Raw genomic sequence first — 66426 nt, 5'->3', positions numbered from 1 at the left:
TTCGTAATTTACGCTATAGTTCCGGAACTAGCCTTAGATACCCTTAGTAGGCGCACAAGTGTGCAACTTTAGATACCTATTAAGGGCGCGTAATTATTGAACTTTAGATGCCGACCACTGGCAAAGTGTGGTATAAAGAATAAGAATAAGAATTAGATGCCGGCTACTGGCAAAGTGTGGCCGTAGATCAAGACTGTGGTATTTATAAGAATTATCGTTTCGTTCTGTTTTATTCTGCTCAGATCTGTTATAAAATCTGTACTGTTATAAATTCTGCTCTGTTCTGTTTTAAATTCTGAATTTTAAAATATAAAACTTTGGGTTGGATTTATTTTAGAAAATGTTTTACAAAATTATTATTGTTTTAAGAAAAATCGTTTTATCAAAACACCCATTGTTTTTCTGTTTAAAAGTTAGTCAATTTGTACTTGCTGAGCTGTGTAGCTCACCCCTTTTAACATTTCAGGTTCGGAATTTGGAGCATATTAAGATTAAGGAATGAGAACTATGTGGAGATCTGTGCTGCTTCGTTTTGTGCTATTTGAATTAGAATAAAGATTTTGTTTTTAGAGAATAAATTTAATTATCTGTTAGACAATTATTATCGGATTTGTGGAGCTGCGTCTCTATTTTTATGATTTTGATTATTGAGTTTGACCGCTGCTTTGAATTTCGTGATCTATTAGAATTATCGAGTAATAATATATTTTATTTTTAGTTTTCGATTTAGAATTTAATAGTCCGGAAGTGCGGGCTGTTACAATGCATTTAAGATATTTGACAATCACCAAAAAAAACTATTTAAACTATTTATTTAAGTTCGGGTTATGCACTTCTGCAACAATGTACGATTATCATTCATAACTAAGACAAGTAATAAATTTGAGTTGATTAACTACTTAATAGATTATACTACCATGCATTAACTAAGAGATTAAAAGTGAATTACTCATATGAGAATAAAACATGGAATTCTAACTTCATTAAATACTTCATTCAAAGTTTATGTCTTTATCAATAGTGTGCGATGGTGATGATAACTAATTAGATTACACAAAATTAGTATACGCTATCTTTCGATATACGTACACCCTACTACTAATTATCCACAATCAAGATAGAAGTTGAGTAGACACCAATTATATTTAGACCCTATATGTCTATAAGATTTGAAAACATAGTGGTTTAAGAACAAGTTATCTATTATGATTACGTAGGATGTGTAAGATGGTTAAAATTACTCCACGAATTATGCAAGTCAATTCATACATAAACCTATGCTAGCATGACAAATTCTAAACCTCTATATTCATTGTTGCTTTTAATAAAGATTAAACAAACAATCTTAGATGTTAGCTACGCATCAAAGACGAATAAGCACAACCAAACTAACAAATCATAAATCACCACATACTAAAGATTTAAAACAATCAACTATTGAAATCCATAAATAACTCTGCTAGAACCCCATGACAACGATTAGTTCATGATTGAACACATCGTCACCATGGGTTCCAATTAAAAGATGATACTAAATAAGTTCAGAATACTACGAGATAATATAAAAGTACTAGGGTTTAGAAAAAATAAAAAACAAGCATCCAAAAGTATCCCCTAAATCGAAGAATACAAAAGTGAAAATTAAATCTTCTTCTCCTTAGCCGACTTTTGTGCTTTTGGTCTTCTCTATGTTCTCCATGGCTTCCTTGTTTTTAAAAACGTCTTCTTATCTTTATATATAAGCCCCTGGATCACATGGACTCTCCAAATCTTCAAATTATAATAGAATCAAGATTCTGCAGCTTTGCACTGGCGCGACCGCGCAACACTAGGGCGCGGGCGCACTCCTTCTCTGGAAAACATGGCGCGGGCGCGCCTGACCAAGCGCGGGCACGCTGACCTTCTGTTGAAATTCTGATTTTTTCTTGTTTTGTGCTCCTTTCTTCGTGCGATCTTTCTCGACTCCATTCCTGACCTCGTATCAACATATTATCATATAAAAAGCTCATTTCCTCCTCCCACTAATGCCCTGTAATAACTAAACCAAAACACATCAAAAATACCAAATACTTGAGTCCAAAACACCAACTTAAGCCGATAAAAAGCGTTCCAAGTGGATATAAATTCCACTTATCACACCCCCAAACTTAATCGATGCTTGTACTCAAGCATAAACAGACTCAACACTAAAAACAGAACGAATGCATGAATGCAACTAATATGATAATGCAACGATCCAATCAATAAGAAATATCTCTAAGAATGTAATTACTCGAAACAGAGTTCAACTAAATCCCATAAACCAACTTACAAACCAGAAATGTGCGTGTGTGCGATACTTAACAGATATACTCTCCATACTAGATCAATAATCATATCTTATTCTTCACCAAAACAATCACAAGTTTATAAATAGAATAGACGTTAAACACATAATGACTAACAACACCTCATTTTTACTAGAGTTAGATAAGGATTCATGCTATAATACTGAAACATAAACACAAAAATGCTTATTTGACCGTACAATGAATGAGGTCCCAAAAGACTTATACAATAATACCCATGTAGCGAATTTTAGATTAGCGGATCCCAGACTATACAAGCATTAGGTCACTAGGCACAAAGTCCCCTAGAACTTACTTGCTCAAGCACAAATTTCTCCTTATAAAACATACAATAGTACTTCCCAAATTAAGCAATAAGTATCAAGCCTGATTATACGGTAAAATAAAGATTTCACTACAACAAAATAGAAGGACACAGTACCGTGCTCTGTCCCACTACAACATTTAAATACTAACAATTGTGAGCCTCATCTCCTTCGTTCCCACCATGGAAACCAGATCCTCAATCGAGTCAAACAAATATCCAACTAAAAGTAAGAAAAACACATTAAAGAAATTAGGGTTTTAAGTTTAAAAAATCTCCAATTTAAAACTTAATTGAACTAATAATCCAAGTTTACACATAAAGTTTTTATCTTACCCACATACCGATTCGAACAAATTGAATTGAGTATCTACTCGAACGAATCGAGTGAGTGAGAGTCGAGTTTTGACAAATCGAATAGAGTTGAACATGGCGGAGGGGAGTGGAACATAAGTGAGTGCATGTTGTGGTAAGTAGAGCAGAGGTAAGTAGTGAAAGATGAGAGGGAAAGATGAAGAGTTTCAGATGGGATGGAAGTGAGAGACGAAAGAGAGAGATTTATTAGAGACGAGAGAGAGATGAGAGTTAATTTAGTTTCTATGAAGAAGAGGGGGAAAATAATTGGTATCAAAGAGGGAAAATTTCAACAATTTTGATTAAGGGGGAAATAAACTGAAGTGGGCACGAGTTGAATTTTTTTAGTCAATTTTAAAAATCGGTTATTAAATAATCGGTGTCTTCAAACAACAAAGACATCGGATTAACGCGGGGTGATGTTATTATATCTTTTAACATCAGCGGCATTAGTAACTGATGTCTAATGTGTGATATCTATTTAACTTTTTCTTGTAGTGGTATCTAGGTAAACAAAAAGTAACCTCTCTTCAGATTCCTATTCCCAATGTAAGTACTCAAGTGTTGATAACAGCAATATCAGCATTTGTTATCTTCATTGAATTCTTGAAGTCTTCCTCCATTTACCTTAGTTGTTCTAGATCAACTCCATGATTTTCTCTTTTAAAGAATCTTTTACTCACCTCAGAGTCAAATGCTTGAATCTTTGGATCCTTGTAAAAATAGAGTTGTCTTTCTTCCTTTTGCTTTTAGAGTTTGAAGATATTGACTTGCTTCAGCACCGACTTCTATTTCCAAAATACCTTGGTCTTCATCAGCAGTTGTGACTTGTAAAGATTGTTGCATTGTTGTTGTCATAGTCAATTCTCTAACTCTTCTTTCATTTCTCTTACTCTCTCTACCTTGTTTAGATTGAGATCTAATGATTGCTTTTGATGAACCACTAAGTCCAACTAGCTCTTCACCTCTTCTCCTTTCACTATCTTTTTGTTCCCCCTTATTACTTCCATCAGGATTTTTATCATCAGTTATTGTCAATGTCAGCTGTCTGCATTTAGATTTAACAATTTTCTCCCCCTTTTCAGCATCATCACCAAGAAGTAGAGAAAGAATCAGCTCCATTGAATTCTGTACCTCGGTAAGTTGATCAGACATTTGAACTTGTTTAGCTTCCAATCTAGCTTGATTGGCTTCAATTGCAGTTTGTCTGACAACTATTGGTGCAATTTGTTTTTGAATTTCCTGATGAGTAGTCAACTTTGAATCAATCAATGATTCTTTGATCTGATTAATTTGAGAAGTAGTTGCTTCGTGAGCTGTATGTAAGGATCTGACAATCAGAGTAGATGCTTTCAGATAAGTCTGCATATCAGGAATTTGAATTTTCCATTCAACTATTTCCAGATGCTCAATAGTATTTTCCTGGAAATAGAATATGTATTATCTTTCCATTTATCATTCCAGATAGCATCAAAATAATCATGCCTTTTCTTGACATCTAACTCTTTCAGTTTCTGTTGCCTTACATGTGTAGACATATCTTCAGGGAAGAAAATATCATCTTCAGGATCTATAAGAACATTAGAAATATTAGCGTCTTCACCATCATTAGATTCTTCATTTGCAACTGGATTTTGCACTATCTGCTGAACTTCATCACCAGTTTCAGCATGTAAGATAAAATCTGAAATTGGTGCAGTATGTGATCCAGCAGCTTCAGAAGCTTCCATACCATCAGCAGTTAACTCCACATCTTCAAGAATTATAGATAAATGAACTCAAGCTTCTAAATTTACTTCAAGAACCTCAGTTCCTGTAGAGTGCTGTGGTGACCCTAAAATGAATGAAACTTTATGAATGGACTGTTGTGATACTTCATCTTCGGCAAAAATAGGGATTACTTCAGGTGGTGGAATATTAGAGTGAATGGACTATTTTCAGCAAAAATAGGGATTGTTTCATGTGGTGAAATAGTAGATTGTATGGACTACAAGAAAGTATCAGTACCTAGACTTGCAGGGAGATTAACAGCACTTGGTAAATGTAATGCCCCCAAATCCGGGGTCAGGAATCTGGGTCATCACGCAATCCTTCAATCATGTGTAACCTGCATTAACTCAATAATCCAATAATTCCATATCACAGACCCCCAATCTCACACACTCACAAGTTATAGCCTTAGAAACGACGTACAACAAGTATCATATGTTACTAAAATTCAAATGTACCTTAAAGGCTCTCAAACAATTATTCATAACCTCTACATGAAGTTACAATAATTACGACCGATATCTTATACCTATCTGATACTCTGGCCCACATGAGATAAAGCTGTCAGGGATTCTCCCCATGACTGCAAACGACTAAGTCGCACACCGGCATATTGGTTATCTGTTGTGTTGTGACATTTAAAAGAAAGCAAGAGTGAGCAATAATGATCAGCCATAATAATGTACAAGTATGAAAAGACTGTATGAGGAATTCAAGTATAAGTCTATATACGATAAATATGTTTATTTAAAATAGTTTTCCTCGGTGATTCACACCTTCTTTCGAAAACAATTCTTTTATTATCCTGCAAATACCTTAATGGTAAACCCAACACCTAGGCTTGGGTTACGGTATTGCATCTTAATTCCAATTGGAAAAATTTGACTTTCATCGGAGCCCCCGAGATATGATGATCAGTCGTATAACGGTATACTTTTCTACATATAGATAGACGACATCCTAACATCCTGGTTGTCACCCAAGCCGCATCTGGGCTTTATATGCTTCCCCATTCATCCCGGGGTTTATATTGCATACTTCGTATGTCCCTCAGTACACATGGTACCTTCTCATATGGAAAATTTATATAGTAGTCTCCCCAGTCTACGAAGTACTGGATCTCTACCCCTATTATGTCCATTTTAAGAATCCTATCATATACCTGAAATCATCGAACTATATCGAAGTTCCCCAAACTCTTTGCTTGTTGATAGGCACAGCTCGTCTCATATGTATATATATATATATATGTACTTCCGAGAATTTTCGGAGGAAGTACCAAGGATGTGAGTTGACCGTTGTCAACAGATAAATAAATAACGGGGAGTTTCTTTTGAAACTATATTCAAAATATTTAAAATAAGTCGAAATAATATTATTCGACGGTCTGAAATTATTCGTACGATTTTCTAAAATCCAGGAAGAATTTTAAATCAAGTTTTATGATTTTTAAATCATATTAAATCATTTAATAAATAATTAATAATTAAATAATAATTATTAAATAATTAAACCTCGAATAATTATATTTTAAAAGAATATTTGAAATAATATTTCTCAACTAATTTATGTTTAAGTAATTAAAGTAATCTTCAATAATATGATTAATCGAGTCCGAAAAAATAATCGTTGGAGAATAATTCTCCTATATTAATGAATAATTGAAATAATATCTATTATTCGAGTAATTAAAAATAGTTGAGGGAATACGATCTTTGGAAATCGTTTTAATAAAGTTCGAGGTATTAATGTTTTGCAAGTGGACATCGAGTTCCTTAGAATAAAATAAGTATGGACTTTAATCGTCCAAAACATCTCCGGAATGATTCCCGGGTTTTCGTTTTAAATTCTGACCGACTCTCTGTCTTATAACTTATACATCACGCTCTACTATAGCGTTATTATTTGTAAATAAAACCCCTCCGGAATACTTTCGGGTTTTCATCAAATTATACTGACCGACCCTCGGTCTAAAATATACTCCTCATATATACAACACTACTTTCTAGCGTTATCGATTGAAATTCGGTAATATTCAGATACCAAAATCATTAATATATCGTATGATATTATATATCACAATTCGTAAAATATCATAATACAACATCATGTATATAAAATTTATTTGAAAACAAACACAACACAACAATTTTAAAAGGTAGGGTTTGAAAACTTGTCTGGAGTCCAAGATACGTTTCCCGACTTCCTCTCGTTCCAGGGTTTTCTAATCAACAAATATTATAATCTTAATCAGTATTCCTAATCCCATCACCAACTTAAATTTCTAATAAGTACAATAATTCATAATTTTCAATATCCGGCCGACTCAAAATAAGTATCAGTTCTTGGTCAAAACGGATGGTCAAAGTAGTCTTCTAGAGTTGACTTTACCGAATGTTACTATTACGCGACTCGCACTCTATCATTTTTAATAGATCGTAAAATTAACATTTTAATACGAAACCACCTCGAGGAGTTTCTTGATGGCTTTTAATATTTATCATAAAAGTTTCATTTTTATGAAATGAATTTAATTAGGTGAAAAGCATTTCGAAAGTTCGGTCAACTACGAAGTTTACTATTCAAACCGCATTTCACTAAAACATTGATATCTCTCAAACCGTTAACTCAATTGACGCACCGTTTTCGCATGCGTGATCTAGAAAAAATTTAGAACACATTATTTGAAAATGATCTTCTGGTAGAAGGGGTGAAAATTTCAAGGTGACAGTTTTCTAATAGTGGGTTGCGTTGGATGTTTTTACTCCGCACTACCTCGACTCCGACATTTTTATAAAATTAAAATATTAATATTTTTAATTGAAATTTTTATGGAAGTTAATAAACTCTATTTGTTACTCTATGTTAAAATTTCATAATTTTTAAATATTTGTAAGTTGATCATTTCTATTTATAAAGTTCGTAATTTATAACAGTTTTTGTCGCGTAAATGACTTTTACTTAAAACAGTCATAACTTTTGATCTGTAAATTGAAATCAAGAGATTCAAGCGCCTAAACGATCCTCATAATATTTTCTATCATAATAAGTCTCACTTTTAAATAAAATATAGTTTATACATTCGAGAACTTTTGCAAAAACTTAAGTTGAGTTTTGTTCGTTTTAACGAGATTACGATTATGATCCGAGTTTCGTTTATATCTTAAATTATTATACCACCATCAACAACCATCAAATCATCATCTCAACACTAACTCCTCTCAAGAACATTATGTTCTTGAGGCAACAATCATCAATCTTAAAACTAATTAACTAAACATCAATATAATATCAAATCAATCATCAAAACCATACTTATATCCAAGATCCTTACTTTTCTTGAAACTTAAAACTTAAACAAAGTTTGGATGAAGGTTTATACCTTTCTTGATATCTTGGGAGGTCCTATTCTTTATGTTTGAACCTTGGGAGGGATTGGTTATGCTTAAGGATCCTTAATCATGCCATAAAAATTAAGAAAACAAAAAGAGATTTTCGGAGTTACTATTCATCACCAATTTTGAGCAAGGATTTGACTATACTATACTAATACAATGGGTATGAAATTTTGAACTTACCTTGTACATGATATGAGGCAGCTTTGATAAAAATTTGGTGATTTTTGAATGGGTAGAACATGAGATATGAATTTTTCTTCCCATGGTGTTCTTCGAAATCAGCATTGGGTTTTTGGAGAGAGAGAGAGAGAGAGAGTTTGTTGCTTTCTTGAAATGCTTCTTGTGTAAGATTTTGAAGATATGATTTAGTATATAACCTAGTACTAGTAAATCTTTGCATATCTTGGCTAGCTTCCTAGGCTTTCAAGCTAATCTATCTAGTTTAGGTTCTAGTTTTACTATTCCTAGCTTGTAGGTCATCATGCTTATCTAGTTTAGGTTACTATTTGGTAACTTAACCATGGTTAGTTTCTTACCATAGTTAGCTAGTTTAGTTAGCTTGGTTTGATACGTTTATTTATTTGTTTACGTGTTCGCTCAGTCGCTTATTCGTTTTCGTAATAAATTCTTGTAAACGATTCGCGGTGCAAATCCTTTCTTATACGTTCTTTATATTTTGAAGTATCGCTCTTGGATTTGAATTTGTAATTATATTGTGATTCCCGTAATCCTTGATGGTTCGTAGATACGGTCATTTTTCAAAGTTCGTTTTCTTCGAAAACTAATAGCGTTTACATACACCCATTTGGTACGTAGAATCACAATATCAACTCGGAATCTTAAATTTAAAACTCGTATATGGTGTGGTCGCAAAAGTTTTTATTAAACCGCAAGGTTACTATTCATAAAGGTCTTTTACTGATGACAAAAATTTGGGTTCTTACAGTACATCAGAGTTTATTCGAAGTTCAACAGGCTGTTGTTCAGCATCTGTTTCTTTAGTAATCTGTGCACCTGCAAACATATAACAAGTAAAACTTAATCTATCTATTCTTTTAAAGTAGTCTCACTACTCCTCACACCATACATCTCATGACTTTTAATAGTCAGAGCTTCCTTACAAGGATTACTAAATCATATCTCTCATCTACCTCTTCTTTTGCCAGGAAGGATCTCGCCTCTCTTTAATTCTGTTTTTCTCTAAATCTTTTCACACAACTCACTGAAAAACTCAGAAAGATTGTCCTACAGAAATAAGAGGTGACTAAAGAAGGGTGATATGTAGACATACAACTAGAGGTAGTCCTTAAATAAGGTCTCGAAATAATCATACCAACAGGATTTCTAAAACATAAATAATAAATGCTGAAAATAGCAAATCAGTATTTAGAATAAATGTTGATAAAGTAAAAACAATATTTATACCTTGTGAATCCGAAGTCACAATTAAACTCACAACTAAGACTGTGGTAATGACAGTTGTTTTTCATAAATTATGGGAACCTCCATTTGAATTGGAGAGAATTTGATCAGGTTACTGTTATAACGACTCGTATATTTATATTATTTTGAAAGTGTAATTATTGAATAATTAATTAAATTAAATAAAATATATGTATTGCTTTTGACAGCTATGTGTTGGTTCTTATTATATATGTGTGAATTATTGGTATATAGGATGGAATTGAGTAATTAATTATTGAGTTGTATTGTTTTGTTTCGCGATTAAAAGTGATTTTATTGCATTTTTAATTTCATAAATATTTGGATGGTCTCTAAAATTGGTTTTATAATTTTATAATTTCAATAATTATTTTTAGGATTTTATAAAATTGAGAAATCAATATTTCATTAATTATTTATCTTTAAATTATTTTTTGATTGCATTTATTTGTAAAATCCGTATATAATTCCAAGATTCTTCGAAAATTACAAAACTCATAATTTATTCAGTTCATAATATTATGATAATTTTAAAATTATTTTGGAAAATCTTGGGATTAATTTCACCCGTCCGTTGATTCTTTTAATTGTTAAAAGCGGTATAAATTGCGTTTCAGAAATTATTTTAAAATCACGAAATTTATGTTTTTATTAACTTCGGGGTATTTATAACATTTTAAGACTATTTTCGTGATATTCTGAAATTGTTTTATGTGCACTTCGGTTCGTTAATTTCGAATTTTGGGGCAAAACAGGCTTTTAAATCTTCGTAATTATCCCAAATACAACGTGTTAGTTTCACAGAATATACATTGCCACGTGTTGTAGTTTGAAGAGGAGAGAAAAAAAACAACTGGGGGCTTCCCCTTTTTCTTTGTTCACTCGTCTCTCTCTCTCTCTCTCTCTCTCGATCGCCTCCGTCTCTCTCTCTCTCTTCTTCCCGTTGCTCTCGATTGCCTCCGTTTGCTTGGTTTCTGGCCAATTCTCGAGTGAGTCGCCGCCCTTGTGCTTGGCTTGGCTGCTTCTGTGATTCTGTTTATATGCATATATGTGTATATACCCTTGTGTATATATGTGTGTGATATGTGTAGTGATTGTGTGTGAGTTTTGTGCGCGTGCGCGTGCGTTTGTGTTCGTGTATGGGTGTGGCTGTGTTTTTCCGGCCATCCCTGGCTTTTCCGGTTGCTTTGCTACGGTCTTGTTGTGGCGCGTTGCGCGCGTGTTGCCCTGTTTTGTTGGTTGCGTTTGGTTCAATTGATCTGAATTAGTTCATATTATTTTATTAATTGCAGGGAATTATGACTACTGATTTGTGATATAAATAATTCCGTGCGATTAATTTTAATCGAATAAATTGGTGAAATTTTTGTGTTGGAATCCGAATTATCGGGTGCCCCGAAAATTTTGCCTGTCGTCCGCGATGAATTTTTACGAGCGGACGGTGGACCGTGATGATCTTTATCTGATTCTTAATTTTATAAAATAAATAATATGAATCGTATAATTGGTTTTGTACGTAACTAACTGTGTCATTGTAGAATTTGTATTGTGACGAGACTTGTGATTTGTTGCTTGTTGACGTCTATTGTGATCGACGGGTAGGCTTATAAACTGAAAAGATGCTGTCGAAATTTTTTCTAAAAATTTATTTTAAATACGAAAAACGTACTTTATAATATGAAACATTTTATCCCTATGTGAATACAAATTACGTGATTATGTGTATAATTATTATACGAGTCGGGTTATCGAATTGGGTTATTAGAATTCGAGGATATCAGCCATGTCGGTATAACTAATTAGGGTATTCTGTTACTGTAGATCCCAGTCGAGTTTCGCAAGGACCGAGGTCAGCATAAAAGCTACTTAGGGTTTCCGAAAGTGTTGCAAGGCAAGTACCCCTGACCATTCTTTTATGGTTCGGTACGTATGAATAGACTGTTGTTTTATTCTCGTAAAGGAGCATAAATATTTTAAGTTATGTATCCCCTGTAGTTATAAATAACTGTTTTAAAACCTGTTTTGGGGGAAAAGTAACTTTGAAAGGTACCTATCCCGAAGGAAACGATTTATGAACCAGATTTTTCGTGTGTTGTTAAAATGAATGATTTTTAAAGGGGATAGGTACAAGTGTTTTGAAAACTGGATAAACAATCAGATATGGGATACATAGGGGCCAGAGTAGGCTTATTGAGTTGGCGTAAGAGGCTAATTCAGTTGCGCGCAATTCATAACCGATTAGTCCAACAGGTCAAAAACCTAGCAAGTCTTCCGAGTTCCGAAACATGTATATGGGATGGCAGTTGGAGCCGTCTGGTGTTGATAGCCTGATCAACTGTCTTCACATATACAGTTACGTATATGATTTGGCTTTGTGACTCCCGTAAGGGAATAAGTGATTAATACAGTTGAATAATAAATGTGAATACCATGCTAAAATTGAACTCTGGTACTTACACATCACACAACTACGTATGTTTTATTAAAAGTATGCTAGTCGGTGATATCCAGTTTCCTAATTTACTATTGTTCAAAACGAGTTCCAGATTACGGTTGTAACAATGTTAGATTGTGGTTCTTGTTTTCATACTTCAACCTAAAAAGATCCTGGTTAATATTAAAAGGGTTATATAAATATATCTTGCTTAAATATTATACAGGTTGTACATGTTTGGTGATTAGCTAGTTACCCCAGACTTATACCCCAAGTCTGGAGGGCATTACAAATCGGATGAATCTTTATGTGAACCTTGGGAGCGCTATAAGGAGATTCTTAGGAAGCGTTCTCGTCATGGAATGCCTGACTAGATGGTGATCAATTGCTTTTATAATGGTTTGGGAGCACAGTCAAGACCTATGCTCGATGTAACATCAGATGGAGCCTTATGGGCTAAGAGCTATGAGGAAGCTTATGAGCTAATTGAGACGATGAATGCAAATGAGTATCAGAATCCAACTCAGAGACGACGACAAGGCAAAGTAGCAGGAATTCTGGAGGTGGATACAGCTACGGCTATAGCTTCTCAACTAAAGGCATTAACTATGAAAGTGGATTCTCTGGATAACTATGGTGTTCATTAGATAACTAGTGTTTGTAAGCTTTATACAGGTTCGCATACGACCGAGCAATGTAATATATCTAGTGAATTAGCCCAGTTTGTGAGCAACTTTCAGAGGTCGCAACTAACATGTTCTAGCTACTTATCATCCTAACAACTGCAACCATCATAACTTCAGCAGGAGCAATAATCAAGGTGGTATGCAACAGCCACAACAGCCATACCAGCAGTTTGGAAACAAGCAATCCAATCCTCCTGGTTTTCAACAACAGTTTGCACCAAGGCAGCAATTTCAGCCACAGGGGATGTAACAGCAACCTCACGGAGGTGCCGGTCCATTCTCGAATGAAAAATCTGAACTAGAGGAGTTGAGGCTTATGTGCAAAAGCCAAGCGATTTCGATCAAAACTCTGGAGAATCAAATAGGGAAAATTGCTAACGCCTTATTGAACCGACCACAAGGAACTCTTCTGAGTGATACTGAAGCTAATCTAGGAAAGAGGGAAGTCAAACAACAGCTTAAGGCAATCATCTTGAGGTCTGGAAAGGTCGCTAACCCTTAAAATCATCAAAACAAAGAAGCTGAAAATTTTCTCCATAAGGGCAGCGCGCCCGCGCCCATAAGGAGCGCGCCCTCTGAAATTCCAGAAATTGATAATTTTGTTGATTCATTGATCAAATGCTTGACAGGTTGGATGGCCATGAGTATTATTGTCTTATGGATGGGTATTCGGGCTATAATCAGATTTGCATTGCCCTAGAAGATCAAGAGAATACCACTTCTACTTGTCCTTTTGGCACTTTCGCTTTCCGTCGAGTTTCTTTCGGACTTTGTGGTGCACCTGCTACTTTTTAGAGATGCATGATGGCCATATTCTCAGACATGATTGATACCAATGTGGAGGTGTTCATGAATGACTTTTCCATGTTCGGGACTTCTTATGATGAGCGTTTGCATAATATTGGCTTGGTGCTGAAAAGATGCGTTGAGACCAATTTGATGCTCAACTGGGAAAAATGTTACTTCATGGTACAATGGGGTATCATTCTTTGGCACAAGATATCTAGAAAAGGTCTTGAAGTGGATAAGGCCAAAGTGGGGGTTATTGAAAATCTTCCTCCGTGAATCTCTGTTAAAGGAATCCGCAGTTTTCTTGGTCATGCAGGTTTTATCGGTGATTCATCAAAGACTTCTCCCAAATCTCTAAACCCTTGTGCAATATGTTGGAGAAGGATGTTCCCTTCAAATTTGATGAAGAATTTTTGGCTGCTTTTGAGAGTTTGAAGAAGAGTTTGACTATAACACCTGTTATTTCTGCACCTGATTGGGATGAACCCTTCGAAATGATGTGTGATGCTAGTGATTTTGCAGTTGGAGTTGTTTTTGGCCAGAGGAAGAAGAATATTTTCCATGTGGTTTATTATGCTAGTAAAACCCTTAATGGTGCTCAGCTAAATTACACTACTATAGAGAATGAGCTTTTGGCGATTGTCTATGGTTTCGAGAAATTTTGATCTTATTTGCTTGGGACAAAAGTGACAGTTTTCACTGATCATGCTGTTATTCGATATCTGGTCTCGAAGAAATATTTAAAACCTCTCTTGATTCGATGGATTCTATTGCTTTAGGAATTCGAGTTGGAAATCAAGGACAGAAAAGGTACAGAAAATCAGGTAGTGCATCATCTCTCTCGTTTGGAAGATCACGGAAAAGCTTCACAAGATAAGACGTTAATCAATGAATCTTTTCCCGATGAGCAACTTTTTGGGGTGCAAAAAGAAGAACCATGGTTTGCAGACATTGTGAACTATCTTGTGAGTAATGTCATCCCCTCAGAACTCTCTTATGCTCAAAGGAAGAAATTTCTACATGAGGTGAAGTGGTATCGATGGGATGAGCCGTTCTTGTTCATACATGGAGTAGATCAGATTATCAGGAGATGCATTCCTTATAGTGAGACGGAGGGTATTCTGCAAGACTGTCACGCCACTATGTATGGTGGTCATTATGGTGGAGAGAAGACAGTTGCCCGTATTCTTCAAGCGGGATTTTTCTATCCAACTTTGTTTAAATATGTTCATCAATTCGTGTTGAGATGTGATCGCCGCCAACGAGTTGGAAATATGTCAAATAGAGACGAGATGCCTCTCAATGTGTTTCTCGAAGTTGAGATTTTCGATTTTTGGGGAATCGACTTCATGGGGCCATTTGTCTCGTCATGCAATAGTCAATATATTCTTTTGGCAGTGGATTATGTGTCTAAATGGGTTAAGGTTAAATCTTTGCCAACCAACGATGCTAAGGTGTTGATCAATTTTCTTCATAAGCAGATATTCACACGTTTCAGTACTTCAAGGGTTATAATCAGTGATGAGGGATCGCATTTATGCAATCATAAATTTACTGTATTAATGGAAAGATATCATGTAAATCATCGTGTGGCCACAACTTATCATCCTCAAACTAATGGGCAAGCTAAAGTGTCTAACCGAGAGATCAAACGAATCTTGGAGAAGGTTGTGAGTCCGTCAAGGAAAGATTGGTCTTTGAAGCTAGATGAAGCTATTTGGGCCTACAGAACAACATTCAAGACCCCTCTAGGCATGTCTCCTTTCCAGTTGGTATATGGTAAGGCGTGTCATTTGTCTGCGGAGCTAGAACATAAAGCATATTGGCTTTGAAGAAGCTGAATCTTGACATGGCAGCTGCTGGGGAGAAGAGAATGCTTCAACTTAATGAACTCGACGAATTCCGTCTTCAGGCGTATGAGAACAATAAAGTATACAAGGAGAAGGTTAAGATATGACATGATAGGAGGTTAGTGCACAAGTCACCTGTGTCTGGTCAATAAGTTCTATTGTTCAACTCTCGTCTCCGACTTTTTCCAGGTAAGCTTAAGTCGAGGTGGTCAGGTTCGTTCATTGTCAAAACTGTGTTTCCACATGGAGCTGTGGATATTTTTGATAAACATCAGGACCAAGTGTTCAAAGTAAATGGTCAAATGTTAAAGCATTATTATGGGGATACGGCGAACCGTGAGGTGTAAGCGCCGTTCTTGCAACAACTTGATTTCGAAGTTTCATGTCAAGCTAAAGACGTAAAACAAGCGCTTCGTGGGAGGCAACCCACGCGTTTCGAGAGTATTGTCACTTAAAAAAAGATTGTCCTGTATTTGGTGCAAGCATTGTTTACCCGCCACCTAATTTTCCACCCAAGGAGGGTGATCCCACCGATGACTAGGTATGCATTGTATCCTTATTATTACCTTCAATGAGGATATTGAATATTTTAAGTTTGGGGGTGATAATGTAAGGATTAGTTTGTGTGTCGTGTTCATATAGATTCATATTGCATGTTTAGTTGTAGTTCGTTTATTATTTTTGTATGATTGTTCATATAGGTCATATTTGTTTGCATATTTGTTCATGTTATTATGTAAGTCCATATAGTTGCATGTGCATGCATATAACATGATCACGTATGATGAGCTATTTTTGATTGGTAGGTTGGTGTTGATTTGAGTGTAGTGATGTCGAATAGAGGGATGATTAAGTCCTAATGAATTGATTTGCATGCCCAGAAACAAAGTTTTTTCACAAGTCTTATAGGTTGCTTTTGAACTAGATCATGATCATACTTGTTTGTTTATTGGAATTTAATCACTGGGTTATATTTAGAATTTTTGCTATTCTCGTAATGATGTAGGAACACTGATTTATAAACTAGGGGAAATCATGGATTTCATTACTTGTTGTGAATAAAATTAGGCGTCAAATGGCTAGTAGTCGACTCATATTTTTATGAGTAGCCTAGGGTTGAATGAGATGGAGCGAAACGCACTCATTCAGAATCATTGATAAAAGCAAAAAAAAGGATAAAAGAAAAAGAAAAAAAATAGAGAAAAGAAAAGAAAAAAATATGTGTTGTTATGTGTTTATGCAGAATTGGCCACGAGTGAGCTTTTTAATACTCGAGCAAGTAAGTTCTAGGGGACTTTGTGCCTAGTGACCTAATGCTTGTATAGTCTGGGATCCGCTAATCTAAAGTTCGCTACATGGGTATTATTGTATAAGTCTTTTGGGACCTCATTCATTGCACGGTCAAATAAGCATTTTTGTGTTTATGTTTCAATATTATAGCATGAATCCTTGTCTAACTCTAGTAAAAATGAGGTGTTGTTAGTCATTATGTGTTTAACGTCTATTCTATTTATAAACTTGTGATTGTTTTGGTGAAGAATAAGATATGATTATTGATCTAGTATGGAGAGTATATCTGTTAAGTATCGCACACACGCATATTTCTGGTTTGTAAGTTGGTTTATGGGATTTAGTTGAACTCTGTTTCGAGTAATTGCATTCTTAGAGATATTTCTTATTGATTGGTTATGGTTATTCCGAGGGGATCGTTGCATTATCATATTAGTTGCATTCATGCATTCGTTGTGTTTTTAGTGTTGAGTCTGTTTATGCTTGAGTACAAGCATCGATTAAGTTTGGGGGTGTGATAAGTGGAATTTATATCCACTTGGAACGCTTTTTATCGGCTTAAGTTGGTGTTTTGGACTCAAGTATTTGGTATTTTTGATGTGTTTTGGTTTAGTTATTACAGGGCATTAGTGGGAGCAGGAAATGAGCTTTTTATATGATAATATGTTGATACGAGGTCAGGAATGGAGTCGAGAAAGATCGCACGAAGAAAGGAGCACAAAACAAGAAAAAATCAGAATTTCAACAGAAGGTCAGCGTGCCCGCGCTTGGTCAGGCGCGCCCGCGCCATGTTTTCCAGAGAAGGAGTGCGCCCGCGCCCTAGTGTTGCGCGGTCGCGCCAGTGCAAAGCTGCAGAATCTTGATTCTATTATAATTTGAAGATTTGGAGAGTCCATGTGATCCAGGGGCTTATATATAAAGATAAGAAGACGTTTTTAAAAATAAGGAAGCCATGGAGAACATAGAGAAGACCAAAAGCACAAAAGTCGGCTAAGGAGAAGAAGATTTAATTTTCACTTTTGTATTCTTCGATTTAGGGGATACTTTTGGATGCTTGTTTTTTATTTTTCTAAACCCTAGTACTTTTATATTATCTCGTAGTATTATGAACTTATTTAGTATCATCTTTTAATTGGAACCCATGGTGACGATGTGTTCAATCATGAACTAATCGTTGTCATGGGGTTCTAGCAGATTTATTTATGGATTTCAATAGTTGATTATTTTAAATCTTTAGTATGTGGTGATTTATGATTTGTTAGTTTGGTTGTGCTTATTCGTCTTTGATGCGTAGCTAACATCTAAGATTGTTTGTTAATCTTTATTGAAGCAACAATGAATATAGATGTTTAGAATTTGTCATGCTAGCATAGGTTTATGTATGAATTGACATGCATAATTCGTGGAGTAATTTTAACCATCTTACACATCCTACGTAATCATAATAGATAACTTGTTCTTAAACCACTATGTTTTCAAATCTTATAGACATATAAGGTCTAAATATAATTGGTGTCTACTCAACTTCTATCTTGATTGTGGATAATTAGTAGTAGGGTGTACGTATATCGAAAGATAGCGTATACTAATTTTGTGTAATCTAATTAGTTATCATCACCATCGCACACTATTGATAAAGACATAAACTTTGAATGAAGTATTTAATGAAGTTAGAATTCCATGTTTTATTCTCATATGAGTAATTCACTTTTAATCTCTTAGTTAATGCATGGTAGTATAATCTATTAAGTAGTTAATCAACTCAAATTTATTACTTGTCTTAGTTATGAATGATAATCGTACATTGTTGCAGAAGTGCATAACCCGAACTTAAATAAATAGTTTAAATAGTTTTTTTTGGTGATTGTCAAATATCTTAAATGCATAAAAGCAAACATTATTATCTGTCGACTGTCGGTGATCGCATGTGGCCAGCCTAGAGCAACAAAACAGGTAAGACTAAAGCCACTAAGTTGTAGCATTGATTGAACGTGACTTGCAGTATTGAACTTTATTTATTCCACATGGAATAGTGTATTATCAGGGAAAATACCGGGATACTAAATTACTTCCCAAAAAAGTTACAAAATGTTACGTGTAAGGGTTTTATAGGCTATATAAAAATGGACCCCTGCATTTACATCAAAAACACCAATAAAATCATTCCATACTATCACATCAGCATGACACATTATTTTGTAACAATTTTTTATAACCAAATAAACAGGAATAATCGTTTGGTTATTTCGAGTTTGGACACTTGTGTATACATCCAGCCTAACAAGAAATTTAAATCTCAAAGCCTTTAACTTTTACCACTCTCGTATATTCTCTCTTCTCTCCTCTTCTCTTCCTTTTTTTTCACTCAACTTTCCTTTTAATCCCCCTGCCTTGAGGTCCCCTGCAGCCTCACTGTCTTTCTCTACTCCATACTTCACAAGCAATACCATGGTTGATGCAGTTGTTTCTTTCGCAATCGAAAAACTCAATGAATTTCTTGTGCAAGAATTTAACATTATGTTAAGTGAGAAAGATGGCATAAGATGGCTCAAAGATGAACTGGGCTACCTCCAAATTTCCGTAAGAGCGGCAGAAGTTGTACACGATTCAGAGGTTCTCCTTTCGTGGACAAAAGAAGTCAGAAATGTAGCGAATGATGCGGTACTAGTTCTTGAAAGGTTTAAGGCGTACCTAGAAGAACATGCAGCGAGGGACCAGGGTGTTCTTGATTTTATGCACTGCTGTCCCTGCTTCAGCAAGAAAGAAGCCAAACTTTATATTGATAGCACCATGGAAATCGAGTCACTCAAGAGAAGAGTGGTTGAGATAAAGAACAGGCGAAGTGAATATCGTATTGATGAAATGGTATCTGTCTTTTACAAACGTCAAGAACAGAGGGATGTTGTTAAAAAACAGAGAAATAAAACATTACTACGATCAATTTCCTTGGAAAGCCAGGCGGATGTAGTTGGTTTTCAGGATGATTTTAACACCTTGTTGGCCGTGCTCGATGGACCGGATCCCTCCCTTGGATACATTTCCATTCACGGAATGGGGGGATTGGGCAAGACTACACTTGCAAGAAAATTGTATCAATCCAGCCAGTTGAGTCATTTTAAGAGGCGTGCATGGGTTTCTGTCTCCCTGGATTATGAAGTTAAAGATATTTTAGTGAGGATATATAGGTCTTTCAAGACAGAAGAACTCAGTCATGTAGAGGATGTGTTGAATTTGGATGAGGAAGAATTGGTGCTGCACATACGCGAGTTACTACTACATGTTGATTGCAGCTATCTGGTTGTGATTGATGATTTATGGGATTTAGGGGTCTGGGAAAAGATTAAAAGTGCTTTTCCAGACAATAAGAACGCAAGTAGAGTTATTGCAACAACAAGAATTAAAGGAGTTGCTGAGGGTGTAGATGAGACCTGTCTCGTGCACGAACTGCGACTTATGACGGAGGATGAGAGCTGGGAATTGTTTTGTAGGAGAGTAAAACCCACGCCAAATCTGGAGAACTTAGGAAGGGAAATGGTAGATAAATGTAGTGGCTTACCACTTGCAATAGTGGTACTTAGTGGCCTGTTATTACATAAGGAGAGTTATAAAGAATGGTTAGCTGTGAAAGACCATCTCTGGAGAACGTTAAAGACAAATTCAGTGGAGATTGTAGATATACTAAGCTTGGGTTACGGAAACCTGCCTTTCCAGTTAAGGCAATGTTTGCATACCTCGCTAGGTTCCCCGAAGATTATACTTTTTCTGTTTACAAGATAAAGATGTTGTGGATTGCAGAAGAATTCATATCAGAAGCTGACGAGGGAGATGGAGTACTCATGGAGGATGTAGCGGATTATTGTTTGAATGAGCTTATTCATCACAGTATGATTCAGATAGTACCAATGGGAGGACAGGTTTCAGTTTGCCATGTCCATAATCTTGTTCGTGATCTTGCTATAGAAAAGGCTAGGGAGAACAAGATTTTGGGAATTTTCGACCCTAGCAAGCAAGTTTTAAGTCCCATCCGCTTATTGGAAGAGCAACACCGACATGCCATCTACAACGGAATTGGTGAGTACTTAAAATTATTTGGGTCTAATAATGATGGTTTAAGGTTGCGTTCATTGGCAGTGATTAATGAAACTAGATTTATGGAGTCAGAAGATATGAAGTTGATGTACACCAGGTTTAAATATCTAAGCGTGCTAGATTTGACGGGTGTAGAGTCAGACGAGATGGCAAAAGAAATCGGGGATATGGTTCTCCTGAAATTCTTAGGCTTAACGGGCAATACAAATAACAAACCTTTGATAGTTCCTTCAACCATAAACAAGCTGAAGAGGCTACAAACATTGTTTGGTTCAGAGAATTCACATTACAACTTTCCTAGCGAAATTGGTGAGCTGAGAAAGCTGAGGCATCTTAAATTTTCCCATGCTACAACGAATTTGAAATTTGGTAGCCACCAAAGAGAGCTCCAGACTCTTGAAGTTATATCATACGAGGATTGGATCCAGATTGATACTGCCAGTTTTTTCAACCTTCGCACACTGTCTATAACCGCAAATGATGCATCACCAAATATCCCATATAGTCTAGACTCCATGGCTTATTTAAAGAGTCTCCGAACTTTGGCCCTCGATTTTCTTGCCTCTTCAATTATTCCAACAATCGGGGCTCTATCCGGTTGCAGACATCTCACAAGTGTCACCTTGAAGGGCATGATAGAAGATCCATCAGAGTTGAGGTTTTTGCCAGATTCTGTCACAACTTTAACACTACGCGGTAGCAAGTTCACAGAGGATCCGATGCCTACTCTGGGAAGCCACCTCTTAGGTCTTGCCTTCCTTCATTTGAATAAGGTGTACCAGGGGGGAGTGATGGTATGCGGTGATGATGTGTTTCCCTGTCTTCAAATTTTAAAAATAGACGATTTTCCCAATCTTGAAGAATGGCAGGTTGACGATGGAGCAATGCCTTCCCTGAAGGCTTTTCAAGTAGATGGTTGTGAAAAATTGAAGACGATTCCTGAACGGTTAAAGGAGGTTCCTTCAATATCTGTTACATTTCCATATTTGAAGTTTACATGAAACTGAGATAGTTTTGGTTGTTTCTGTCCAAAACAAAGTGTAATTGTTGCATCAACTTCAGTTAAGTATTCGGATTCAGATTGTTGCTTTTTCCTTGACTGTTTAATAACTGTGTTATGAGTTGGGGAACGTTTGTTCCGTTCAACTCTATTAATCAGGTTGAACATGAACTTGAAATATGTGCGATCTATAAGTGATTAATAAACGAACTTGAGCCAAGTTCTACACGCTTCAGTTTTTAATTAAAGCCACATTTCTTGAGGTTTGTTGCTCCAAGGACTCATGAGTTCTAGGAAAATAGATGCACTCGATCAACATCTTGTACAAACATCTTCAAGATTGCAGGCTTTTCAATCTTTGTTGCTTCTGGGTGCCTAACCTTGCCAAATCATGTTACTATTAATATTACGGTGGTTGGCAATACAAAGATTTCTACTTCATCAATTTAAGAAAAATTGTGTAATAAAAATATATTAGATAAATACTCTCTCTATTTTTTATAGTCCACATTTCACTTTTTTACACCCATCTCAAAGTGTTTTGACTCTATAGTAAAAATATTATTTTTGAAATTCTTTTTTCCTAAATAAAAGTATGTAACTTGTACTAAAATTCAATTTTTTTTATTATCCGATCAAAACACTTTAAGCTAGAATTTTTTTAAAAATCCGAAACCCGAAATCCGATCCGATCCCGAAAAAAAGCCCGAAAAACTTGATCCGGAAGAGCCCGGCCCGGTTCGGCCCGGCCCGCGGGCTTTAAATGGATCTCCTTTTTTCTCGAAAATCCGACCTGGTCCGAAACTCGAAAAATCCGGATAAAGCCCGAATTTAACAAAGCCCGAATAAAAGTGCAGATCTAAAAAATCCTAGATAAAAGTCCAGTTCGGCCCGGATAAAAGCCCGATTAAAAAATCAAATTTTTTTATAAAATTTGAAAATATATAATGTTTTTTGTGATTTTTAAATATTACATTACAATAATAGAGCAATTAAGGTATATATGATTATTTATATCTTATATTAAAAAATAATTATTTATTTCGGTGTCTAAACTACTCTGTCTAATATATCAAGATATTATTTTTCTTCGGTATTTAAAACGTACCTTATATTTATTAGGTAGCCCGACCCTGCCTGACCCGATTTAAAAAAAAAACCGTTCCGATTCGTTTTCAAAAAAACCGGACTTTTTAAAGCCCGACCCGATTAACTTTTCGTGCATCTCTACTTTAAGCTGCACTACTTATAATTATACCATAAGTTCATATTCGATATTTAAGTGATTTATTTTAATTAATTACTGCTCATTATTTATTAGTTAGAAAATTACTAATGTGTATAAATCGTAATCTCCTAATATAAGGGTGAAGCTCGCTCACCTCGACCCGATCCATTTCCCGTACGACCCGACCCATTATTTTTTTAACCCTAGTGGGCATCTCTTATGCTACCGAACAAATTTTAGGCGACCCACCGTAATAATTGAACGTTCATAGTAAACTCTTCTTTACTCTCAAAGACAAACCTAGATCTGATCCTCTATCTAATCTTTTTTTAAGGTACATTCTCTATCTAAAAAATATATATACTTCTATACTCTACTATTTACATCTTCTTTTGCGCTTTTTTATATGTAGTTTTTTTATTATGCTCTTTGTTTTGTTTATTCTCGCTTTTTATAAGTGCTAATCGTGAATATTTGTTAGGGTTTTGTTTCGGTTTTAATTTTTTGGTACTCCTGTATTCTTTTTTTTTCGCAACTTAAAGAATCGATATGGGTGTAGATATTAGGGGAGAGCATGTACTGGTTTGGCTCGGAACGAGTTGTTTTTGGTTTATAAATAAAAAATCACAAGCGAAACTGAACCATCGGTTTCGGTTTAAAAACTTGGGTTTGGTTTAAATCGGTTCAATTCTGCTAATCGTGAATATTTAATTATTTATTAGGGTTTTGTTTCAGTTTTAATTTTTTGCTACTACTGTATTCATGTTTTTTCACAATTTAAAGATTTGATATGTGTAAAGATATTAGTGGAGAACATAGACTCGTTTGGCTCGGAACGAGTTGTTTTTGGTTTTAAATATAAAAAATCACAAGGGAAACTGAACCATCTGTTCGGTTTGAAAATTTGAGTTTGGTCAAATCGGTTCAGTTCTGATTACAAAACCGGATGTATTAAGCAAAAAAAATATTACTACTTGAACAAATAAAGCTTAATGACCAAAATTATGTTGAACAGAGAAGCTTTAGGCCCATGCTAAATAGATAACATGGTAAATGAATTTAGAGTCAAGTTCTATGGAGACCAGTTTTTGTTGGAGACCACGGAGACCATTTATGTTCTGCAATTAAAATCTTGCATACAAACATTATAAAATATATTATTTTGTGAATTATGTTCTACAAATATTATTATTTTATTCAAAATCTTGTATATCATGCATGTACTGCATGTAGAACATTACAAAATATTTTATTAGCATTATGTTACTAAACTTGATAATATTAAGTTCCTTTCATGATAGTTACAGTGACGAGTGATAATTTTTTTTTTTGACAATATAACTTATAGCCTTACAAATGAATATTTATTCTCGTAAATTTTCGGGGTGAGCGAGGATGCGAGGATCGAATCCAGATGATAAACTCTTAACCACTTGAGTTATCCCACGGTGCTTTGACGAATGATAATATAAAAATGTGAATTCTCATTTCTGGCTGATAAACTTGTTGGGCAATTACAAGATAATTTAATTTCAATTTTAATTTTTTGGTACTCATATCTTCATGTTATTATGCAATATAAAGTTTTCATATGGATATAGATAATGGGGAGAGCACTCTTTGGTGTCCCAACCAACCTCAACTGAACTATCGGTTTCGGTTTGAAAGAGCCGGGTTAGGTTTATATTGGTTCAGTTCCGGTTAAAATATAAATCGCAATGACCAAACTTATGTTGAACAGAACAATAGGCCCAGGCTATATAAATAACATGGTAGATGAACTTATCAGCATTATGTTAATTTTTCGAATGTCATTGCATGCTGTTGTGCAACGGCACCTAGGTACCTAGGTAGAGGCTGATGCTTTGAAACTTCACTTGCTTTTGCCCTTTTCTAATTTTAGAGCAAGTAGCAAGAATGGCATAATATTCCAGAATGTAGCATGGCTAAAGTTCAAACGAAAAATTAAAATTATTTATTAAGTTGCTAAGCAAAAAAAGGGAAAAACTAAACCTTTGTGTTGGAGTATATAGCAGTCCTAGGCAATAAGAATCGTTAAGAAAAAGTTTACAAAGTATACAGTTCTCTCTCGATGATTAGTTTGGTGCATTTTTGCTTGTTTGTGATCTGATTATGATACTAACCAAAAATAAGTTCACCGGATAACATGCTTTTTAATCAGTGAAATGAAGGAAGGTGAAGGCAGACCCACTATGGATTTACCTCTAGAGATAGAGGCTAATGCTCTATCAAGATTGCCCATCAAGACAACAGTCCACTGCAAATGTGTGTGCAAAAGATGGCGCAGTGTACTCTCAGAACCTTACTTTGTTGATCTGCATCTGTCAAGGTCACCTGCAGGGGTTATAGTTCAAGAAAGAAACATCCTTAAGATTGGCGAACTAAATGAAAAATCTGACCAGCATGATATTCACCAAGACCCTCTAATGAGATTTCAAGTACCATTTGGCTCGGTCTTGAGTGGTTCAGTGAATGGGTTAATTATTTTAAGGGATAAGATTGACGCTGGTGCGGCTCGTATATGCAATCTAGTTACACGAGAGTATATACTCCTACCATATAACAAGAACATTGAAAAATCAATTCCTATTATTTACAATTATGATGCTTATGACTTGTCTGGTTATGGCCTTGCGAGTTATGGCTTTGGATATGTTGAAGCCAGCAATGAGTACAAGGTAGTACACTTTTATGAAGGTAAGTTTCTTTCAACTGAAATCTTGGGTAAGTCAAAGTTGGAGGTTTATAGTCTCGGAACAGGGACATGGAGAAGTTTAGGAACTGTCCCCTTTTTAGTCTGTCAACAGGATGGTATATATGCCAACGGCAACCTTCACTGGCTAGCTTGTGTTCAGAAGGACAGACCTAACGATATGGTGTGTACTTTTGACTTGGAGAAAGAATCATGTCGACTAACTGCTTCTGCGCCACAAGTTGGTGGGTATGTTGATTATAGGACCTTGGGAGTGCTTGGAGGGTGCTTGTGTATCTGCGATAATAGGACAGACTCTGAACTTGTTATTTGGGTGATGAAGGATTATGGAGTGAAGGAAAGTTGGAGTAAAGATATCATCATTCAAGATGTAAATATTGGTCTTCGTTGTCGTACGTTTTATCCCCTAAAAGTCTTGAAAGATGGGAGTATCTTGATCATGTGTAGTGCAACCTTTTTATTCACATATCATCCTGGAACTAAAGTCTGGAAAACTAATATCTGGAAAATAGATGACTGTTTTAAAGGATATCTTTTGACGACCTTTCATGCGTCAGTTTATGTCCCAAGTTTTATTAGCCTCAAGAGCTTCCTGTTGGAAAATGTTTCAGTATTTTAACTATGAAAGCATCAAATGAATGTAAGGTCTGATCATGCAGTTCAGCTCTCTGGTTTAGTTATAAAGTTGAACTTGTTATTTTCCATCCAATGACATGTAAGGTCTGAACAGGCCACTTTGTCTTCCATTAGTAGTTTAAGTATTAAGTTTAGTTGCTTTGCATTACAATGTAAGTTTTGAACATGCAGCTCTGCTCTTTTGATTTCTTGTGAGATCTCTTGCTCGTTCTAGCAATGACCTCTTGGTCCAATGAAATCTCTTGCCCCCTTTACATGATATCGAGAGTTTGAATCTTGTCAAAGAAAAACGAAAGTGTGAGTATGTATTAATGGCTACTGTGCCTGATTCTGCTATAGCAGTTCAAGTTTATAATTATTACATTTGAAAAGATGGAAACAAAAGTTTAAATTTGAAAAAACCAAACGTTTACATCAATTAATTGCTGAACAAACTTTACGAATTTCTCCATCAGTCCCAGTTTTCATTCCAATGTTAGTCATTCTAATCATGGCTTTTCCGAACTCAATGTTTAACTTCAATCCATCAAAACCACCAACACCAATATATCTCTGCACCAAATTCTTTGTTGTACTGTCCTGCCACAAGCTTTGATCCGATTCTAGAATTCCTCGATTACTTTCTACATTTTTGAAGATAGAGTGATCAAACTTGTCACCGCTACCATAGTCTAATGCGATGCGTTTATTGCCATCACCGTTTTGTGGACAAAGTGATTGAAGTATAGGAAGAAATGCGGGATCAATGGTAGGATCTGGCCCCCCAGAGCTTCTGAAGTTGTATAATCTGTAACTTATGAATTGGCACGCAACTGTTCCAACAGTGTGTCCTCCTGCAATTCATAGTCAAGTCTTAGAATCAGAGTAGTTCATGAATGCAAACAATTATACGAGATTGAAAGGTCAAAATATTAAATGTAGTGTAGCTCACCGACAAGAGTGACAAGATCTTTAGCGCTGAGACCTACGTCTGCAAATTTTTTCTTTTGGACAGTGACTGAATCTACGAAACTTGGCAAATTTGCAGTATCAGATGCTAATGACACTCGTCCATCCCTCCTTCCGGTTGGAACACTATAGGTCAATCCACCGACCTGTATGTAAATTAGGTTGAGTGATTTTGCAGCAAATGCTTATATTACGACTATTAGTAGCAGAATGTTTTTGTGTATACATGCAACAAGTAAAATGCATTTGCAAAAAATTTCAGATGGAATCTGTAAATAGGACGATATCGTTTTACCTCAACTGTAGAGTCACGAGCAGCAAGAGCAAGAATATCAGCACAAGACACGACTCCAGGGCATGCAGCCTCTAGTTGTGTTTTAGCATCATCAATGACTTCATATCCTCTTAACAGAAGATTTGGTCCAGCTGTTTTCTCAGCATTTGGTCCATCGATAAGAATCGAGGCATCACAGCCATGGACAAAACAATCGTGGAACACCATTCTAAGCAATCCCGGAGCAATTGCAGAATTGTTTAGAACATGTTTTTTAACAGTGTCTTGAACAATGGATTCGGCTTTCGGGCAAGAGGTGGAATAAAAGCCGACCTCAGTCTGTGCTAATGCACAAGGCATAGCAACTAAAAGAAGCAATAAAAGAGACAGTTTATGAAGGCAAGATTCCATTTGAGCTTGTGTTGTGTTAATGCAGTTTGTGGGAATGAAAGCAATGGAAGATGTGATTATATATTGATAAGCAGGAGTTTAATTGATCTGCAAGTATAATTAAAGTTTTGTCATCTACAAAAGGTATGATTAACGTTTTAAGATAACGATAATAGTTGTTAGCCGACAGATTAGCCTACGGATTAGCAATAAAATGAAATGCATGTAGAGGCAGGAAGATTGAACTAGCTAAATTATTAACATATAGTTACTAAAATTTTAATAAAATTATTTTTTTCTCTAAAAATGAATAATAGAATATGCTAACTTTAATATATGTTAACATTTTATGTCAAAAAATATTTATAAATTCGATATTATTCTTTAAATTTAGTATGTATTACAAATATAACATGACATATTTCAAACAGCTACTTTAAAGTTATTAAAATCATAATTGATAATATAAAAGTCATTGGATAAAAAACTTTTATCATAAATTGGTACTTTTAAATACTTTCTAAATTGTAAAATATGTAAAAGTGTAGCACTATATTTGAAAGTTAAGACCAAATTACATTTGACACTCAAAATTTTATTAAAAAGTGATCAATTAGCATTAAATATAAGAGTTATTAATTTAGCAAAAAAAATAATATAAGAGTTATTAAATTTTAATATTTCATAATTAAAAAAAATCAATATTTGTGCAACTTGAACCCTATAATTTACATAAATTTTAAGGCATAGCAACTAAAAGAAGCAATAAAAGAGACAGTTTATGAACCATTTGAGCTTGTGTTGTGTTAATGCAGTTTGTGGGAATGAAAGCAAAGGAAGATGTTATTATATATAGATAAGCACGAGTTGAGTTCAATTGATCTGCAAGTATAATTAAAGTTTTGTCATCTAAAAGTATAGTATAATTAACGTTTTAAAATCCCCATAATAGTTGTTAGCCCCCGGATTAACAATAAAATGAAATGTATGTTTAGCCAGGTGGACGGCCAAGTTGATTAACATATAATTATTAAAATTTGCTTGACAAAAAGATATTTTTTTTTATTTTCAAATATATAAATATATTTATATTGAGGCGCAATTTATTATAGACCTTTTTATATCTTTTTATAAAATTTTAACAAAATTAAATTTATTTTTTAAAAAGAATAACATAATATGCTAACTTTAATATAGGTTAACATTTTATGTCGAAAAATATTTATAAATTCGTATTGTTCTTTAAATTTTGTATTTATTAGAAATTACCATGACGTATTTCAAAACAACTATTTTAAAGTTATTAAAATCATAATTGATATTATAAAAGTCATTGGATAAGATTTTTTTTTTATCATAAATTGGTACTATTAAACACTTTTTAAATTGTAAAATATATAAAAATGCATGTGTCACTCTATCAATTTGCATTATATAGATGATTTATTAATTTTTAATGTTTCTTAAATAAAAAAATCAATATTTGTGCCAACTTAAACCCCGAAAACTTATCAATCAAAGATGATTGTTATTATAAAGTGAATCAATTTAGAAGGTTGTTCATGTGCTGTATTTTTACAATTTAGAAAATATTTAATAAAAAATTGATAATTTTTTTGACAAATGCAGAAAATTTTCATTAAATTGAATACAATACAGCCGGGACAAACCCCCAACTGTCGATACAACCAGGTGATGAAACAAATAACATACTAAAATCATTTAGATGATTTGTTTCCTGATCGTTTAACACATAAAATTTAAAAATTCTTGAAGCTAAAAACGAAATCAAAAACATCTCAAGCGATCCAAATCGCACCAGCATCTCTGAAGATAGTAACATCGCAATTGATCGTATCACGTAAAAACTATGGTTAGCCCAATGTTCAGAAACAACAATTGCATAAAATGAGATTGGAGAAGCGGCACCCCAGCTATCTACATGCCGGATACCAGCTATAGACATGCCGAAGGCACCCCACCTATCTACATGCCGGATACCAGTTATATACATGCCGAAAGTGTAAACCCATAAAACATGAACAATTTTTGGTTGTGAAAGGTGAGCTCTTGCAATAATCATCACCGTCCCAGATTCGATACATGTTTTGCAGATCACCAAAAATATCAGCAACTTCGTCCTCAACAGATCCAATACCAGATTAACCCAAGCATGACTAAACAAAAACATAACAAACACTCCAAAACACACACTTCAAGAGGAGAGACACACAAATACCCAAAAGAATTGTGTTTTATTGAAAATAAATCAACCAGAATAAAAGAAAATGAAGGGACCGGGGCTTTCCACCGGAGAAAACCAGTGGAACCCCTCAATTTACTTGAAAATGGACAAACCCTAGGACAGGGGAGAGAGGAGGAAGGCGGCGACTCAACTTTTTTAGTTTTTTGGATAATAAAAAACTAATAATTAGTTAGTACTTTAAAGTTAAATAATAAATCCAGTAAAACAAAATAAATCTACCCAAATTGACTACCCTCATTCTTGCAAGGCGTTTGGTTAGTGGAAATTAAGCTGTGGTTAACAGAACCCTTAAAATTTAAATCTTGCAAAATAGATTAATACGTAAATTATTTTTCAAAACTTAAAATATTTTTATTTAGCTTTTATAAATTTAAAATAGTTTAAACATATAATTTATCTGTTAATTTTTTAAAAATAATTAAAGATGTTATAAATTAATTATATTAATTTATTTTAATGTAAATAAATTATATTGTTATAAACATAAAATACATTGACAATTTTTATATTACATTATATTAGAAAAATTAAATATTAATATAATCAAATAAATTTATATTTTGTTTTCAAATCTGAAAAATCAATTAAAACAATTGAGACTCATTTATTTTCTTTCTCTTTTTCGCCTGTATTCCATTTCGTTTCATGAGACGAACCAAAAGCCCTCCAAATTGTACGCCGATAAGGTGGCGTGAATGTGCAAGGGTAAATTTTTCTTTACATTACCCCGTGGCCATCGTGTATATAATTAAGCTGACTTCTACAAAATTGCATGTGCGAATTGAATCCGTAATAACATGCAGGGACGGAGCCAGAATCCGACTTTGGGGTGACGAAATTTTTTTACTGAGTAACTAATATATATTTTTAATTTAATATATATTAAATAAATTAATAAATATTATTTTTAAAATTTTAATTTATAAAATATATCTGAATTCGTGTATCTAAATTCGTAATTATTGTAAATATTACTAATATTAGTACTAAATTCATAAAACTTATATATTTTTTAGGGGGCGAATATTGAAAATAATTTTTTTTTACTACTAAATATACAAATATGTAATTTTTTTCCATAAATTTTAATACTAATTTCACAATTATACGGGAATTTGGGGTGGCGGCCGTTCCCGCCTGCCACCCCCTGCCTCCGTCCATGTTTACCCTGTTTACCCGGACCCGATGAAAAAATTGGTGTACATGCCAAGATTTAAGTTGACAACCAATCAAACAGTTTTATCTCAAAACAAGCTAAAACTGATACACGGCAATAATATAAGGCTAAAAACAATGGCATAAATATAACCGGGATAAATTTAAGAGATTTGGCTAAATTTAACTAAAAATAGTTATATTTAAAAATAGTTATATTTAAGTGGTCAAATTTAAAAACAATTACGACCGACTAATACGACTGAAATCAATTACAACAGGAGATATACGTGATGATAAGAGAGTTCAGAGAGTTTTCAGGTGAGTCGAGGCCGTAATGGAGGTTAGAAGGTAATCGAACAAAGAAAACATGATCAGCCCAGGAACAGCTTGATCATGGCGAAACAGAAGTAGGGCAATCTAGTACCATTGCACGGGAAACCTGAGTTTGTGATGGCGAAATTTGCCTAGGAATAGCTGATATTTCTACACAATATAATAGACGAAAACATTAAAAGTCGGTCGGTACCGGCTGAAATTACTTAATTACCCATATTTAATTGTTTTAATTTTAATTATTGGGTTGACCAATTCTAATTCTAATTCTAATTCATATTGAAGTCAACTTCCTCTATTATTTTACCAATTTCAATTCTATTTTTTATCAAATTCTATATCACTATAATTTATATTAAATTCAACTTTTTCTACCAATTTAAATTTTAATTCATATCGAGTTCTATATCATTTTAATTTGTTACTTCAGGCTAAATTAAATTTAAACAAACTAAATATAATTCTTAAGATTTGGTTGATATATAATGTGACTCGGGTTAAGATAAAATAATAATACTATCAATTCTCCTAAAAAAATTATACAAATGAACTTGGATAAACAAAATAATATATTTTATTTATCCAGGATAAAAAAATACATTATACAATTGATTCAGACTAACACAAAATTAAAATAAAAATACAATTCGACCAACAAAAATAAAATATTATATACTAACTATTCAGTCTAAAACAAAATTATCTTATTGATCCACACTTAATTTTTTTTAATTAAACTAAAAATAATTAGTTTGATTTGACCGGTGTATTGGGCATCGGGCATTGGGCTAAAATAAAATAATATAAACCACTCATACGGGATAAATCAAATTAATATTAAAGTAAATATAATTTGTATCCTATTGATGTGAACTTAAAATCAAATTTTAATTAAAACATAAATATTATTTTTAAAAAAATACACATAAAATTATCAATAAAACTATATTGTTTAATCAATAATATTTTTTTTTTCAAATATCTTTTATAGAATTACTGTTAATCGATTAAATAATCAACATGCTAAAATAATATTTTTTAAGATCCCAACATAATGAAGACATTATATTTTTACCCTCAATAAGATAATAATTTCGTTACAATAACATTTCCCTCCTTACCAATGCTATCACTTTAAATAAGTTTAAATGTTCTAAAAAGTTATGAATATATACGTCTACTAATATAATTATTATGAAGTCATATCATTTAAAGTTTTAATTAAACAAAATTAAAAATTGAAATCAATTTTTTTTAAAAAAATATATAATATTAAAAAAAATCTGTGCGATCCGTGCATTGCACGGGTTTTAAACTAGTATTTTAAATTTCTTATATATTAAATAAATTAATAAATCTTAATTTTAACAATTTTAATGTACAAAATAAACTTGAATTCGTGTATCTAAATTCATAACAATTGTAAATATCATTAATAATAGTACTAAATTCATAAAATTTATATATTTTTGAGGGAGCGAAAATTAAAAATAATTTTTTTACTACTAAACATATAAATATGTAATTTTTTTCCATAAATTTTAATACTAATTTTATAATTATACCTGAGTTTGGGATGACTGTCGTACCTGCCGGCCACCTCCCGCCTCGGTCTCTGCATTGCATGATCATGCTAGTAGATGTACCGATCATTGTTGAAATAAAGAATTATATATTGCAGTTGTTGCCTGACTCGTAGAATTTAGAAACATATGCTTATTTAAAAATTAAGCGAGAAAAGTTTTGAAATGGATTGCAGGTTTACATTTTATCAACCTTCTAGAGACTAGTACAACCTGAAAATTAGTTTGATCTTTGTTTGACAAAACTAGATTGATTGCAGGCTTACATTTCATCAACCTAGGAAATTTTCCAATACTAACCCTTAAAACTGTAATAGATCTTTAATCTAATTAACTGCTGAACAAACTTTACGAATTTCACCATCAGTTCCAGTTTTCACTCCAACATTAGTCATTCTAATCATGGCTTTACCAAATTCAACGTTTAACGTCAATCCAGCCAACCCTCTAATTCCTATAAACCTCTGCACAAAGTTCTTGGTTGTACTGTCCTGCCACAGGCTTTGATCAGATTCCAGAATTCCGCGGTTATTTTGCACATTTTTGAAGAAAGAATGATCGAATTTGTCACCGCTTCCGTAATCTAATGCAATACGTTTATTTCCATCTCCGTTCTGGGGACATAGAGATCGGAGTGTTGGGAGAAATGTGGGATCAATGGTAGGATCAGCACCGCCAGAGTTCGTGAAGTTGTAGAGTCTGTAGCTTACGAATTGGCATGCGACTGTTCCGATTGTGTGTCCTCCTATAATGCATATTTACAAATGATTTAGAAATTTCAATACACAAATTCATTTGACAGGTTCGAAATATATTATGTAATGTAATTGCTTACCAACAAGAGTAACAAGATCTTGAGCACTGAGGCCTACATCTGCAAATTTTTTCTTTTGCACAGTTACTGAATCTGTGAAACTCGGCAAATTAGCTGTATCGGAAGCTAATGAAACTCGTCCGTCTCTCCGGCCTGTTGGCACACGGTATGTCAATCCACCGACCTGCACGTAACACGCAAAATGATGATTAGTTACGTAATATTGTAATTAATTCGGAAGCAATACTTAATTCTTTTCTAAAATGTTAGTTTGTGTCATTAATCACGCATCATATTTTAAGCGGGAAATTACTGTAAATAGCCCTTTTTTTAACAATTAGGCTTATACGCCTTACAAATAAGTGTTTTTTGTAACTGTGAATAGCACATTAACTTACCGCAACTGTAGAGTCACGACCAGCAAGAGCAAGAATATCAGCACAAGACACAACTCCAGGGCATGCTGCCTCTAGTTGTGTTTTAGCATCATCAATGACTTCATATCCTCTCAACAGAAGATTTGGTGCAGCTGTTTTCTCAGCATTGCTGCCATCGATAAGAATCGAAGCATCACAACCATGAACAAAGCAATCATGGAAGATCATTCTTAGCAATCCCGGAGCAACAGCAGTGTTGGCCTTAACATGTTTCTTAACTGTGGCTGTAACAATTGATTCGGCTTTAGGACAAGAAGTCGAATAAAAGCCGACCCTAGTCTGTGCCAATGCCAAGGGTGCTACAAGTAAAAGAAGCACCAGCAGAGAGACTTTGTTAAGATAAGAATCCATTTGAGCTTGTAAGTTTTAATGTGTTGTTATGAGTTGATTGTGAGGATTATTGGCAAGGAAGATTGTGCATTTATAGTGATGATAATAAGTAGTATAAAAGAGTAGAACGCGTGGAGAATACAAGTACTACAATATTGTCAATTAAGGTTGCATGGGAAGAAATTTGAAAAGTTCGTCTGGCGGTGAGCTGGTGGAGCTCATTTGCCTAGGGCTGACCCAAATAATTTGATCGTATGCTCTCTTTTGAACAGTTCAATCATATACACCCACGTATGTTCACACAGTTTATAATTAATTATGGTTGGGGTTTGCAATGATAGACGTTATGTGGGGGATTGACATTGACATCACCGGTCGATTTATAAGTCAAAAATAGATATTATTTTTAATAATAATTAGTTACTAGTATATAACTCGTACAATTCACAGTCGTTTTTATTATTATATATTATAAATTATAATTTTAATAATATATTACTTGTATAATTCGATCTTATATTACTTGAATAAAATTTTTAAAATTTTATCTAACGGTTCTTATTAATTTGATCTGAAGACTCTAGATTGAGCGACTAAAGACCAACAATCAGTCCGCAAGGTTTGCGGTTTACCTTGGTTCACGTGGTTTGCAGGTTATTGCGTAAGCCCGTTTTACCCAGTGCGCACCCGAAGGATAGCGGCTGCGGGTTACCTACGATAAAAAAAAGACCAACAACCAAATTTTTAATATTTCGTATTTAATATAATATTATAGATAAGTATAGATAGATAGGTAGATGGTATACATAGATGTATTTACATAATTATATTGCGATATTAGTTTATTAAGAAGAGTGTTTTATGTTAAATATAATTACCGATTTGGAGTTACCAAAATAAACGTGACCAAGGATCAATAACCAAATTTTTAATATTTCATGTTTAATATAATAGTATTGATAATATATTTGATGACGGGAAAATATATTAACCTTTGAGTATATAATAGCCCAATACAATTTATAAGGAAAATGGTAAATTCAAAAGCTCATTTATTTAAATTTAAAACAAAAATACTAGATTAGTACTAACCACTAAATTTAACATCAACTTAGATAAAATTTGATGGTAAAATCAGCAACCGCTTCACGCATAAACTGAAAATCAGTTTTTTTTCAAAGGAGCAGCTTTTAGGTCAAAAGCAAATTTTAAATTTTACTAAGAAATAATTTTTTAACGGGAAATTCCCTCCACTTTTTAACCGATAGTAAGTAAGTTCAATTAATAAAAATTCGATTAAAAAATACACATAAATTTGACTGCGGTAAATTCAAAAAAAATTACCAATATCTTTTAAATTTGTCTGATTTAAGTTGAATTTAGTGGCGGTCAAATTTAGCTAAACTAAAAAGCCCTAACTTCTTATAGGGTTTAAAAAAGTACATAATTGAATTAATCATGTGAAGCTCATCAATTATGTTATTAGAAAGCAAATATCATGTTCAAAATATAAAATAAACCTTCTGATTATCATATCCTGCATATTCTCGCATGTTCGACATTAATCGTTAAAAACATATATATACTGCATGCATTTTATACAATTTCCGGTGTAACATGCAAAATGACCTACTGATACAAGCAATGAAACTTAATACTAAAGAGAAAATTATCAAGTATTATTCAAGAAGAAGAAGATGAATTGAAGACTCATTGTTACAGAGAAGTTGCAGAGAAAAAAGAAGAATTAACGCTATGATACAATCTGTGTGTTCTTATATCTGAAAGTGACTCTCTCTTTCATCTAAGTAAACAAATTTGCAGGTTGTTCATTAGTTGAAATATGATGAGTAACAATTAAACCTTGCTGCAATTTTTGTCGAACCAGGTGGCAATCGATTTCAATATGCTTTGTCCTTTCATGAAACACAGAGTTGGAAGCAATATGTAAAGCAGGTTTATTGTCACAGTATAGAGAGACAGGTACAAGAGATGGTGTGTGTAATTCTTTACACAAAGCAGTAAGCCAGGATATCTCACAACAAGCATCTGCCATAGCTCTGTATTCAGTTTCTGCTGAAAATCTGGATACAGTGGGTTGTCTTTTACACTTTCAGGAGATCAATGAATTACCAAGGAGGGCACAAAAACCAGTAATTGACTGTCTTGTCTGTTGACAACTACCCCAGTCTGCATCAGCAAAGACTCTTAAATCAAAAGAAGCAGTACTCGAGAAAAGAATGCCTTGCCCACAAGTGTGTTTGATGTATTTTACCAACTTTAAGGCAGCCAACCAATGTACTTCCTGAGGTTTATTCATAAACTGGGCTAATATAAGAACAGAGTATGATAAGTCAGGCCTAGTTATAGTCAAATAGATCAGTCTACCAATCAATCTTCTATATGCGGAAATATCAGTTAATACAACAGACTCAGATTCAGCAGTATGACCATGATTTTGATCCATTAGTACTTTTATTGGTTTTGCATCCAAATAACCAACATCTTTAATAATATCCAAAGAGTATTTTCTCTGATTCAGATAAATTCCAGCACTAGATCTTGCAATTTCTATTCCTAGAAAATACTTAAGAGCACCAAGATTTTTGATCTTAAATTGATTGGCCAGAAACACAATTACCTGATCCATGAGCTCAGGTGCATTACCAGTGAGTACCATATCATCAACATAAACTAGCATGACCACAATCTGAGATTCTTTCTTAAACACAAACAAGCTAGAATCACTAAATGTTTGTGTAAAACCAAACTGCAGTAATGCTTCTGACAAAGTTGTAAACCACTCTCTCGGTGCCTATCTTAGACCATACAGTGATTTTACTAATTTGCATACTAATCTTTGACCAGAAAATTGAGCTTGAATTGAGTCAGGAATTTTATAACCAGGAGGTATGTCCATATAGACCTCCTCATGAAGAGAACCATGCAGAAAAGCATTAGTTACATCAAGTTGAGTTAGTTTCCAATTATTCATGGCAGCTAAGGCTAGTAAGACTCTGGAAGTAGTCATCTTTGCAACAGGTGCAAATGTATCAAAGAAATCCAAGCCCTCTGTTTGTGTGAAACCCTTTGCTACTAGTCTAACTTTATATCTATCCACTTGACCATCAGGGTGGTACTTGACTTTATATAGCCATTTACAAACAACAATCTTTTTAGAGGGAGGTAAAGATACAATTTTCCAGGTTTGATTGGCCTCTAAAGCCGCAATTTCAACATTCATGGCAGTGCACCACTCAGGGGACTAAACTGCTTGCTTATAGTGTGTAGGTTCAGGAATTTTAGTGATGTTTACAAAAAATTGTGTATAAGGAAGTTTGAAGTTTGAGTAGGACACATAAGAGAGTTCAGATCTGGCTGAAGGATGTGTTCTGTATGAGAGAAATTAGAAACTAAGTGTGATGGAATACCAGTATAGTCACTATATTTTGAAGGGAGATGCCCGTGTCTCTGAGGTCTGACAAAAATCTGTGAATGAGAGGGAACAAAATTCTGAGTTGCAGAAAACTCCACAGTAGAATCTGTAGAAATATGAGGTGAGTGTTCTACAGATGGTTCATTAGAATCAGGAGGAGAAGGATGTTCAGGTGGTAGAGTGATAGGATCACTATCATAGGGATACTGAGAAATTGATGAAAACAGTGTAGGTAAAGTTGCAGGTTCTGTAGCATTAACAGTATCAAAAGGAAATGAAGTCTCAACAAATTTGACATCTCTAGACACAAATACTTGTTTTGTGTCTAAATTCAAAATCTTATATCCTTTCTTAGCATAAGGATATCCTAAGAAAACTCCTTTAATACTTCTAGGTCCAAATTTATCACTATTATGAGGAACAATAGTAGCATAGCATAGACATCCAAAGACTCTTAAAAAAGAATAATCAGGTAGTGTATTGAATAAGATTTCATAGGGAGATACACCATTGAGTAAGGGAGTTGGTGTTCTGTTAATCAAATAACAGGCAGTAAGAACACAATCACCCCACAGACTAATTGGAAGTTTGGCTTGAAATCTGAGCGCTCTTTCTACATTTAACAAGTGTCTATGTCTTCTTTCTACTATACCATTTTGCTGAGGAGAATAAGGATATGATGTTTGATGTACTATACCATTTGATCTAAGCAAGGAATTTACAGATTGATTCACAAACTCTGTGCCATTATCCGACCTTAAGGTTTTGATAGTGACATTAAAATGATTCTGAATGTAAGCAATAAAATCAGTCAAGTGTAAATGTACAAAAGATTTATCACTTAACAAGAATAACCAGGTTGCTCTGGACTTATCATCCACAAGAGTCAAGAAATAGGTACAATTTCCATGAGTTTTAGTTCTATAAGGACCCCATAAGTCCATATGAACTAAGTCAAACAGATGAGAACTACAAGAGACACTAGGAGGAAATGGATTCCTAACTTGTTTTGACAAATGACAGACATCACATTCATGTGATAGTTTAGCCTTACAAGAAAAAGGAAACAGTTGCAAAACTAAAACAGGTACACGACCAGTCCTGGCATGCTAAAGATCTGCATCTGATGAAGAAGAAACAAGCAGAACAGTAGAAAAAGTTGAATAAAAAGAGGAAGTGTTGAGAATGTACAGACCATCTGATGAATTCATCAATGAAGGGTCCTGAAGAGAACACACATGGTCATTAAATACCACATTCATGAATGTTGATTTTAAGAATTTTGAAAAAGGCAATAAGTTGTACTGAAAACTAGGTACGCAGAGCACATTATATAATATGATCTGAGTAGTAAGTACCACAGTACCAATATGTGTAACAGTAGCAGTGTTACCATTGGGAAGATGTAACAGTGACTTACAAGACACATGATTACTTAATAAATGAAAATGTGGAGTTACATGGTCTGTAGCTCCTGTATCTATGATTCAATTAACAGAGTCAGTAGACTGTAAGGCAACAGGGCTAGCAAAGTGCAGAACAGTACCTGTAAATTTTGCACTGTTCACAGAAGAGGTAGATGCAGCATCTGATGTCAGAGATGTTGATTTTATAGTTTGTTGCAACATCTGAATGATTTGTTTACACTGATTATCAGATTACTGAATAGCATCTGAAGTATTGTCTGAACCATATCCTTTCGAGCCAGATTGATCCAAAGTTGGTGTATTCTGCACCTGTGCAGTAACATTCCTAGCAGATAGAAACTTTGGCTTTGGCTTGGGCTTGCCAAACATTTTATGCCATGTTGGATAACCATGTAGACAATAACACTTGTCTTTGACGTGCCTCAGTCATGTGACAGTAATCACAATACACAGGGGAAGAATTAGTACTTTTCTTGTAATTCCTGTTAAAACCAGCTGCGTGTTTTACTGACATTGCCATATTTTCAGAATTCAGCTGCTGTTGACCACTAACCTCTCTCTGATTTTCATCCTGTAGTAACATTGCATAACACCGACTTAAAGAAGGGAGAGGCTGCATAAGAAGGATTTGCCCTCTGATACTTGTGAAGTGATCATTTAGACCCATTAAGAATTGTGTCAGCTGAATTGTCTGATCATGAGATTCCAGCTTTGTGTTGATATTACAAGTACAGATTGCACAGGTACACCTTGGATTAGCAGCTATGCACTCAAGTTCATCATGTATAGTTTTGAACTTAGTAAAATATGCAGCAATAGACAATGTGCCTTAAGTAAGATGAGAAATCTCCTTTCTAAGACTGAATAGTTTTGGAACATTAGTTTGTGCATAACGCACCTGTAAATCATCCCAAATAGCCTTTGCAGATCTCATGTACACAGTGCTATTTCTGATAGTGACAGAAACAAAATTAAGTATCCAAGAAGTCACCATATTATTACACCTTAGCCAATGAGCATACAACGGAGAGTTAGCAGCAGGCTGAGCATATGAACCATCAACAAATCCAATTTTCAGCTTTGACGCCAAGGCAATTTCCATAGATCGCTTCCATTGACTATATTTTTGCTCATCTAAGATTACTGTAGTAAAAATGAGTCCTGGATTATCTGAAGGATGCAGATAATAAGGATGATTCACGTCTAAGAGTGTTGAACTGGATGTAGATCCCATGGTAGCAGCGAAATATGAAGCCGCAGTAGTAGTCATGATAGGATTTAGTATGTATGAACAATATACACACAGATGAAAAAACAACAAATTATCAAACAGTTGATGTGCACATCACACACATAACTTTGATTTTCTCACTAGAATATGATTGTTTAGACAATCAGTAACAAGAATTGATCACTGAAGTTATTTGCACACATGATTCACAATTAATCAAAGAGATAACAAAAACTGAATTGATGTATAAAATTTGTAAAGTTAATGAGTAATAACAATGCGAAATGAGTAATAACAAGATGATCAGTTGTGTATCTAATGAGATAAGTGCTGTTAAATCAAACTTATCTTGTATGTTTCACCATTGATGACAAGTAACGAAGATCTTGAAGATTTCACAGTGATGAAGAACAAGTTCTGCTTGTAACGGATCAAAAAACATGTTATTCCTAGTGGACTAACAATGAGATTTACAGAAGGGGGGGTTGAATGTAAATCTCAAAACTCTTTCAAGTTTTGAGCAGTTTTAAGGACTGTGTGTTCAAGATGAACAAGTGTGTGAATTGCTTTAAGCTGATACAGACAGATATATATTCAAACACTTATGAAAATAACACAGCAGAACTTAAAAACTTTTCTGGTGGATTTGTTGTTCCACCAGAGATGGTATTTCAGAAATTCTGTGATCTAAGAATTTGATCACAGCTGCGTCCTAGTACAAACTAGATAATTTTTCTCTCAAGATTTTTCTAAACAGCTCTGGAAAAATTCTTATCTAATTACTAGCTACTACTTGGTTTATATATTACCAAGTTTACAAGTGAAGACAATGATATAATAAAATAATAAAGTGATATCTCCACTTGTTTCTTCTCCAGTTCACTCCAGTACTTTGTTGACTTAATGTCTCTTTATACTAGAGTAGAACGGCTGCTTTTTCTGATGTTCCTGAAATTAGGCTTCCATATTTCAGTTATCTCTGTTCACCCACGTGCCTCTGTTTGTAGGTACAACTACCACTTATCAACGGTTAATCAGAACATCCGTTGAAGCTTTCATCCGTTGATACACTCATCCGTTGAAGGATGTTATCCGTTGAAGCTTTCATTCATTGATGCTCTCATCCGTTGAAGGATGTTATCTGTTGAAGCTTTAGAGACATCCGTTGAAGCTTAGCTTCTCATCCGTTGAAGGTCTTTAAGTCATCCGTTGATACCACTTCATTTATACAAAATTACAAGGCATGAAATATTTACAATTGACCTTCCTATCTGCATATCTTCTAGTAGTCAACATGACTCATAGTTTCTCTCAACTTCTAAGAATTACATCTTAAATACAGAGACTGAAATATGCTACAACACTAGACTTATTTCTAAGTAAAGCTACACCATCAACGGATAGCCAAAGTGGTCTTATCCGTTGAGGCTACAGACACTGAATTTCTACTTAAGTGTTTTGTTAAACATATCATCAAACTAATGCACATATTTTCCTAACAATCTCCCCCTATTTATGTCTATAAGAATTGTAGGCATAAATTCAGGGTTAACTTGATGATAACAAAACACTTAACAGATATATGAAATGAAACTAAGCAGAAATTCAAAAGTGCTGCAAAAGTGTATGTACTAGGAGGTAATTGAAGATTTACAGTATTTCCAAGGGAGCTCCTCTAGCCTGAGCAAATCATTATTTTCTTCTTTGTCCCCTGGTTTTCTTTCCTAGCCCTTTGTCATTTTCCTCAATTTGGAGTTGGAGTTGTCTGAAGAATTCAGCTTCATCTTCAACACTGATATCCAACTTAGATTGCATTTCCTTGAGAGTTTCATTGCTGGCAATCTTGAGTTGGTCTTCAAGTCTGAAAAATCTTCTGACTCCTTTGTCATCTCTAAATTCCATCAACCAATGAGGTGATTTGTGAATTGTAGTTCCCCTTTCTTGTATGAGTAAGGTTCTGGGCAAAGCATTGGGTTCCCTCCAAGTCTTCCTTATGTTGGCAATCTTGTTGAGAATTTCAGTCTTAGCAGTTCTGGTAAAGCCAGAATCCTTCTGTATGGCTGAAAAGACTCTGATCAAGGTAGAGTAGCCTTCATTCAGAATCCTGTAGAGAGGCCATGTTCTTTCCCCAGCTCCCTTGTATCTGAACACCAATCTCTCTGGTAGCTGTCTGTAGGCAGCTATTCCCCTTACTTCCTCCAGCTCATCCAGATAGAGATTAATGTCTGAAGCTTCTTTTATGTCACAGATGTGAACATAATCATCTTTAGAAATGGGTGGCTTAGGGTTAGGTTTTTGTTTTTGAGTGAATTTCTTAGAGGTTATGGGAGGTGTAGATTTGGGTTTTCTTTTCTGTTTCTTTGGTAGTGGAAGAGTGGTTAGAAAGGTAGGCAATTTGATGGTGTCCCAATCAATAGGTTCCTCTTTTGGAATGATTGGTTCACCATGGATGTTTATAGTGGGATTAGCAATAAAGGGTTCAGGTATGGAAGGTAGTGGTTTAGATGTAGATTTGGTTTGTTCAGGGTTGTCTTCACTCCTTCTGTGTGCCTTGGCCTTTCTTCTGTTTCCCTTCTGCCATTCCTCTCTTTCCTCCATACTCTCACCAAATATACTTCCAAAAACCTCATCTAGGTCTGCAATCTTGTCTTCACCCCTGACTTCAATTCCTTTTTCTTCTTCAACTTGACTTGACTTTAGCTGTTGTTCAAGCTTTGCTTGTGCTCTTTTGTCAGCCATTAGTTGCTTGACTTCTTCCTTCTTGGCTATTGAGAATTTGGGATGTCCTTGCATCACACATATGCTCTTTCCCTCTCTAGAGATAATAGCCCTATTTCTCCTTACAGCCTCATCCATGGTCTCTTTGAGATAAGCAATACTCCTACCTAAAAGCTTGTTCTCATCAGCTTTTGGAGGAGGAAAGTCCACTTCTTTTAAAGGATTCTTTGTAGAGTCCTTATTGGATCTTTTATTGGGCTTGAGAATTATAGCTTGTAGTTCTTTGGAAGAAGCTTCTCCATCCTTATGTCTCCCTACTGGCTTGAGCTCCATGTTGATTGGTTCAATCTTTGTGCTATATTTCACAGATCTTGATTTATTTTGTGTAGAGCCAAACAACTGTTGCACCCTTTCATCAATTCTCCTCCTTTGCTCTTGTACTTGAATTTCAGCTGCTGCCAGTTGGATTAAATCAATTCCATCAGGCTTTCCTTTGATTTGAATGATTGGAGAAGTAGTGATGGCAGGAACTAGCACTTTAGATATTTTGATTTTTGTAGATGGCTCTCCTTCCCCTTCCCTTTTACTCTCCCCCTTTTTGTTATCATCAAGGAGAGGGGTCAAGCCTTGTGCTTTTGCCAGCTGCATTAGGAGACTGGTTTGAGATTGTTGGTTGTGAAGAATGGTGGCCACAGAATCTTCAATAACTTGAACTCTGTCTTCCAACTTGGCCAGCCTTTTCTCAGTAACTGATTCCTTTTTCAATCTCGAAACCAAGTCCTGCAATGTACCATAGGGCATGACTGAATCCAATTTTTCAGAACTGTAGGATTTCAAGTCAGCAATATCCTTCCTGAGATCATCCATACTCAGATTCTGCTTTACTTGCTGCAACTTCATGAGATGCAGTGAGTCCAGGTGAGCTTGAAGGATAGCCTTGATACTTGCATGTGAAGTATTCTGAATGGCCTGTTGAATAGTGTTGATTTGTTTGACTAAGGAGACATTGAATTCCCCTGATCTATACTCCTTTGTCAAAGCCCATTCAGGTAGATTTGGAATTGAACTAGGGCCTTCATCTCCCCCTAAGTTCATGCTTCCATCAAAAGAAACAGAGTCATCATCATCAGAATTTACTCCAAATTCCTCAGATGGCTCACCAGCTGTAGAAGGCATCTTGTTAATAGCAGCTTTATCCCTTTGAAGAGATTCTGTTGTATGTACTAGATGTAGTGTCTTCTCTGCCTCCTCATTGCCCTGAGCAGCCAACATTTGATAGGCTGACACAGGATGAGTAAAAGTGTCAGCATCCAAGGAAATGTTATCAATTACAGCTTTGTAATGTTGCTGAAATTGTCTTTCCTTTTCAGCATCATCCACAATCATTGACTCATTAGCAATGGCTGGATCCACCCTTATAGCTTCTGTACCTGCTATTCTCTCAATTTCTCTATATTCTTGCATCAGGGGCTCCCCCTGGCTCACACATCTCACTCCCTCACCTTCACCTACTAAAGTGGAACTCCTCTCACTTACTTTTGCCATGCTGGAAGAAATAGCATGCATATATGAGCTCTCAACCTCTCCTTTTGCCTGGGAGCAACCCAGCCTCTCACTCAAATTTTCACTCCCTTCCCTCAGTCCTAAAAGAGATTGTACAGTTGCCATGTCCTCTACAGTTGAAATAGTTTCTGTTAAGTGTGTAGAGGCCATCAACGGATAAGGAGTATCCGTTGAAGTGGAAACTGATGATATCAACGGATAACTGCTGTTAAGCTTATCCGTTGAAGAACAACCACTTGTCAACGGATGAGTGATATCCGTTGAAGAAGGAAAAGAAGTAGAAATTGAAAGTGATATAACTGTTGAATCTGTGTGGATTGATTTGAGAATTGGTGACACAGATCCTTCAATTACATCTGAAAGAATTTGTGGGTGATCCAACAAATCATCTAAAAGACGATGATCACCTATATTTGAGTGGGGCTCCTCCCTGAGTTTTAATGAGGGAGAATCAGGAATTGATGTGAATATCATATCCACATCCAGAGAGGGTGTTGGAGAGTTTGATAAATGGTGTGTTTCTATATTGAGAGAATGGGGCTGTGATTCCACATTTGCTGGAATCACATCAAGCTGAATTTGAGAAGGCACAGATACTGGTGGATGTATCTGTGCTGTGTGTGTCCCTTGTGTGGAAACTAGGGTTTTGGTCTTCTTCTTTCTTGAAAAGGCTTTAATTGGTGAATGTGTGGCTTCAGTGTCCCTCCCTCTTTTGTTCTGTGTCCCTGGTTGGGGACTCTTTTCAATAGTTACATCCTTTTGGGAGGATGCAACTAGGGATGTGCTGGACTCCTTTTGAACCACCACAGTCTTTTGAGAGACTGTGGCTTGGCTGGTTTGGGTACCACTCACCTCTCCCACCTTATCCTGGGGGGCTTTTTGATGTTCACCCCTCCCCTCACCACTCACACCCTGTTCACTCCCTTCAGGGTTTTTGGTAGTTGTTACAACTGTTGTCTTTTGAGAGACAACAGAGGTAGGCTTCTTTGACTTGACTTTGGAAATTTTAGTTTTGGTGGCTTTGGTAGGAGCCTGTTTGGTCAAAGACACAGGTTCCATAGCCACACTAGAAGGCAAAGAAACACTGGGGTTGGAAATAGTAGGAGTAATGGAAACATTTACCTCACTTACCCGTGGTGTATTCATAATTGGCAAGTATACCAATGGCACCTGGCTGTTGAGGTTCATTCTCAAAAGGTCTGCAAGGACCCTTTTCTCTTGTGCCCAGCATTTGAGCTTATTATTCTCATTGGATATAACCAAACCTTCAGCAACATGGTTAGCTAACAACATAAAGAATCTAGCAAAGTAGATGTTATGTGGTCTATTAGCTTTGTTACCTAATCTGGAACCTAATTCTAGCATAACACAGTTGCTAAAATTAAAATACCTATCAGAAACAAGCATATAGAGCATATTAACTAGAGATGAAGTTATGGCATCAAAATTACTAATTTTCCCAGAGAAAACCTTGATAAAGGCATCTCCAAGAAAACTCCATTCTTTCCTAAGTCCTTTCCTTCTAATACTACCTAAACTGGCAGAATTAAAAGCATAGCCTATGGAATCTAGCATTGCAGAGACATCTTTATCAGTGTGTGGTGTCATGGCATTATTCTCAGGCAACTTAAAGCAAGATTGTACATCATCACAATTAATGCAATAGTTCTTACCTTTGAGAGAGAAGGCAATAGTCATATCTGTGGAGTTAAACTCTGCAGTAGTCCAAATTTCCTCTACCACCTCACAGTAGATGGTTGGGGCTTCCAACATCGCATAGCTCAGTTTGCAGTTCTTGATGAAGTCCATCATCTTGTGATAATCAGAATGGGCTTCATTCTTTTCAACCAAGACTATGAAATTATTCTTTTCATAAACAAATCCTGTTTGAGACATAATTTTAACTACTGGTGCCATTGTTGTGAGTAGAGGTTGCAGAGAAAAACTTGAGAAATAAGAGAGAGAGAATGATAATTGCAAGAAAGCGTAAAGTGAGAATAAGAATTCAATTGGGCTTTTATACTTTCTTGAATTAAAACGTAAATAAAATAATTAAAATATACTTTTAAGTAAGTGATAGCCGTTCAGGAATAAATAAAACTGTAGAGATTCTGAAAATTACCGTAAATACACATGCATACAACACTGTATATTTGTATCAACGGTTGAGTAAAAGAATCAAAGGCTGTGAAACACCTGAAACGACTGATGTGTCATTTCAACGGATAAGGTAAACTATTATCCGTTGAAAAGCACTTCAGCTTTATCCGTTGACGGATAAAAATTCCAGAAATGTATTTGTCTTTCAACGGATAATGAACATCCGTTGACAGAACAATTTTGACTTTCAACGGATAGGGAACATCCGTTGATGAAATAATCTGTGTTAGAAGTCAAATTTGTTCTAGTAGCTAATACATTTCAGGCTTCAATTCAAATTGCAATAAGGATATGAATTTTAAGAGTAATTAAGCATACCTAGCTCACTTACTAATCTTGTGAATGTTGATTCATCAAGTGGCTTGGTAAATATGTCTGCAATTTGTTGTTCACTTGGAACAAAATGTAGTTCCACTGTACCATTCATGACATGTTCCCTAATGAAGTGGTACTTGATATCAATGTGCTTGGTTCTTGAGTGCTGTACAGGATTCTCTGTTATGGCTATGGCACTTGTGTTGTCACAAAAGATAGGAATACTATCAACATGAAGTCCATAGTCAAGGAGTTGATTTCTCATCCATAACACTTGAGAGCAGCAACTTCCAGCAACAATGTATTCAGCCTCAGCTGTAGAAGTAGAGACTGAATTTTGCTTTTTGCTAAACCATGATACAAGCTTGTTTCCCAGGAATTGGCAGGAGCCTGTTGTACTTTTCCTGTCTATTTTGCAACCTGCATAGTCTGCATCTGAATAACCAATTAGATCAAAGCCAGATTCTCTAGGATACCAAATACCTAAATTTGGTGTACCCTTGAGATATCTGAAAATCCTTTTGATAGCTATTAAGTGAGACTCCCTAGGATCAGCTTGAAATCTAGCACACAGACATGTAGCAAACATTATATCTGGTCTGCTAGCAGTTAAATATAAAAGTGAACCAACCATGCCTCTATAACTTGTAATGTCCACAGACCTTTCAGTCTTATTTAATTCAAGTTTGGTGGCAGTGGCCATGGGAGTTTTTGCAGATGAACATTCCATTAAGTCAAACTTCTTTAAAAGATCATGAATGTATTTAGTTTGACTAATGAAAATTCCATTACTAACTTGTTTAATTTGTAAACCAAGAAAATAGGTTAGTTCTCCCATAAGGCTCATTTCATAATTACTTTGCATTAGCTTAGCAAACTTTTTACAAAGTTTATCATCTTTAGAACCAAATATTATGTCATCTACATAAATTTGAACAAGTATACTAGAGCCATTAACATTTCTAAAGAAGAGAGTTTTATCAACAGTACCTCTAATGAAGTGATTCTCCAAAAGAAATTTTGATAAGGTTTCATACCAGGCTCTAGGTGCTTGCTTCAGTCCATAGAGTGCTTTCAACAGATAATACACATAGTCTGGAAAATTTGGATCTTCAAATCCTGGAGGTTGACTTACATAGACTTCTTCCTCTAATTTCCCATTTAGAAATGCACTCTTGACATCCATTTGATAGACTTTGAAATTGGCATGGGCTGCATAGGCTAGAAAAATTCTGATGGCTTCAAGTCTTGCAACAGGAGCATATGTCTCATCAAAATCTATTCCCTCTTGCTGAGAATAGCCTTTAGCAACCAATCTGGCTTTATTTCTTATGATAATGCCATTTTCATCCATCTTGTTTCTGAATACCCATTTTGTGTCAATATGACTCTTGTTCTTTGGTTTGGGTACCAGCTTCCAAACTTGGTTTCTCTCAAATTGGTTTAGCTCTTCCTGCATAGCTAATATCCAATCTGGATCCAATAAGGCTTCTTCCACTTTCTTAGGTTCCTCCTGAGATAGAAAACTACTATACAGACATTCATCTTGAGTAGCTCTTCTTGTTTGCACTTTAGATGATGCATCACCAATGATCAGTTCAAAGGGATGATTCTTGGTCCATTTCCTTTGAAGTGGAAGATGTGCTCTAGATGAGGTGGCCTCAGTATTGTCATGATGTGAGACAGAGTGTTGATTAGTTGAAACTCCCCCTGAGTTGTTGGTCCTTTGCAGGGAACTTGGAGTTCTATCAACTGATGATGTAAATCTATTATCCGTTGATGAAATACGATCAACAGATGTTTCATTTTGTACTTCAACGGATGATGCACTATGTCTTTCAACGGATACTGCATTGCCTCTATCAACGGATGCAGTATTTTGTGCATTATCCAAGGGCATGTTTTGAATCCCTTTTGAAGTGTCATCTCCATCAATCTCCCCTTCACTATCATCACAATATATCTCAATGTTGTCAAATTTGAGTCTCTCATTTTGTCCCTCATCTGTTAGTCCATCAATCTTTTTATCATCAAACACAACATGTACAGATTCCATAACAATGTTGGTTCTTAGATTGTAGACCCTATAAGATTTTCCAGCTGAATAACCAACAAATATCCCTTCATCAGCCTTTGCATCAAACTTCCCTTTATGGTCAGATTGATTCCTTAGTATAAAACATTTACATCCAAAGACATGAAGAAAGTTTAGAGTTGGTTTTCTTCTCTTGAACAACTGATAAGGAGTCATGCCTTTAGCTTGATTGATCAAAGAAATATTTTGAGTGAAACAGGCACAATTAACAGCTTCAGCCCAAAAATATGTTGGTAACTTTGATTCTTCAAGCATTGTTCTGGCAGCCTCAATTAAAGATCTGTTCTTTCTTTCAACTACCCCATTTTGCTGAGGTGTTCTTGGAGCTGAGAACTCATGCATGATTCCATTTTCTTCACAGAACAGCCTTATTGACAAATTTTTGAACTCAGTTCCATTGTCACTCCTGATATTCCTAACCTTCAAGTCAGGATGATTATTGATTTGCCTGATGTGATTGATAATGATTTCACTTGCTTCATCCTTTGATCCAAGAAAATAGACCCATGAAAACTTTGAGAAATCATCTACAATCACTAAGCAATATCTTTTTCTTGCAATTGACAATACATTGACTGGTCCAAACAAATCCATATGTAGCAGCTGTAATGGTTCATCAATTATTGTTTCAAGCTTCTTCTGAAATGATGCTTTCCTTTGTTTGCCTTTCTGACAAGCATCACACAGACCATCCCTTGAGAATTCAACAAGAGGAATTCCTCTTACTAAGTCCTTTTTGACTAGATCATTCATTGTCTTGAAATTCAAATGGGATAGCTTCTTGTGCCATAGCCAACTTTCAACTGAACTTGCCTTGCTGAAGAGACAAGTAATAGATTCTGCATCTGTAGAGTTGAAGTCAGCTAAGTACACATTTCCTTTTCTAACTCCAGTTAGATCCACTTTGTTGTCTTTCTTACTAGTGACAACACAGGCTTCAGAATTGAAGGAAACTGTATTCCCTCTATCACATAGTTGACTGATGCTCAGTAAGTTATGTTTGAGACCATCAACTAATGCAACTTCATCTATGATGACATTCCTTGTTAAAATTAAGCCATATCCCATAGTAAATCCTTTGCTGTCATCTCCAAAGGTTATTCTAGGGCCAGCTCTCTCCTTAAACTCTGTGAGCAGGGTGAAATCTCCTGTCATGTGTCTTGAACAGCCACTGTCCAAGTACCATAGATTTCTTCTATTTCCCTGCACACCATAAAATCAATCAATTTGATTTTGGTACCCAAGTTTCCTTGGATCCATTCTTGTTAGCCTTTCTCCTAGACTTCATTCCTCCTGCATCTTTAGACTTAGGTAACTTTGAGTCAACCTTGGTCTTGGATGTGGTTGGTTGAGGTGTAGGGTTAGTCACAGAATCATTTAGCACATTTGGAATATGATAAGGCATGGATTGTGCATACATGTTATTCCACATAGGCATATTGTATGGCATTTGAGGCATACTAAATGCAGCAAGATAAGGATTGTTAAAATATGGCATGTTTGCAAAATGTGCATAAGGATTCTGTTGAGACATAGTAGGCATAGCATGTAGAGGTGATGCAGACATGTTAGGCATGGAAGAGGGTACAGGCATGGGAGTTTTCTTAATAGATTTGCAATTAGCAGATAGATGATTAACACTACTACAATGCACACAGCTTTTTCTAGGAGCATACTTGTCAGGTGTGTAATTATTATGTTTGTTAACCCCTACCTTCCCATTTCTATTAGATTTTCTTTTAGTTTCCTTTTTATCCTCAACCAATTTGAGCCTATTATTTAACTGTTCTAAGGTCATGTGCCCTATATTCACCTTACTGACATCTTTGGATGTGCTTGCTTCTTCTTTGACAAAGTTCTTGGAAGTTGAACCAAACTTTTTGTTGAGTTTCTTTAGATTTTCACTATTACAAACATCTGCCTGTTTTAATTGAGGAACCTTCAACGGATGCTCCTTTTCTTCCTTCAACGGATAACTTTCATCATCCGTTGATTCCACATCCGTTGACAGCCCATCAATTAATTCCAGTTTTTTTTTGTTTTTATCCCAGGCAGTTTCACAGAATGATTCAATTCCTTGGACCTTGGCAATTTGAGCACTAACATCCCTAGATGTTTTCCAGGCTTTAATCACCTCTTGCTCTCTCTAATTGATTAGAAAGTATTTCTACTTTCTTAACAGATTCAGCTAGTTCATTTTCAACAGATATACAATACAGTTTAGTCTTTTCTAGGTCAATTAACTTATCTTCTAACACAGCATTTCTATTACTTAAAAACAGATTATTCTCTTTAATCCTACTATTTTCTTTAGCAAGAGATTTAAGAGACACACACAAATGATACAGTTCAGTAGACATGTCATTAAAAGCATCATTGCACTCTTCTTTAGTAAGCTGTGTTATATCAGTAGTAATTACCTGGTTGCTTGATGAACTAACTTCATTCTCCTCAGAATCAGCCATGAGAGCCAAGTTGACATATTCCACTTCTTCATCCTCTTCTTCTCCATCAGCTGCCCAGTCTCTTTCTTGAGTTATGAAAGCCCTTTCCTTTTGCTTGAGCAGATCAAAATATTTCTTTTTGTAATCTACTTGATCAGATTTCTTCTTTTCAGAAGTTGGCTTTCTGCACTCACTTGCAAAGTGTCCACTTATACCACAATTAAAACACTTGAACTTGGATTTGTCCACCATGTTCTTATGAGGTTTAGTGGCTCTAATGTTTTTCCTAAACTTCATCTTTGCAAATCTCCTGGACAGAAATGCAAGATGCTCATCAATACTATCAGAGTCATCTTGACTGGAGTTGTCTTCATTCTCAGCAACTTGCTCTTTACCCTTACCTGATTCTGGATTTCTTACACCATCTTTGGAGCTTGATGTAGATCTCACAGTTTCTTGTCTGCAATCTCTCTCATTTTCAGCTACCAATGCAACTGAACCTCCTTTCTTTCTCCCCTTCTCCAATACCTCATCCTGTTCCAACTCTAGTTCATAAGTCTTCAAGATTCCATATAATCTTTCAAGAGTGAAGTCCTTATAATCCTGAGAGTTTCTCAAGGAGACAGTCATGGGTTTCCATTCCTTTGGCAAGGATCTTAAGAATTTAAGATTTGAATCCTTCACCTGGTACACTCTGCCATACAGCTTTAATCCATTCAACAGCTTTTGGAATCTGTTAAATGTGTCATTTAAAGATTCATTTTCTTCAAAATGAAAATACTCATACTGTTGAATGAGAAGCTGCATCTTGTTCTCTTTTACTTGTTCTGTACCTTCACACAGCAGCTGAACTGTGTCCCAAACCTCTTTGGCAGTTGAGCAATTTATCACATTATCAAACATATCCTTGTCAAGACCATTAAACAAAATGTTCATAGCCTTCTTATCCTTGTGGACTTCTTCTGTGTCTTCCATTGTCCATTCTGCTCTAGGTTTTGGAATGGATTGACCAACAACAATTGTGGCCGTAGCAACTGTGGCTACTTTGTGGGGAATGTGAGGACCATTCTCAATGCAGTTTACATAACCTTCATCTTGGGAGAGTAGATGAAGGTGCATTTTCACCTTCCAATGGTGATAACTGTCTTTGTCAAGAACTGGGATCTTTACTCCAATATCCTTCTTACTCATCTTTGTTAGTTTCCAAGATCTTTAAACTCTTTGTTTGTCAAGAGCTTGCTCTGATACCAATTGTTATTCCTAGTGGACTAACAATGAGATTTACAGAAGGGGGGGTTGAATGTAAATCTCAAAACTCTTTCAAGTTTTGAGCAGTTTTAAGGACTGTGTGTTCAAGATGAACAAGTGTGTGAATTGCTTTAAGCTGATACAGACAGATATATATTCAAACACTTATGAAAATAACACAGCAGAACTTAAAAACTTTTCTGGTGGATTTGTTGTTCCACCAGAGATGGTATTTCAGAAATTCTGTGATCTAAGAATTTGATCACAGCTGCGTCCTAGTACAAACTAGATAATTTTTCTCTCAAGATTTTTCTAAACAGCTCTGGAAAAATTCTTATCTAATTACTAGCTACTACTTGGTTTATATATTACCAAGTTTACAAGTGAAGACAATGATATAATAAAATAATAAAGTGATATCTCCACCTGTTTCTTCTCCAGTTCACTCCAGTACTTTGTTGACTTAATGTCTCTTTATACTAGAGTAGAACGGCTGCTTTTTCTGATGTTCCTGAAATTAGTCTTCCATATTTCAGTTATCTCTGTTCACCCACGTGCCTCTGTTTGTAGGTACAACTACCACTTATCAACGGTTAATCAGAACATCCGTTGAAGCTTTCATCCGTTGATACACTCATCCGTTGAAGGATGTTATCCGTTGAAGCTTTCATCCATTGATGCTCTCATCCGTTGAAGGATGTTATCCGTTGAAGCTTTAGAGACATCCGTTGAAGCTTAGCTTCTCATCCGTTGAAGGTCTTTAAGTCATCCGTTGATACCACTTCATTTATACAAAATTACAAGGCATGAAATATTTACAATTGGCCTTCCTATCTGCATATCTTCTAGTAGTCAACATGACTCATAGTTTCTCTCAACTTCTAAGAATTACATCTTAAATACAGAGACTGAAATATGCTACAACACTAGACTTATTTCTAAGTAAAGCTACACCATCAACGGATAGCCAAAGTGGTCTTATCCGTTGAGGCTACAGACACTGAATTTCTACTTAAGTGTTTTGTTAAACATATCATCAAACTAATGCACATATTTTCCTAACAAAACACTTAAGCAAGATTTCACAGGCTCTGCTCTGATGCCATGATACAAGCAATGAAACTTAATACTAAAGAGAAAATTATCAAGTATTATTCAAGAAGAAGATGAATTGAAGACTCATTGTTATAGAGAAGTTGCAGAGAAAAAAGAAGAACTAACGCTATGATACAACTTGTGTGTTCTTATATCTGAAAGTGATTCTCTCTTTCATTTAACAAACTTTCCCACTCTTTTTCCTGTACATTGACCCATTCCAGCTGTTCTTTGACTTTGACACATGTCAAGTTGTGAGGCATCTTTGTTGTCCTCCTGATCTGAGGTGTCAGTCTGAGTATTAATATACTTAACACCTACCGTATATTCTTATATAGTGATTTTATTAGAATATAAAAACATATACGCTATAAAAAATGACATATATAATTTGGACTGTGCTTAATTAGTTAGTAATCAGTAACTAATATATATTTGTAGAATTTGAAAAGATGGGTCTCGGGGTTATTCAAAATTTATTTCAAGCAATTTCAGCTTGGAGCACAAGGAAATTTTAAATAAAAAAAACACATAAATGTCAAATGATACCAAATTTGTATAGGACTCTTTTGGTTAAAATATTAATGTGAAGCAACTCGGTGGAATAATGCTTAAGGTGAAGGTCAGCTTGAAAACAGCTCATGAATCAACTCTATTTGTTTTGTAATTCATTAATAATTCTACATTTCTACTCTAAATAAAAAATTATGGAAAATAAGTTTATCTTGACTTGAAGCGCGATTTGAGGGAGTTTGTTAGGGTTTCAGAATATCCGGTGTCTTGTATTCTGAGATTTGAAGTTCCCTTTTCTGTTTACAATGAGATCACCAGATGACTGTAATTCAACAAATGGGAAATTAAATTATACTGTAGTTGTTAGTATTTTTTTTATTAATATAACTTATAATTTTGACTCACATAATTTATAACCTAACAATTGAGTTAAATATCTGTTCTAAATTATTGTTAATATTTGACATATGATAGTTGATAAGAATAAAATGCATGTATATTTACACACACTACAATAAATATGGCCATTTATGCGATTTTTTTAACTGAAATCGTCGTAATTGAGCCATTTACGACAGAAAAAAATCGTCGTTTCTGATCGAGTAGTAAGTTCATTTTTTCGTCACAAGATAAAATTCCGTCGCAAGTTAGGAAGTAGAGACCCACATACTCAATAAAATAATAAATCTATTTACGACGAAATATTTTGTCGTATGTTATGAACTTAAGACGGAACATATCGTCATATGTTAACTACTTGTACTAAAAAAAAATCTCGCCGGAAAAATGGAAAAATTTCAGATTCTGGTGAGATTTCCATTTTTCGGCAAACCATAACAAGTTCAAATCAGTGTTTTTCAGCTCGTTTATGCACACCAAACAAATCAAAACTACTTATACAGTACATAACTAACATAACATCATATTACCAACAAATCGTTAGTTCTAATATTATACAAACAGGGCCATTTCTAAACCAAACAAAACATCAGAAAATAAAGCTATATTATATGTTCAATTTATAAACGCTAACACAGAAACAAACAATTTATCACGATATCAAAAAACAAAATATGAAACTCGGTTCAAAATATTTATAACGGGGATTTTCACTATACGAGCTCGGCTGGAACGCCTTTAATATATTATTCAGTATTTCATGACCATCATATATTTTTTACAGAGTACATAATTGCATTCACGATATGTTATTAGGAACATGACTGTATAATAATTAGGAGCAAAATTAGCAAAATTTATCAGTATTAGTTTTTTCTAAACTTTTTATACATATTTTACAGTTTATGAAATAAACATTAATACTACTACGTACTACATACCGCTTCTACTGAATTTTAAATTATTTCACTTTTTAGCACACATTTTTAAGTAATCAGATTATATTATTTTCTATTTAAAACTAATATTTTTATTTAAATCCCTTTTCTATTTAATTTAAAACCAAAAATCACTTTTAAACTCAGTGTAGGCGCGGTAAGACAGGGCTCCAATATATGTTTTGTATTTCTTTTGAACTTGGATTTTTCTTTGATATATGTTTAAGTGCACGTCCTATGATTTAAATCGAATAAGTGACTGATAAGTGACAAATTGGTAAATGCTTATAAGTTATACAAGTATTTGGATAATTAAATTTATTAGTCAGATTTTTTTTATTTAAATGAACTAAAATAAATAATTTTTAAATATAATTATCTTAATTCTTATATTTCAAATTTGATTAACATTTTAAAAATATATTTTAAAATAAAAATTGAGAAAAAAAATGAAAAAATGAAAAATAAGTTAAGAAAAAGTACGTCGTTACTAACATTCAACTTATCAGCTTATAAATTGTATATTCAACTTATAAGTCGGGTCGCCAAACATTCGTCAATAAGCTGTTATATGTTTATAAGCCAATAAGCTGCTTATAAGGTATCCGATTGGGAAATCTTAAAATAAGTAACTTATAACTTAAAATTAATAAGTGACTTAAAAGTGATAAGTAGATGAATACTTATAAGTTATGTAAGTGTTTGGTTAATTTTACTTATAAGCCAGATTTTTTTTAACTTAAATGAACTAAAATAAATAATTTCTAAATATTATTATCTTAATTCATGACTTTTAAATTAACTTAACATTTAAAAACATACATTTAAAAACTAAAATTAATAAAAAAGTGAAAACTCAAAATAAGTTGAGAAAAAATATGTTGTTACTAACATTCAACTTATTAGCTTATAAATCATAAATTTGAATTATAAATTGTGTCGACAAACAGTTCGAGATAAGTACTTACGAGCTTATCAGAAACTTATAAGCCCGTACACAAGCTGACCCAAGATTTGCCAAATAGACCCTAAATGCTTGGTTGCGACATGTGACGCGGCACGGTTTGTAGCTGTATTGGCCGCGGAGTGGAAGACAAATGCGATTTGCAAGGTGCAAGCAAAGACAGCGGGATGGGGTTGGTAAAGTCAATTCTGACAGGATATATCGAGCAAAGATAAGTCAATATTGACGTAGTCAGGATATATGGAGTAACATGGTACTGCAGTCTGCAATGACCAATCTTTTATTTATTACTTTCTCCATATTTTTCAATTATTTATATTTTTTAGAGAGTATTCGACACGCATTTTAAGGTGCATATAAAGTAAATAAAAATTAAAACATTCAACTTTTATTCAGAAAAAGAAAATTGTAAAAATAAGTTACATAACTATACTTTTTACGCACCTTAAAATACGTGCCGGACACTTACCCAAAAATGTAAACAATTGGAAGAGACTGAGGGAGTACAAGTTTGTTCATCTTTTTTGGCTAAACAAAAAAAAATCAGTTTTTTTCTTTATTTGATAATTGAGAAGTAAATGAGTTACGAGCGTGTCATGTGTGTGACTACGAGGCGACACGGATTCGTAAAAAATAAGCATTAATTCTCGTAAAAAAATTTATTTACGCAATTTTTTAAACACATTTAATTCAAAAGACAATTCCTGAATTCATAAGAAATAATTACTGAAATTAAGAATTCTTGAATTCATAAGAAATAATCATTGAATTTACGAGAAAAATAAGATTTTTTTGAAATTTTTGATTTAATAAATATTTTCTTCATATATTACATCCTAATATTGTTTATACAGTAATAGAAAATTCTAAAATAAAATAAAAATAAATCGGAGCTAAAATAAATAGTAATTAAAAGTAAGGTGATAATGCATGTTTGAGCATGAACATGCAAAATCTACATCTTGATACTCAAAACTACTGTTAGGTCTTTCAAGTTTGAAAGGTCATGCAATCCATTGATGTGTTCATGCCATTATATATTCTTAGCTGCAATTCTTAGCTGCAATTCTTAGCTGCATCATTTTTCTACCCTTCTCGTATTCATCGCATCTTCGATATGTACTGAAAATTTCTCCAACATCCTCAATATAACCTCAATTTTCAAAGTGGGTAATTATAAACAATGTCCTCAAATTTACTTTGAAAATAGGAAGCAGATACGTAATATCATACACACTGATAAATGTTAAATATATTTTAGACGTTATACAATATTTATTAATAAAAAAATTATCAAAATTTTAATTAATATATTTAAATGGTATTAAAAAAATTTAGAAAATGATGTGTGTTATGCTAGTTTGATTTGAAAATAGGAAGCAGATACGTGGTGTGAAGAAAGAAATATTATTTTGTAAAAGAAAGAATAATTTTCGTTTAGGGTTTGAGACGGGCTTTGGAATCTTATCAAAAATATCACACCACAGTTCCAAAACGACCCCATGATTAGACCTGGAAATTCGGATAACCGGTTCGGTTTTGGATCAGATCAATTTCGGATCAGATCTACTTTCGGATTATGATATATTTGAAGACCATTCGGATCGGATCGGATGTGATTCGGTTCGAGTCTAATTCGGATTAATATATCGGATAAAATTCGGATTAAAATCGGACAAATTTGTGTTCGGATTAAATTCGGTTCGGATATTTTGGGATCATAACTTATTTATTTTTTTAATTTTTGAGATTTTAAAAATATATTTTTTATTTAATTTAGTATTTTTAATATAATGTAATATATTTTTACAAAAGAATATGATTAAATAAGTATGTTATCATAAACATAAAATAGTTTAAAGTATAAATTTTGCTTATTTCGGGTCATATTCGGTTCGGGTAATATATTATTCGGTTTTAATCGGTTCCAAGTTATAATCAGATCTTGTATTTCGGATCATTTTCGGTTAAATTTTCGATCGGGTATTTTTCGGATCGGTTTAAATCGGTTTTCGAATAATTATCGGATTGTATAATTCGGAGATCTCGGATCGGATCTCGGTTTCATAAATTTCGGTTCGGTTTCTTCGGATCCAGACCCATTTTGCCAGGTCTACCCATGATCATGCCTAATACGGATACAAAAGTTTCGTAGGGGAGAGTGCTCATTTTCTTTGATTGCCATTTTAGTTGTATGAGAAGATCGTTTTAGGAAGAGTTTTGAGACATCATGATTAGATTAAAGAGCATGGTTTCCTATATGGTTTGATATAAAATTAACGATCATTAAGCTTAAGTATCCATATTTAACTACTAAACATAAAATATGTGAAATCAAAAAACAAGATTGTGAAAATAGAACAGGTGTGTCAAATTAAAACTATTATCAGTTTTACATCGTAAATCAAACATCTTTTACGTAATGATATACAACTGCAGGCTTATTTTGCATCTGCCTCCTTAAGTTTTCAAAATAATCCTATAACTAGAAAATAAGAGCTTAACTTTAATTGATTTTAGAACAAACTTTACGAATTTCACCGGCCGTACCAGTTTTCACCCCAATATTAGTCATTTTAATCATGGATTTTCCAAACTCCAAGTTCAATGTCAGTCCAGCCAAGCCTCTAATACCCATAAACCTCTGTGCAAAATTCCTTGTTGTACTGTCCTGCCATAAGCTTTGATCTGACTCCAGAATTCCCCGATTATCGCGCACATTCTTGAAGAACGAACGATCGAAATTGTTGCCACTTCCATAGTCCAAAGCGATTCGTTTGTTTCCATCACCGTTTTGAGGACAGAGAGATTGGAGTGTAGGAAGGAATGAGGGATCAATGGTTGGATCAGCACCTCCGGAGTTGGTGAAGTTGTAGAGTCTGTAGCTTACGAATTGGCAAGCAACTGTTCCAATTGTGTGTCCTCCTACAATATAAATGTTTAAATTGTTTGAGTTAGACTGTACTATAATGGTCTTTTGCAGAATCAGAATATTGCATGCATGTAATATTGCTTACCAACAAGAGTGACAAGATCTTGAGCACTCAGACCAACATCTGCAAATTTCTTTTTTTGGACAGTTACCGAATCTCTGAAACTCGGCAAATTTGATGTATCAGACGCTAATGACACTCGTCCGTCTCTCCTTCCTGTTGGCACTTTATAAGTCAATGCACCGACCTGCATGAAACACATTAGCAAAAGTTAAATAACTACTCTCTCCGTCCCTCTCAATTATTATCGTTTCTAAGAGAGTGTCCAACACGCATTTTAAGATGAATTGAAAGTATAGTTCTATAATTTTTTTTTAATTTTTTTTTCTGAATAAAAGTTTGATCTTATATTGCTTAGCAATATTAATATTACTCGATAAATGTTCAATATGTGTTTGAATTTGAATTCATCTTACTTCGACTGTAGCATCACGAGCAGCAAGAGCCAGAATATCAGCACAAGAAACAACGCCAGGGCATGCTGCCTCTAGCTGTGTCTTAGCGTCTTCAATGACATCATAGCCTCTCAACAGAAGATTTGGTGGAGCAGTTTTCTCAGCATTGCTGCCATCGATAAGAATCGAGGCATCGCAACCATGAACAAAGCAATCATGGAAGACCATTCTAAGCAATCCGGGAGCAACAGCAGAATTGGACTTAACATGTTTCTTAACGGTGGCCTGAACAATCGATTCCGCTTTCGGGCAAGACCTGGAATAAAACCCGACCTTAGTTTGCGCTAAGGCCAAGGGTGTGGCAACTAAGAGAATAAGTACTAGTAGAGAAAACTTGTTAAGAAAAGAATCCATTTGAGATAGCTTGCAATGTGTGTGTGTTAGGTTGATTGTGGGTATTAAAGCAAAGGTGGAAGATGTATTTATAGTGAAATGAAAGTGCTAAAAATGGATAAACGTGTGGAGACTACGAGGGTCAATGTATGGCAATAGAATCAAAAGTTTGTTGTGTGCTGAGTTGGAGTCCACTCTAGGGCTGCCCCATATTGTTTGATTCGAACTATTGAAAATTCAAGACCAACTGAATTCATGTTCACACAGTTGCATTACACAAGATGGCATGGGACTCGATTTTTTTTGCAATTTGTTTTTTTTTTTAAATTTGATATTTAAATTTCCGGGCCAGTTTATCAACAAGTCGAATAATTTTGAAGAATAATATAACAAAATATTTCACCGCCGTTACCCCTATTTAAATCTGTATATATATCTAAAATTAAAAATAAAATATCGGTAAGCGTCTAAAATCCGGCTGATTTCAAAACTAGCTGGCCAACTTAAATTTTTGCATTACACAGTTCTTAACAGTGGTGTTAAACTAGTAGTTTTGGCTTTTATGTAATAAAGTAATGCTCATCTGCTGTAACATAAAGTCGGTTAATAAACTAATATATCTTGTTAAACCAAGTTAAATTTTTCTACAAAGTTGTTTAGAAAAGTAACCCTTTATCTTTTCAATGTTATATTTTTTTATAACTTTTAACTTTCTTTTAACTTCTTACGAAAGTACTCCTCCGTCCCTAAAAACGTTTACTCTTTGTGTTGTACACGTTTGACAATGCATATTTTTGATTTTTAATATATTTAATTTCGTATTAGTATTAAATATAAAAACTTCATTGTATTAAAGTACTCATAAATACGAATCCAACAAAATCACTCATGACTATTTTTGATCTTATAAATTAGACGTAAATTAATTACTAAGGTAGTGAATATTATATATTATTATCTGCTATGATATTTTCTTAATTGAAAATTGACTTTATTTAAAAATGATGGGAACGGCAAAACAAAGTGTGTAACACATCACAGATGTTCTAGTTGGTTTAAAATATGACTTTAGGGACTTATCACTCCAAGATTATAAGTTCGAATTCACTAAAAGACACGGAAGTATATAAATTACAATATTTGATGGGTACCAATATGTTAGTAGTCTTCCGGATTAGTTGAGGTGCGCGAAAGTTGATCCGGACGACAAATTAAAAAAAAAGGATAAAGTGTGAAACGCACATTTAAAAGCAGGGGAATCGCTTGATGTTAAACATTGAACTTTCTGGCAAGGTTAATTCAATTATTTTGAGTATTGAAAACGATGAAGATGTTTTATTTCCTGTTAATGAAAGTAATTATCATATTTTTTAAATCACAAAGTTGGTAGAGAGGGCCGAGGGGGGGTACATGCATGCAGTGCATGAAAAAAGTAAGTGGAAACTGTTGACTCGGGTTTTTTCAAAACAAGAATCCATAGAATGCGTGTGGGGTCGCGAAACGCGAATTGCTTTTTAGGTGGTTTTGGAAACTTCCTAACCACTGTGTCCAGGTTTACTTGGTTTATATGAAGCATCTCACTGCTTACCGGACCAATCTTAGGGCACGTTTTACAAATCTGATAACCCGACTTATTGATTTATAAATCCGTTATAATTTATTGACGAATATTTATCGATCCGATTTAAAAGTTGAATTTACAACTTATAAGTTGATAAGTTGAATGTTAGTAATGACATATTTTTCTTAATTTATTTTTGTTTTTCGTTTTTTTATGAATTTTAGTTTTATTTTTTTTAAACGTTAATCTAACTTAAAATATAAGAATCAAGATAATTATATTTAAAAATTATTTATTTTAGTTCATTTAAATAAAAAAAATTCTAACTCATAAGTTGAATTATCCAAACACTTGTATAACTTATAAACATTTATCAACTTATCACTTATTAATCACTTATTAATCACTTATTCAGTTTGAGTTATAAGTTACTTATTTTAAAATTTCCCCGATGGACACTTACTTTCCTTTCAATCTGTTTGGCTAAACTTAGAAGTCTACTTATCATTTATAATCTCCTAACAGATTAAAGAGTTTTTGTCGATCTTATTTTTTAGTTCAATTTATAATTTATAAATTGATAGATTTAATGTTAGAAATGACGTCTATTTCCCAATTTATTTTAACTTTTCGCTTTTTATTAACTTTAGTTTTAAAATATATATTTTCAAATGTTAAACAAACTTAAAATTCAATATTTAAAATAATTATATTCAGAAGTTATTTATTTTAGTTCATTTAAGTAATTTTTTATTCATAAGTGAAATTATCCAAACACTTGTCTGCTTATCGCTTATAAGTCACTTATTAATTTTTAAGTCATAATTACTTAATTTACGATCGTCTGCTTATCGTTTATAAGTCATTTATTATTTTATTTTTTTGACAAAATGCGAATTTTTATTACTCCAAACTTTCTTGCAAATTACAGTTTCTAGTATCGATTGGAATAGACCTCCAATCAAGATCACGATCAGGATACATATGTGCAACCCGAGCTAACTCATGAGCTGCCATATTCGCGGATCGTTTAATGAAGTACAACCTGATGTTGTTTGCCTGCTTGAGTAGTAGTCGACAGTCTTCAATTACCCTTCCCAGCCGGGAACACATAGAAGTGTCGCTTCTAATTAGCTGCACCACCACTAGGCAATCAGTTTCCACTGTGACTATATTCCAGTTTCTCTCTTTAGCCCAGCTCAAGGCCTCTCTAACTGCTATAGCTTCGACTAAAGTTGGGTTTAAGATCTCCATAAAGCTTCTGGTTTTCGCTAGTAACAGTCGGCCTTCATGGTTCCGTGCAATGAATCCTATACCAGAAACCCCCTGGTCTTTCAACCCTGCCGCGTCAGCCGTTATCTTTACTTCATTTAGGTGTGGCTTTACCCAGAAAAAGGCACCATCTCCTGCAACAGGAGGATTGACAGGTACCCTAAGTCTCCTATCTTGGGCAAGAGTCCACTGTGAAAGATACTCCCATGCTTTCTTTACAATCTTGATTGACTTCCATCTCTTTCTGTTCCAAACCCAGTCATTTCCGGCCCTTCAAATTGACCAACACAATGTGATCGTTCTAGCTCAGTCCTGCATTGTTTGACTTGCAAGGGTCCTCTCTAGCCATACAGTAAAATTCGGGGTGTCCTCTATGTTGATACTTGGGTCGAATATATGCCAACATGAAGCTGCCACTTTGCATTGAACAAGACTATGCAGAATAGATTTAATCCCTTCATTGAAAACTAAACACGAATTATCTATCTGGACATGTTTGCTCTGCAACATCGTCTTGGTTGGTAAGCAACATGTAGCAGCTCCCCACACCAAATTAACAACTTTAGGAGGAGATTTAGCATTCCAAACTTTTTTCCAAAAGTCAGTGTTTATATTTGTATTCCATGCTCCTTTCATTTCTTGCATAAGCTTGTACGCGGATTTAACTGAATATATACCTGAGTTCTCCAGCTTCCAGCATAATATGTCTGTGTTCAACTCTGTTTTAACCCTCGTATTTTCAATGCAGTGTTGGTCCCGAATGTTAAAAGTATCCCTGATAATGTCCATATTCCACTCTTTAGTACCAGGAAGGAACAATGAGGCAACATTTTGATCCGCTACTGAGACCGAAATAGTGGAGATGTAAGGATTGTCCCTGTCATTTAGCCATGGTTGATCCACAATTTTTATTTTAGTCCCTGTCCCAATTCTCCAATACGAGCCTGCCGAAATAAATTTTCTTGCCTCTAGCACACTGTGCTAAATAAAACTGGGGCTACTTCCTAGTGATGTTGCCATAAAATCTGAGTTCGTATAATACTTTGCCTTGTACACTCGAGCCACCAAGCTATCAGTATTAGTAATGAGGCGCCAACACTGTTTTCCCAACATCGCCAAATTTACATCCTGTAAACATTTGAAACATTTGAAAATATATGCTAATATATCTAGTTTAGGTTTCTTGTGACTCTACAATTAGGCTTATACGCCTTACAAATAAGTGTTTTTTGTAACTGTAAATAGCACATTAACTTACCGCAACTGTAGAGTCACGACCAGCAAGAGCAAGAATATCAGCACAAGACACTACACCAGGGCATGCTGCCTCTAGTTGTGTTTTAGCATCATCAATGACTTCATATCCTCTCAACAGAAGATTTGGTGGAGCTGTTTTCTCAGCATTGCTGCCATCGATAAGAATCGAAGCATCGCAACCATGAACAAAGCAATCATGGAAGATCATTCTTAGCAATCCAGGAGCCACAGCAGTGTTGGCCTTAACATGTTTATTAACTGTCGCTGTAACAATTGATTCGGCTTTAGGACAAGAAGTCGAATAAAAGCCGACCCTAGTCTGTGCCAATGCCAAGGGTGCTACAAGTAAAAGAAGCACCAGCAGAGAGACTTTGTTAAGATAAGAATCCATTTGAGCTTGTAAGTTTTAATGTGTTGTTATGAGTTGATTGTGAGGATTATTGGCAAGGAAGATTGTGCATTTATAGTGATGATAATAAGTAGTATAAAAGAGTAGAACGCGTGGAGAATACAAGTACTACAATATTGTCAATTAAGGTTGCATGGGAAGAAATTTGAAAAGTTCGTCTGGCGGTGAGCTGGTGGAGCTCATTTGGCTAGGGCTGACCCAAATAATTTAATCGTATGCTCTCTTTTGAACAGTTCAATCATATACACCCACGTATGTTCACACAGTTTATAATTAATTATGGTTGGGGTTTGCAATGATAGACGTTATGTGGGGGATTGATATTGACATCACCGGTCGATTTATAAGTCAAAAATAGATATTATTTTTAATAATAATTAGTTACTAGTATATAACTCATACAATTCACAGTCGTTTTTATTATTATATATTATAAATTATAATTTTAATAATATATTACTTGTATAATTCGATCTTATATTACTTGAATAAAAATTTTATCTAACGGTTCTTATCAATTTGATCTGAAGACTCTAGATTGAGCGACTAAAGACTAACAACCAGCCCGCAAGGGTTGACTCAGTTGGTTAAAGAGATGATAACTATCTTCTTGGTCACAGGTTCGAATCCCACGGGAGGAGAATTTATGATTATGCCTCCTGAGTCAGAGCCTGTCCCTTAAATGCGGTTTACCTTGGTTCACGTGGTTTGCAG

At 34.6% G+C, this 66426-nt stretch overlaps 4 protein-coding genes and 1 pseudogene across 7 annotated transcripts; 2 read left to right on the top strand and 3 right to left on the bottom strand.

Moving 5' to 3' along the window:
- The first annotated feature begins 18907 nt into the window (after positions 1-18907).
- LOC141668251 (disease resistance protein RPP13-like) lies at positions 18908-21926 on the top strand (annotated as a pseudogene).
- Positions 21927-23282: 1356 nt separating this feature from the next.
- LOC141668126 (F-box protein CPR1-like) lies at positions 23283-26395 on the top strand. The gene is made up of 2 exons (XM_074474829.1): positions 23283-23317; positions 25166-26395. The coding sequence occupies exon 2, from the start codon at positions 25170-25172 to the stop codon at positions 26334-26336; it is 1167 nt and encodes a 388-aa protein (XP_074330930.1). The 5' UTR covers positions 23283-23317; positions 25166-25169; the 3' UTR covers positions 26337-26395.
- Positions 26396-26767: 372 nt separating this feature from the next.
- Positions 26768-30678, bottom strand: LOC141668050 (cationic peroxidase 2-like). Of its 3 annotated transcripts, none has more exons than XM_074474734.1 (4): positions 30663-30678; positions 27597-27958; positions 27285-27447; positions 26768-27186 (listed from the first exon to the last, which is right to left on the bottom strand). In XM_074474734.1, exons 2-4 carry the CDS (start codon positions 27933-27935, stop codon positions 26768-26770), a joined length of 921 nt encoding a protein of 306 aa, XP_074330835.1. In that variant the 5' UTR covers positions 27936-27958; positions 30663-30678. The 3 variants fall into 3 exon arrangements, with proteins under 3 accessions (XP_074330835.1, XP_074330834.1, XP_074330833.1); XM_074474733.1 differs by lacking the exon at positions 30663-30678 and adding an exon at positions 28586-28601; XM_074474732.1 differs by lacking the exon at positions 30663-30678 and having other exon boundaries at positions 27597-27986.
- Positions 30679-33438: 2760 nt separating this feature from the next.
- Positions 33439-65755, bottom strand: LOC141668248 (peroxidase N1-like). Of its 2 annotated transcripts, none has more exons than XM_074475033.1 (3): positions 34518-34946; positions 34141-34303; positions 33439-34050 (listed from the first exon to the last, which is right to left on the bottom strand). In XM_074475033.1, the coding sequence occupies exons 1-3, from the start codon at positions 34905-34907 to the stop codon at positions 33632-33634; spliced, it is 972 nt and encodes a 323-aa protein (XP_074331134.1). In that variant the 5' UTR covers positions 34908-34946; the 3' UTR covers positions 33439-33631. The 2 variants fall into 2 exon arrangements, with proteins under 2 accessions (XP_074331134.1, XP_074331135.1); XM_074475034.1 differs by lacking the exon at positions 34518-34946 and adding an exon at positions 65305-65755 and having other exon boundaries at positions 33442-34050.
- On the bottom strand, positions 59780-61285 carry LOC141668246 (peroxidase N1-like). Its single transcript, XM_074475032.1, has 3 exons — positions 60842-61285; positions 60450-60612; positions 59780-60357 (listed from the first exon to the last, which is right to left on the bottom strand). Exons 1-3 carry the CDS (start codon positions 61232-61234, stop codon positions 59939-59941), a joined length of 975 nt encoding a protein of 324 aa, XP_074331133.1. The 5' UTR covers positions 61235-61285; the 3' UTR covers positions 59780-59938.
- Positions 65756-66426: the final 671 nt, after the last annotated feature.

The sequence above is a fragment of the Apium graveolens genome, chromosome 6 (assembly GCF_009905375.1).
Source record: "Apium graveolens cultivar Ventura chromosome 6, ASM990537v1, whole genome shotgun sequence".
NCBI classification, from domain to species: Eukaryota; Viridiplantae; Streptophyta; class Magnoliopsida; order Apiales; family Apiaceae; genus Apium; species Apium graveolens.
Note: the sequence above shows the minus strand (reverse complement) of the source record. Positions and strands in the feature narration are given on the sequence as shown.

Coding starts and splice junctions, on each gene's coding strand:
- LOC141668248 (XM_074475034.1), bottom strand. CDS start 65,694: ATGGATTCTTATCTTAACAAAGTCTCTCTGCTGGTGCTTCTTTTACTT. Junction 34,304..65,304: donor GTCGTGACTCTACAGTTGCG/GTAAGTTAATGT, acceptor TGTTACGTGCAG/GTCGGTGGATTGACATACCG. Junction 34,051..34,140: donor AGATCTTGTTACTCTTGTTG/GTAAGCAATTAC, acceptor TATGCATTATAG/GAGGACACACAATCGGAACA.
- LOC141668246 (XM_074475032.1), bottom strand. CDS start 61,234: ATGGATTCTTTTCTTAACAAGTTTTCTCTACTAGTACTTATTCTCTTA. Junction 60,613..60,841: donor CTCGTGATGCTACAGTCGAA/GTAAGATGAATT, acceptor TGTTTCATGCAG/GTCGGTGCATTGACTTATAA. Junction 60,358..60,449: donor AGATCTTGTCACTCTTGTTG/GTAAGCAATATT, acceptor TTTATATTGTAG/GAGGACACACAATTGGAACA.
- LOC141668126 (XM_074474829.1), top strand. CDS start 25,170: ATGAAGGAAGGTGAAGGCAGACCCACTATGGATTTACCTCTAGAGATA.
- LOC141668050 (XM_074474732.1), bottom strand. CDS start 27,986: ATGGAATCTTGCCTTCATAAACTGTCTCTTTTATTGCTTCTTTTAGTT. Junction 27,448..27,596: donor CTCGTGACTCTACAGTTGAG/GTAAAACGATAT, acceptor ATTTACATACAG/GTCGGTGGATTGACCTATAG. Junction 27,187..27,284: donor AGATCTTGTCACTCTTGTCG/GTGAGCTACACT, acceptor TATGAATTGCAG/GAGGACACACTGTTGGAACA.